Consider the following 72,089-nt stretch of genomic DNA (forward strand, 5'->3'; position numbering starts at 1 on the left):
TATAGATGCACACCTAAGAATTTTAACAGACATTACATCAAATTAATCAAGTCCAATTACCTAGGTCTTCCCATTCAGACAGGCTTTACCTTATTACCTGCTAAATTTCTTACTTTTGCTCGAAGTTACGCCCATTGTTCTATCTCCTTAAGCACTAGATTGTTAATACCTTTCTCTGCCCTGGGGTGTTCCGTTTCTAATTTGGATCTGCCAGCAGATGCTGGCTAATTTTTAAAGATCCAAACTCTTCTATCTTGATCTCCCAGCACGCACTGGCATATTTTTAAAGATCAAGATGTATAGAGACAATGTATACAGATGTTTGTCCACACATTGTTTGCATTCGGCCAGGGTTCTAGGTTGGATCTCCCAGCAGGCACTGGCATATTTTTAAAGATCCAGATGTATGGAGACTTTCATTAACACATTGTTTGCATCTGGGTGGGGCTCTTGAGCTCTACTTTTTTTTAAAAAAAGGCAACTATTACTGCTGCAACAGCTTTTTAACGTATCCCTGTGGACTCCTCAGTCACTTTGGGAAACTTTTTCCCTTTTTTAAAAAAAAACAAGGAGACAAGTTTTAGAAGAGAGTCTGGGAGTTAGCTCACATGCTTTCTGAATGTCTGGGCAACAAAGGAAATTGGAGAAGAAACTCAGGTAGAGCTTCTCTTCAGTTCATCTGATGGTGGCCAGAAATCAGCAATTTTGTTGACAAAATCTAAATCAAAACTGCGTTCTGGAGGCCAGGTTTCTACTTTAGGACCAATAGAGTAGGTTGGCCAGATAAATGTGCAGAGGGTTTTTACTCAGGTTGAAGGCAAACCTTTAGTAGTAATTTCCTTCATCTCATACATGCACACACAAGGCAACACTCTCCCCCTCCCCCCAAAAGGGAAAAAAATCTATACTCACCAGGGCTCACCAGAGTACAATCTTCCAGGGCTGAAAGACATGAGAACAAGGTCCCCACACACACAGAAAAGGCATTATTGGAGGATTAGAGGTGGGGGTGGTAGATAGCTTGCAGGCAGAGTTTGGAAAAAGAAACCATCAGTTACTAAACAGATAAACTGGTAACATTATGGGGATATCACAGATGAGAAATGGGGCCTGGATTCACATGCTTCAAGACAGAGATGAATAGGTAAAATAATTTAAACAAACAATAACTGCAAGGGTAAAACTTTTCTTGTAAACGAACTTAAAACATTTCCTGGGTTGTTACTTTAAGGTATAAGGAAGGAAGGGAAAAATACTTCTCTTTACTCTGTTTTTGTTGACCAAAAAAACACAAAGTAAAAACGCCCCTACCCCTTCACTCAGTTTTCTGGGCCCAACAAACTGAGTGAAGGCAATTTCTGCCAGTTTACTCTTTTCTTTCATTGAACAATTTAAAAATTCTTGTCTTTTTGGATTGGAGACATCTTAGTTACAATCACTTTGAGGGTGCACAAAGACTTAGACACCCATATACACAAGGACAAGTAGAAAATAAGAGGGGGGGAGAGAACTCTCAGGTTTACACATCCTAGTCATTCCCAGCACTAATCTCTTAAATTAGGGAAGGCACAAATCTTAACAAACCACATGGTTGCATAGAAGACAGAGAAAGAGACAAAAAGACAAGAGGGAAAAAAGAAATGACCACATTTTCCCTTTTCTTTTAAGTACCATTATGTAGTCAAATTAGTTTTCCTGTATCTTCTTTCAGCAAAGCCCATTTGCCACACAGTTTCCTTGCTGGCCATGCCAACCAAGGTAAGCATGTGTCTGGCATCCCAGGCTTCAAGGAAATCTCCAAGGGAAATTCCTGTCACCCACGAGCTAATGCTTCCCATGACCCTTTACATGTAGGGCTCACTTTGGCCTAGCCGGGTGACCCGCCATAAGTTTTTGGAAGAAAAAAAATTGTGGGAAGGACTTTGATTCCCTCAACAAAGTATAGAGCCGAGGTGGCGCGGTGGTTAAATGCAGCACTGCAGGCTACTTCAGCTGACTGCTAGATCAGCAGTTCAGCGGTTCAAATCTCACCGGCTCAGGGTTGACTCAGCCTTCCATCCTTCCGAGGTGGGTAAAATGAGGACCCGGATTGTTGTTGGGGGCAATATGCTGACTCTGTAAACCGCTTAGAGAGGGCTGAAAGCCCTATGAAGCGGTATATAAGTCTACTGCTATTGCTATTGCTATTCGGCCCTTTCCTCGTAAGGAATTCCGCTAAGTTTTTCCGGATCCAAAAAGATGATCTGGGAAGGACCTCTGCCCCTCTGCAGTTAGTACCAGCACCTCCTCTTTTTACACACAATGGGCCTTTGCTTTTTTGCTTTCACAGGACAAAAGCAACAACAACAAAAATTTCATTCACTTTTTCATCCATTTTCACACACTCTCTCCTTTCCCTAACAGAAGGTCCTGTGCTCTGGCCCGACCCTAATACTTTCCAGGCTCTCTTGGTAAAACACACAGAGGAACCAAGATCCAGCTGTGATTGGGAGAAAGATTTCATGCAGGTCTACACACATTTCCATGCTTTGCCATGCTTTAAAATTAAATTTTCGAGAATTAAAATTTAGAGGTACTCACCTTCTTTCCAGGCAGCCTTTGAGCTCAAACTCAAAACCCCTTTAAAACCTAGATCCAATGGTTAAGGCCAAGATAAAGTCCATCCACAGACTCAATGGGGTCTGTGCTAGCATGAGAGGCTTACCTGGACCATATCCATTGGTTAGGCTAGCTTGGAGTCCCATCTGTGGGTAGCCAATTGATAAAGAAATGTCCTTCTGGGTTCGGCTCCAAGTGAGGAAAAAGATACTGGAGACATGGAGGCTGCTTGGAAAGATGGTTTATTGGCGGACAGGACCATATGGCTTGAGTCCTGAACAGAAAAAGTGATCACATGCTTCAATGTTGGTGGAGAAAAGAGGGGGAAGGATTGAGATGCTGAGTCCCTGGTTTTATGCCCTCTCTGGCCTTTGATCTTGATCTTGTATTCTGATTGGTTGTCAGACTCCCATGGGGCCATGCAGGGGCAACTGTCTAGGCTGTGTTTTGAATCTAGGTTTGGTTGAGTTCTCAGATACCATGCGGTGAGTTGGGTAAAGTGCCAATATTATCATGCCTTAATCCCATCCCCCTGGAGCTGAAGGGGAGAACTCTTTATTATGTAAAGGGACTGACTTGTCCTTCTTAATTGCCCATTGACAAAGTGGGTGGAAGCAGGAAGCTACAGGGAGCTATTCTCTCTTTATAAAACATGTTTCTTCCTTTTCACATCCAGAGAAATATAATATTTTGCCTTTTCAATATTTCCTAGGATATTTCATTTTTCTGGGAGAGGGCTGGGTGATAACTTTCCACAGAAGAATACAGCTCATTTCATAAAATCTCTTTTAAGTATTATATAAGGTGGTATTTTAACATCTGAATTGTAGGTACTGTGCAGATACATGTTTTTGAAAAAAAAAAATCTTACAGATAGCATCTTCTATTTTAAAGCTAAGAAATCATATGATATCTATTAAGAGTAATTAGCTTTTGTTAATAGAAGTTGCTGAAGCATCAAAATACATTTTGTATCTGCATTGTTCCTAATATTTATTGAAGTCATGAAATTTGGAAAGGGATATTTTCTGAATAATTACCTTGACCAAAATAACATTTTGCTCTAGAGTCCATGCATATACTATTCTGTGCCAAAAGAATTTTCAGCTAAAGGGTTTTCTATCTAAAGTAGAATTAATATTAAAACAAAAAAATGCACTTATAAAAGTTAGTGGAAACAATTTAAAGAGAGGAGGATAAGGTTATGGTGAAATCTACTTATTTCCATAATCTAATTATGGTATTGGGATGTGCAAATCAAGTTATTGTCAAGGTTCCAAATAGCATCCAAAAATAAATCAGAGTCCAAGGCAACGTATTGCTCAAAGTTCCAATTTATTAAGAGAGCCATGTTGGCACCTCTGGGAAAACCCAAATCTGAAAGCTTCCTGGGTTTCCCCACCTAGTTAAAAGTTCAAGATCTTGCCCCCACACTCACAAGTCCATCACATGGTCCAATCTTCCACTGCCATGCTGGCAGTTCCATCTATCCACTTCCTGACAGGTGCAGAGGTGCAGAGACAAAGGATTACCTTGGCTTTCTAGAAAGAATTTTGTTTTGGCTACACAGTAAGTAACTCCGTACAATCCCCCTTCCCATTTTCCCACAATAGAAAAAGGCATAGTAGAATAATAGCAATAGCAATAGCAGTTAGACTTATATACCGCTTCATAGGGCTTTCAGCCCTCTCTAAGCGGTTTACAGAGTCAGCATATTGCCCCCACAGCCTGGGTCCTCATTTCACCCACCTCGGAAGGATGGAAGGCTGAGTCAATCTTGAGCCGGTGAGATTAGAACCGCTGAACTGCAGATAACAGTCAGCTGAAGTGGCCTGCAGTACTGCACCCTAACCACTGCGCCACCTCAGCTCTTATAATAGAAGGTGTGGCAGGCCAAAGATCCAAAAGAAGACAGCAGGCCTGACAGTTACTTGTAAAACTGTAAAAATTTCTTAACAATTTGTTGTTAGGAAGGTCAGCCAGCAGAGGGCCTCACTGCTTTAATAGTAAGTTTGTGTGTAAAATTTACTTGAAGACATGCCTGCTTATAATATTGAAGGCAAACTTGACTTACTTTCATGTTCAATGAACATATTGTCAAATTATCATATAATAAAGCCATCTCCTAGTCAACTGTGAGGAATAGTTCTTAGAGGGATGGCAGGAATATGGGAAAATACAGAAAGATTTTACATTATGTCTGTAATCTAATGCCATTATAACATCTTGTGAATAATACAAGTTGATTGTGCAATAAAAATCATATGAAAGCACAACTGCTGACTTGGAAGACACTTGAGTCACACAACTAATTTAAGCAAAAGCCCAACAATATTCAAAAGAATACTTGGATAAGTATGTTTCACTTTCTTGCTTTTCTGCTTTGTGTTAAATATAAATAAAGCATGTAAAATATGTATATTTTATGTAGATTACACATATATCTGCTTTGCTTGAATATCTGTAGTCTAGTAGATTCAAACTTAAACAACAATTCCCCCCCCCCCCAATCTGCTGGAACCATCTGCTTCACAACATCTCAAATGCAAAGATTAGGGGAAAAGAATTCTTCTCTGATGCAAAATACGAATGAATCAGAATGAAAAACTATTTATCAATAAATAATATAAAACACTGTGGTCTTCTCAATCCTTTTGAATTGCAAAATAATTGGGTAACCCGTTGAGGGGGGGCAATTTTTTTTTAAATGCTCTGATTTTTCTGCATCAACACCCTCTTATTTTTTAACAGATATAGAAGTAAATAAACTAAAACAAGACATAGGTAAGCTGATTGTCCTGTCAGCCCATCAGCACTTTTCCTTCCTTGGTAGGGAAGTGGCTTTCTAGGCTGTTTACAGAAAGAATTTTTTGCCTGTTTTCAGGGATGTTTTCATCAATATTTGCAGGCCTTATATGACTAGTGAGTTTGGCTGTATAAGCAGTTTTTGTTTCTTTTAGACTTTAGCAAAGTGTTAAGGCATTAATAGGATATTAAAGTATTAACTGTCCTTAACTATAGAATAGAACGGAACAGAATTCTTTATTGGCCAAGTGTGATTAGACACACAAGGAATTTGTTTCAAGTGCATAAGCTCTCAATGTACATACAACAATAGCGATAAGCAACAGTTATAGTCATAAGAAAATAAAGAGATAGGGAATAGGGAAGATGAGAATAATGATGGTAATAATGCCCTTTTAGATTGTTTGACAGTGTTGTGGGAATTAGTTATTTAGCAGAATGATGGCATGTGGGTGAACTGTTCTTGGGTCTACTTGTTCTGAGATTTAATGCCTTAGAGCAGTGGTCCCCAACCCCCGGTCCGCGGACCGGTGCCGGGCCGTGGAGTACCTGGCACCGGGCCGCGCAGCGACCGGGGGCCATGATCGCTGCAGCGGCCGGGGGCCATGATCGCTGCAGCGGCCGGGGGACATGATCGCTGCAGCGCAAAGGCTCCTGGGCCGTGCGCAAAAGCTCCTGGGCCGTGCGCAAAGGCTCCAGGGAAGTTTAATCAAAACAATCTGATATATAAACAATCAATGTGTCGTCGCGAACAACGCCCCCCACCCCTGCGCGCGCTCAGCGGGCCACGGTAAAATTATCAAAGGCTGACTGGTCCGCGGCGATAAAAAGGTTGGGGACCACTGCCTTAGAGCATCGTTTTGAGGGTAGAAGTTGAAACTTTATGTGCAAGATACAAGAGGTCTGGATATCTTCACAGCCCTCTTTCTGGCTGGTGCATTATACAGGTCCTCAAGGCAGATTGGTAGCAATTGTTTTTTTCTGCAGTTCTAATTATCCATTGAAGCCTGTGTTTGTCTTGATTGGTTGCAGTGCCAAACCACAGTTATAGAGGTGCAGATGACAGGCTCAACAATTCATCTGTAGAACTGCATCAGCAGCTTCTAAGGTACACTGTTGTTCTTTTTTTTTTTACATCCCACTGTTTGTAGCATCATTTTGATTTTAAAAATATCCATTCTTGCCTTATGTTTCCAGAAAGAGAAACAATTTGGAACATGGAGCAATTTACAGAAGAGGAAACTTTAACTTTGCAAAAGATTTGGGATGCAATTCAAGAGTTATTGGTAACTTGGAGAATTGACAAGAACATAGAGTTTATACCAGAAAAAAATGAGGGAGGTGGAGTTCCAAAAACTGAAGAGAAAAAGGAACACAAAGATAAGAAAAATAATGATTTGATTTCTGAACTGAAAGTGGTTGAAAGAGAAAAAATGGGAGTTTGGAGGGGGGAATTCGATGGTCTGGAGCACTACCCCAAATTTCAAAGCACAAAAGAAGAAAAAAGAGAAAAAATGATGGTTTTAAAGAAAAAAAATCTTATCAGAAACAGGATTAGCAATCAAAAATAAATCAATTAAAGTAGCAAAAGGGCACCGAGATTACCTGAGAGATCCAAGAGACAATAAGGTGTGGAGAGATGTCCATAAAAACTTTACCAAGGAAATAAATAGAAAATTAGCTCCACAAATGGCAAAAGAAATAAGACTACATGCCTTCTGGAAGGACACAGGTTGATATATGAAAATCGATAATAAAAAATAATAATAATAGCTAAGTTTGATGATCAGTAAGTAGGAATTTAGTAATTCTTTAGATTGCTTGCTTAAATAAATAGTAACGGTATAATGGTAACAAGGTATATTTCTATGTTGGCTGGAGGTGAGGAAGCTGGATATAAGTAATAAATGATTTCGTTACAAACATTAATGATGATAATAATAATAATAATAATAATAATAATAATAATAATGAAATGATAAGAGTTATAGTTAATGACATATATATGTACTGGCTTAAAATAAGGAATTTGGATATAAATTGCAAACAATGATTCGGGGGGAAAAGGTTTAGAAATTTAAATAATTAATTCTTATTTTGAATATGTTATAAAGGTATAATGTTATTGGATATATGAAAGTAAATAACAAAAAGTTTAACTAAGTTTTATAATTAGTAAGTAGTAATACAGTAACTTATAGATGGTTATGTTAAATAAATAATTGATAAGGGCAATAAGGTATACATATATGTTGGTTTAATGAGAAGAAAATAGATATAACAGTAAAGGATTTTTGTTAACTAATTTTAATTATAACAACTAACAATGGAATGAAAAGGATAAGGGATACAGTTAATGATACATATATGTACCACCATAACAAAAGGAACGTGGACACAAATTGTAAACAGTGATTTGGGGGGAGAAAAGAGCTTAGAAATTTTGTCAACTAATTTTTGTTTAGAATATGTTATAAAGGTTTAAGGTTATTGGATGACTCTGTAATAATTAATGAAATGCCATTAGGTGGTTGTGTTTTTTAACTATGGATTATTCTAGGCAAAAAGACATTAAAACAATTTCAGTTAAATGAGAACTATGGTATGTGGAAAGTAAGACTCATTAAGAACTTTGATATTCGATATGAATGTAAGTAATGACTGTGGAAGAGATGCACCAAAGCTAATTGTAACTAGTTGACACACTTTCTACAAGATGTAATGTAAGATGATTGTTTTGTGTGTGTGTTTGTTTAGTAAAAATAAAAAAAATGTTTTTTAAATAATAAAATAAAATAAAGAAAGAAGCTGCATGTTATAAATGGCGAAATAAGAATTAGTACAACCGCAATAAGAATGTAGAGGAGAAGCGCGGTAGGATAAAACAATTTCAAAAATAGAAAGCAGTTACCCAGCCCGAGGTCTGTAAATTTCCCCCCTCTTCCCCCCGTGGTTCCTCCACCTCCTCGGTGCTGATAGGCCGCGTCCTCCTCAAACTTCTCCCAGGGCCGCTTCTTGGCAGACCATCGCTGCTGCTGCTGCTGCCGCCTAGCGGGTCTAGCTCGGGGCGCTCGCTCCCCTACTTCTCCGAAACGCACGTTCCCTACTCCCAGCCCCACTCTCACAACCGCTGCGGCTGCCAAAAGGCAAGCCCGTCTCCAGCCGCCGCCAGCCCGCCGTGCAAACGTGAGAGTCCACTCGGGGCGGAGGAGAAGAGCGAGCGGGAAGCAGCGGCAGGCGTGAAGGGGCTCCCTCGAGGAAGGGCGTTCTTTCCTGCGTCTCCTGTGGAACAGATAAGTCAAGCGCGGCATGGCGTGGCGTGGAATCAGCGCCTTCTGCTCAGCGGCGCTCCTGTGCCTGGCAAGCTTGCCGCTTTTGCGCGGCGCACAGCGCCACCAAGACACTCTCTACATGTGGATTGATGCTCACCAAGCCCGCGTGCTGATCGGTAGGTAAGGCTGGGGCTCGCTCTGGCTCGGGCAAAGGAGAGCGCGCCAAAGGGGCTCCACAGGATCTCTTTCCTCTCTTTGCGCGCGCCCTCGCTCAGACTTCTCTCATCTGGGTCTGTGTCCGGACATATATCGCAGCTCAGTTCCTAGTCATCTAGGGCCAGGCTGTTGGGTAGGAAATATGAGATTTGTTCTCAAACGTGAGAAGGGCACCGCGTTTTTAACCTTTCCCCATCCCCATCCTCTTTGCCTCTTTGGATTCTCCACAAGGTAACTTTAACTCTTAAGCCATGATAGATATAGTGCTGGAGTAGAACTTTTGGAATCCATTGCCATTAGATGTGCTTATGGCTGCCAGTTTAAACAACTAGGCAAGAAGTTTCATAAAGGAAAAGGCTACCAATGCTTATTGGTCATCCAGAATGGCTATGCATTGCCTGAAGTATCTTTGGTGTAAGCCTGTGGATAGCTATTAGGAAAAAAAATAACAGACCTACCAAATGGTGGATTAAACCTTTGGTCTGCTGGTTCTTTCCTCATGCCTCCACATGAGTATATATACAAGGCAATTATGAAAGAAAATGAAAAGTCCCTTGGGATATTTCACTTCCCCCCAAACAAAATTCCTTAAAAAGTAGTTAATGAGGCTATTGCAAAGACTGAAAGAGAGTGCCTTTCTCCCCACCCTTATAATTCTAGCACTGAACAGAGAAAACTTAAACCCAAAACAACATATTCTTAAGTAATGCATGATGGTGATCCTTTTTTATATGTTATACATTCTTTATCCCCATAAGTGACTGAATAGGCATGACTCTCAGTACATATGTATTTCTGTCATAGTTCTGGCAGAGCCTGCACTATGCATTTTCCTATAAAAACCCTTCAGACTGAATGCTTGTTTTTCATCCCATATTAGTATTTAATTTGTTACTTGTTTCAAATTAATTGGTTTTATTTTACAGGCTTTGAAGAGGATATTCTGATTGTTTCAGAAGGAAAGATGGCCCCATTTACTCATGATTTCAGAAAAGCTCAACAAAGAATGCCAGCTATCCCTGTCAACATTCAGTCTATGAATTTCACCTGGGAAGCAACAGGAAAGGTAGGTAAAATGTATAAACTGGTATAACTTGGTGCTTATTGGAGGGGAGGGGAGAAGAGAAATATTTTGGATCAATTGTTATAATAGAAAGTAGTTTAGAATTACACCAAAAAGGAAATACAAAATTAGACTTTGAATTATCTGCCAGATGAAATATGAATCAATCAAGTCTTATGATAGGCAAAGGTATACAATGTACTTTCTTTGTATGTGTCTTTCTAATGAAACTCCATTCCAGATAGAAACAGTAAAAGGCAGTCCCTTAAAATGAGTATTTTGAGCCAGGGCCAATACTGAAATACATCTTTTAAAGCCTTAAATAAGTGTTTTGAAAGACAAAATATTGTCTTGCTGTTTAATTTTTGTGGCACAGTCTTGAGGAGTTGTGAGGGCAGCACAAATAGGATAGGAGGCTGCATGCAGCTCTTTCTTAGCCTCTACTCTGGAAGTACCAAAAGTTCCCTGGGACTACTATTCAAAACTAAGAATAATGCTTGACCTTTAGATGGCATATTGGAGACCAGTTATTCCTTAGGGAATGGAACTAAAAGAAAAGCTAAATGTGATTTCATTTCATTGACATGTATATTTAATTCAAATTAAATATAGATAATATGACTGCTTGAATATTTAACAATCTATCTTTTCTATTTTATTCAATATTACCACTTCATTTAGGATTCAAGAAGGCTGCATCCAAAGTTTTTAAGGACTATATAAGACCAGCAGCCTGAGATTTTGTATCCATATTTAAATATAGGTAAATTGACTGAAGGCATTTTGGGTGAATTTGAGAACTGCCTATGCTAATGCAATTGTGCTGTTGATAATTAATTAATATCACACTTTTATTGATGGCCAACCTACCTAACACTCCTTCCTCTTCCTATTTTCCACCAATCCTGTGAGGTGAGACAGGCTAAGAGAGAGATTGGCCCAAAGTCACCCATCTGGTTTTCATGCCTAAAACGGGTTTAAAACTCACAGTCTCCTGGTTTCTAGCCTGGTGCCTTAAACATTACACCAAACTGGTTCTCCTAGTTAATAGTTGAAGGAGATGATTGATCACTGGTAGACAAACTTTTACAAGACACAGACTTCCAAGGTAGTATCACAACTTACAAGTGTGGCTACTGTGACTCAGTTATGCTATTCCTCCTTACCCAGTAGATAGCTTTGAAGTTCAAATTTTGCCAAAAACAGAATAGTAATTCACTGCTTCAGTGTGCAAAAGGGATGTTTTGTTTTTTGAAAAGCTTTTATAGAAAATAATAAACTCCACTGAAAACTCTATTTACCATATGTTATGCATCTGTGGAAAGAATGCGGAAAGACATAATTTTGTAGTGTACTATATACCATGTAAATGACTGCAGTCCAGAAATGGTTTACAAGCTACCTTGTAATTCATTTTTGCTGAGCAATAAAGCCTTTTTTCTGGCAAAGTTTGAGGATTTTGCTGCTGTTTTCTGTCAGCAGCTATAACAGATGGCTGGCACATGACTCCCTTGCTAAATGAATTGGGATCTCTACAGCATGATACTTTGATCTCTGGTGGCACATCCATAACACTGAGATGCAAAATACCACAGAAAGGCAGAAGTTAAATATAAAATGTTCAGATCTTTGCTTTTGATATGTGTATCCTTGGTTTTATTTTCTTTTTAATTTTGTCCATAAGCTTTTTTACATTCCATGTTTTCATCCAAAGCATGGAGCTCAAAATATATATCTGATGATAGGGAAGCGCAATGAATGTGTTGTCTGGGTGCCAGGTTATATGCAGTTACAGTTGCTATACCTTGATGACTGCATTAAGCAACCTTAATCAGTAGTTGTACAAAATGTGGGATATAAACATAAGTAGGAAGAATGACTGAATTCTAAATTGCTTTAAATATTAGGAGAAAAAGCTGAACACCGGATCCATCCAGATAAGCTTTTTTTCTACAGTGATGTTTGGTGTATATTCATTAGTTTTTTTGTAATGTGGTTTTAACCAGAATCCACTGCCATACTTTTGTTTAAATGGTACCACATTTAAATGAAGAAGTGAGGAGCCTCGACTATATACAACATAAGTGTACAACGTTAAATCTCAGGGCTCTAAGTAACCCCTGAATTCCTTCTTGTCCCCAAACCACCATCTGATTACTAAGGCTAAAAACTGATGATCCAAACATCTGCCATTGGATGTTTATATTTTTATGTTCTAAAAGAAAGTAGCAGGTGATCTCTGCAATGGACCTAACACTGTTTAAAAAGCAAATGAAATCTACAAATTTCCTCCAGGATCCAAGAAAAAAATATCCAGGAAATCCAGGACCTATCCACTTTGCATCATTATCCTAATCCTACATACCAACTGCAGCCATCAATACTGTAAAAAGATTATACAGGGCGCAGGCAATCTGAACCTTTCAAGAAGATAATTTTAAAAAAAGCTTTTCTCCTAGAATCTAAACAGATTGCTTTGGAAATTAACAAATGGTAACACTTCTTCTCTGATTTAGGGCATCAAGATAGAACTTTTTAATTGAATAATTGATTTGTTTTAATAATTATAATTATTTTTTTAATTATTGGATGTTTTCCTACTGGGTTATTTTAATCTTCATTTTTTCAGAAATGTTATTTAAACATCACAATACATAGGTAATACAAAGGTTCATTGGGGAAATCCTCTATTTTGTTGTGGCTTTATACAAATTTTATTTTGTTTTTACAAGAGATGAAAGTAGTTAACTATGTGTGTCCCCAGAAATACAATGTTTTGGATAGAATTAAAAAAAACAACCAAACGACAAAGTGTAACAATAGACAGATCATGGATATTCTGGGCTTCTGTGAATGAAGACATTAAAAGTTTCCCTTTTACAAATTTTATCAGACAACCAGACCCCTAAGGGGGTTTAAAGATTAAAATCTTGAACTGAACCTGGAAAACAACAGGCAAGCAGTGGATTCCTTAATATAGTGATGTGATCATGAGACTGTATTTGTATTGGAACATAGAAAATTATTTCATTTTACTATAACTGGGATTATTTATGTTTATCAAAGAGCAAAAAATTTTCTGCAAAAATCAGATATGGATATAACTAAGGCTTGGGTAAGTGATGATAGGTCATTCTAAAATATGGGTTCACTTAGGAGCTGAATGGCTTTCCAGAATGAACAAAATGGCCTTCTCCAATTTGATGTACAGCTACCATATCCAGTCAACATGGCTCCTGGAAGTGATTGTAATATACCGCAGCTGAAGACTAGTTTAATAAAGGTTATGATAGACACAGAGAGAGCATATGAGGACATAAAAACAGACTTACAAATGTATTCAAACCATGATGCAACATTTTTCATAAAATCAATGAATGAGCCCCTGAAAAACATTTCAGAGAAAATAGGAGGAAAACAAAGCAAAATTTTAAAAAACGAAACCAGCATGATGGCTTACTTTTTAAAATCCTCATGGTATGACATGTGTTTCAGCTAATAATTCTTAGGTTTTGTGTTTGTTATACACGCATGCATATATGCCTTTGAGTCAGTCATGATTCCTGGCAACTGCCTGAGCAGGTCTTTGCAATTTTCATGGCAAGAGTTTGAAAGTGATTTGCCATTTCTTTCTTCCTGGTAACTGGCCCAAATTCACCTAGCTGGCTTAGTGCTTAAAGCTTGATTTAGAGTTACCACCAACTGCGTGTTGACATCGCTATATACCTAAGCTGTGAAGAGTTGATAGCTGCAGAGAGGCCAGTGAGCACATCTCCCAAATCCCAGCTGTGTACTGTGCGGAGGTGTGGGTCTTGCGTGGTGATTGGTTGATACAACTTCCTGTTTTGTCCTTTGCTGTTTGAGCATCCCCTAGCCAGAATGAACATTTGCAGATGTATAAATGCAGCAGCTATGCAACCATCTCTGAATGACAGACACATACATTCCTTGATGTGAAATGATGAAAAAGTTTAATCCAGACTTAAGTAGAACTAATGATTTCTTGGTTTTCTGGAACCCTAAATCTTAATCACTACTCCAGACTGGCTCTTAGGTAAAAGATTATCTACCTACTTATCTGGGAATATGTTCTATTGAAATCAAAGGATCTTAAATTTTACAGAGACAGAAGAATGCTGAAGCATGTATCCTTTTGTTCATTGGTATGAAATTAAGATTAAATTACTCTGCATCCAATGTGCTATTAATATCATTATTACTGTTGCCTGTAATTTTTTTTTTAAAAGCTCTTTTAAGGAAAACTTCTCTTATAGCCTTGCAGAGTTGCCGCAGGTTCACCACATAAGGTACATTTATTGAATGAAGTGCCTCATACCAGGCTGCTTATAAATGCTATTACATAAAACTTCATGGATCAATAAATGGCAGCGTTCCATTTTTCCACTACAATATTGTATTTGTTATTCCATTTTACTGCTATGGTAGTCACAAACATTTCTATTCTAATAAATATTGAAGAAGTTCTTTTTAGTTGTGAATGGCATTTGGAACCACATGCTGAAAAGAACTAATAATTGAAACCCATCAGCTAAGAGTGTATACACAATTGAAATTCTATATATTTTCCCTTGGAAGAAAGCCAGACTGAATGCAGCAGGACCTCTAAATAGGGATGCACAACTTTGCACTGCTAGGTTGCAAAGAACCTAGAACCTTTTCATATAAAGATGTTTTGTATTGAAATATAGTCTTATGCACTTAAGAATGACTGCAATAATTCACATAAAGTTTTTAGGATATATAGCCATGTACCATTTGCTATAATTTTCTTAATTTGTTCACAAAAAGAGCACATAGAAGGCAATAGTGGAATAGGACTTGTATTACCTCTTTCACTCTATATGAATGTAGCTGTGGAAGATATAGTATAGGCCAGTGGTGGGATTCAAATTTTTTTACTACCAGTTCTGTAGGCATGGCTTGGTAGGCATGGCAAGGGAAGAATACTGTAAAATCTCCATTCCCTCCCTATTCCAGAGGAAGGTTCCTGCAAAATCCCCATTTTGTCCCAATCACTTGGGACTCGGGAGGCAGAGAATAGATGGGGGTGGAGCCAGTCAGAGGTGGTATTTATCAGTTCTCTGAACTATTCAAAATTTCTGCTACCAGTTCTCCAGAACTGGTCAGAATCTGCTGAATACCACCTCTGGTATAGGCCTTTTGAAAAATTGTAGAATTGATCTTGGGTAAGGAAGGAGCAAACTGTTAAACTGGTAGAAGAGATTACACAGCCCCAAAATAGGGGGAAATATAAGAAAGAAATTCAAATAATTCTGCCATGATTTTGTTTAGTGTAAGATGGCATAGAGAGAAACTTGGACATGTTCTCAAGATTCTGCTATTCTAACTTACCACAATAAAGAACATTGCTGGAATCTTTGCCATGCCTATGGTGACCACGTGTCCTTTATTATCAAGGACAGCCCTTTGTTTCAGAAAGCTGTCCTTTGGATTTATTTAATTTAATTATTTATTTTCTTGTTTTGCTCTTGAATTTTCTTTTATGAAACAATGTTATAAATGTACACAGTTCGTTTTTTTTATCCTTAGAAAATATGCCTCTTTTTCAGTTATCTTTTACATTTTCTAAGAAAATATGGTTACTATAGCCATAACTGTTTCTTGACCTGGGTTATTCTGTAAAGTGCCAACACTTTACAGCTTTTCACAGTAAACATAGATTTGTTAAGGGTGGTGAAGGAGAGTCAGGCATATCTTTACCTTATTTTAATATACAGTACATGTATATTATGTATGAATAATTACTAGGTTGCACATACAAGTAATAATAGACTTACAAGTATTCATTCAGCGACCTTTTGAAGTTACAACTGCACTGAAAAAAAGTGACTTATGACTGTTTTTTAGACCATTGCATGATCCCCATGGTCACGTGATTTACATTCAGCTCCTTTGCAAATGGCATATATTTATAAAAGTTGTATTTTTCAGAGGTCTTGTGAACACCATTTATAACCTTCCCAGCCAACTTCCAACAAGCAAAGTCAGTGGATAAAGACAGATTCATTTGATGACCGCACAATTCACTTAACGACTGCAGTGATTCATTTAACAACTGTGGCAAAAGTTGTAAAATAGGGCAAAACACTTAACCACTTTGCTTAGCAAGAGAAATTTTGAGCTCAACTGTGGCGGTATATAGTTACACTTATTACACTAGATACCATTACTATATTACTTTTGAAACAAATTACTATTGATTCCTTGGAATTTGTGTGTTAAAACATTTATTCATTTTCAAGAGCACTTTTTCAAATTATTTTTTTCTGATTATAAGGGTGTATAGTTCCATACCTTAATGTTGTATAAGCCATTTATGTTTATGCACACATTTTGCACATTTTGTATATGGTTGCTTATGTCCTACTCATACTTCGATGATTACTGCAACATGCTCTACATGGGGCTACCCTTGAAGAGTATTCAGAAGCTGCAGCTGGTGCAGAATAAAGCAGTATACACAGTCCTGTAATCTCATAGGGCTGCACATATAATACCATTCCAATCAAGGTATTGGTCATTACCTTGAAAGCCCTACATGGCACGGTTCCAGGGTGTCTGAGGAGCCATTTCTCCTCGATGGGATATGCCTGCCCCATTCGTGCCAATGGAAGAGGCTGCCATAGATTCTATCTGCTAAGAAATTGAAACAGTGATCAAGGAGAACAGTCTTTTCTGCTATGACCTTATCCCTGTGGAACTTCTTCCACCAGAGGTGAGAACTCCCCCCTCCCTTTTGGCCTTCTGGAAGGGTATCAAAACCTGGTTTTGACCATTTGCCTGGGGTTCTGAGGTGGGTGCTTCCTGCTGGAAGTGGCTGACAGGGTAGAAGACCTCATCCTTGTCCCATCCATCTCTTGACGCTTGTAGGTATAGTTTTAGCACTGTTTTTAATAATTTTGTGTTAGTTGGTTTTGATCTTTTAATTATTTTTCACCTATTTTGATAGTTTGTTAGCCTCTCAGATGTAGGGGAGATGGATGGCATAAAAATAAATAAACAACAAAGATTTATCAAGTTCTATTTCAGTTATTTTTAATTTAGCTTCCAACTTCTTTTAACTACTGTATATCTTTTAGATTCGTTGAACTGAACAATTACTAGTAACTTGTCTGCAAATGTCAGGATCTCCATTATTGGCCTGGCACCTTGCTGGATTCCTGCCATCAAAGGGGAAGGGAGGGGGGAGGAATTGAGGCAATCCAAATCTGTATATCTAATGGTGGGCAATGGGGACAAGGAAGTAACAACAGAAGAAAACCAGATCACCAAACTGTCTTGTACCAGGATCTTCAAGGCTATTTGTCCTGAGAATGGAATATTACCAGTTTCACACCTCAGAGTTTCTCAAAACATCATATTGTCATCACATTGGCTGGCTGGGGGACTGATCATGAGGGAAGGGATTGGGAGTTGGAAAGAATAGCTTTGTATTTTGCATGGGAACACCATATTCCGCCTGACTTTACTGCAACCAGTTTCTTTCAGCAAAGGTTCCTTTGCTTCAGCTAAATGGAGTCATGAGTCTTACTTTCCTGAGAGGGCAGACTGGGGCAGGTTTGACATTAGGCAGAATCTGCAATTTTGGTCAACCTAGAGGGAATTTTACCATGGGAACCGTGCATACACTGTCAACTCAAGGGAGTTAACAGGAAATTGAAACCTGGGGAGAGGCGTCTATAAGATCCCCTCTGGGAAGACTGGATATATATGAGTGGCTGGGGGAAGATGACCTGTTGAGATCCTGATGGTCCCTGGGGATCAGAAGAAAAGAAGAGTAGGAAAAGAAACCCCAAAAGGTGACATTCATCCATGGTGGCAGAAGCAGCCACCAACGCAGAAAATGAGCTGAACTGGAAGGTCTGGAGGAAGAAAGCGATGAGTGTGGGGAGAGTGACTGGGCAGACTGGATGATGGAACAAGCCGTAAAGTTCATGTGAGGGCCTTTGAGAACCTCAAAGTGCGCAAAATCCTGGTTCGGCTTGGGCAAACAGATGCACACCTGATGCAATGGAACATCCATCCCCACTGCAGCAACCGCTGCCACCCCAGCACCAACAATGGCTGCCCAACAGGGAGCACCTGTGGGACCAGCCGGAGTGAGGGGGAGGAGAACCCACAAGACACTCTCCCTGTGTGTAAAGTTTAATGGAGACCCCCAGCAACTAGGATTCTTCCTGGTCCAGGTATGGATCTATATGGTTAAATAGGGGTCAAAAATACCCATCGAAGAAGCCAAGGTGAAAGGCGTTACCATGGTCCTGAAGGAGCCAGCTGCCCAGTGGATGGTGATTCTCTACAATGATAATTTCCTGGAGCAGAGAAGTCTCAACCAGTTCATGGCAGTGGTGGGTTGCAGGCAGTACGCCTTGGTACGCCTGGCCTGCCCAGAGCACCGGGTACCGTTCCAGTATGGCAGTCCAGAGGGCCCACCCGCCTGCCCGAGCTCCTTACCTGTATTTGAGCTCTTCAGCACTTCCACGCATGCACACAAAGCACATTGTGCCTGTTTGACACTCTGCCGAGCAGCTGGAGCATCGCGGAGGTTTCCAGAGGCATCACAAAAGGTAATGACGCATGCACACGCTGCACACATTCATGTAGTGGACGCCAGGCCTTGTTGCAACCAGTACGGTTGCAATGGGATCTGGAACCCACCACTGGTTCATGGCCACCCTCCGCAAGCAGTTTGAAGATCCCCTGACTGATTGCAAGGCTAGGGACCACATCAAAACCATCCTGCAAGGCCACCCAGGGAAAAAAACCAACCACTGGGCCTGCAAAGGAACCCACCAAGCCTCTGCTGTGGACTCAGGAAACAGCCCTGGAAGGAGTACAATTCATAGAGTTTTCCCCATCCCCAGGAGGGGCAATGGGATGCCTGCCAACCCAGCTTCTGGGGGAACCAAGACGAACTCTGATAATGACCTCCTAATAAGTGGCCCCATTACCCAGTGACCATCCCAATAGAACTAATGGCCCAATCCTTGGGACTCAAAGCAAGCTTGTACATTTCATACCCTGCCAAAAAATCTCATCTGCCCATGCGTTGGCTAAACTTTTCATTCAACGTGTTTATAGATTGCATGGGGCTTTGCAAGGAATAATCTCAAATCACATAGTGCAATTCATCTCAGGCAGGCATTTCTGGGACCTTGGGGGAACCTCCCAGGGCTAAGCTCCAGTCATCACCCTTAAACTAATGAGGGGTGTGAATGGACAATGGGTTCTAGAGCAGTAGCTTAGGTGTTATATAAATTACCAACAAGAGACCTGGATGGAGCTCTTCCCATTTGCTAAAGTAGTGTATAATAATTCTGTCCATAGCAGCACAGGCTTCACCCCATTCAAAGTGGCCAACATCTAGCCATTGGCTAGAAAATCACTGGAAGAGATAAATGATGCCTATAAAAAGCAAGCAGACAAAAACTCATGAAGCCTAAGGACTTTAATGTATGGGATCCGATGTATTTATCTACCAAGTACTTGCAATCCAGGCAACTGTAGAAAAAACAGAGATCTTTTCCCATTAAACACCTGATTAACGCTGTCACAGTAGAATTCGAACTCCTCAAATCACTCAGACACATCCACCCAATCTTCCACTGAAGTCTGCTGAAACCTGAGACGTTCTCCCCCCCGCACCCCCTCCCCTGGGCCTGATGCAGCCATCTCCACCTGAGCCTTTCATGATTGAAGGGGAGCAACATTTTGAAGTCAAAGACACTCTGGATTCCAGCAAAAATTGCAGGAAGATCCAGTACCTGGTAAGATGGAAAGACTTTCACCCTTCTGAAATGGAGTGGGTGGATCGCAAACATGTTAAAGCCACCAAACTCCTTAAATGCTTCTACAATCAATCACCCTGACAAACCAAAATGATCTAACCCTACTTTTCCCTGTTTTCTCTCTCTCTCTTCTTTTGCTTCTTCAAGAGGGGAAGCATGTCAGGATCTCCATTGTTGGTGTGGCAACTTGCTGGGATCCTGCCATCAAAGGACCTTTGGGACAATTCACACCTCTGTATCTAATGGTGGGAAATGGGAGGGAGAAGTGACAACAGAAGAAGACCACATCACCAAACTGGCTTGTACAAGGATCTTCAAGGCTATTTGCCCCGAGAATGGAATGTTATCAGTTTCACACCTCAGAGTTTCTCAAAACATCATACTGGCATTACATTGGCTGACTGGGGGAATTGGTCATGAGAGGAGGGATTGGGAGTTGGAAAGAATAGCTTTGTATTTTGCGTGGGAACACCAGATTCCGCCTGACTTTGCTGCAATCAGTTTCTTTCAGTAAAAATTCCTTTGCTTCAACTAAATGGAGTCACAAGTCTTTCCCAAGAGAGCAAACTGGGGCAAATCTGACAGCAAATTTAAATTTCTTTTTCCTGACGTTCTAATCAATGTAATATGTTGTATTTGTCATTAAAATTAGCCTTAAAAGAATCAGTCTTAACTCCCAAAGCTTAAAATTTCTGTCCAATTGTTGATATTATTTTCAACTGAATACAATTGACCTGTGAGAAAGTCTTTAACTTGTGATAAAATAACTGAAGAATCAGTTGATTACTGATCAACTGCTTCTTCTGTTATTTTAGGGATAGTCTTCTCAGATTTGTCTTGTTTCTTTGTAGAAGAAAAATGTGTGTAATTTTCCATTTATTTTTGATTGATTAAAAATGATTTTATCCTCAAAATTTCCTCTTATGTGAACAGTCCAGAATAAAGCACATAGCTGAAAGATACTAGATGAGAAAAATGCCAGTGGTAACTAGATATCATAATATAAAATATCGATAATACAATATGAGAGTTAAAAAACGTATAGAAATGCTTTAAAGAAAAACAGACTAAAGCTACATCCTAATAATATATATTAAACTCATAACATTCTGTTATTCTTTATACTACAATTCCTAAGATTTCTTCAATCTAAATGGTTTAATATTTATTTCAAAGTTGGAAAACTGGATTAGACATTTGTTATGTTGGAGCTCCCTCCTGTGGTTACAGAAAGTAAAAATTCCATAAAAATAATAAAAGCCTAAAAATGTGATAGCATATAACCTGGTAGTTCAAAATTAATTGTCTGCAGATTGATAAAATTATTATAGGTATAGCTTTATTAAGTGTGATCATTTAAAAAATAATAATAGTAAAATAAAATCAAGGTATTGTCTTTGCTCAGCAATTCTTGCTACATTAACCAAATATAACATAACTGCCTATTCCTTTTATATTTTTTAGTTTGCTTTTGTATTTTTAATGCATTTATTAACTGGGACATGCAGGCAGGGGAGGCAGGGGAGGCAGAGCCTCACCACTGTCCTCATGAAAAGGAAAAAAAATGTAAAAGGAAAAAGGCTGAGGTAGTTGCTGCCAGAGTCACAGTAGATGACTCTGCTTAATGCTTAACTGTTTAAAAAAGCTTCTAAAAAACTTCAGGAGGAGGCGGGAGAATGAAGTGCCTCATCTAGTCTGACTTTATGATCACTCGAGCAGAGCTAAGCAAGGATTAAAAGCCAAAAAATTCCTGACGTAATGAGGCACGTCGTTCTCCTGCCTCCTGTAGAGGGCATTTTTTAGAGGCTTTTTTAAACAGGTAAGCAGAGTCTTCCACACGGTGACTCTGTCAGCAACTAGCTCAGCCTTCAACTCTTGTCTTTTTCCTTTTACATTTTTTTTTCTTTTCATGATGGCAGGCAAGAGCAGAGTTGAAATCCTCTCTAAAACAGCTGGAAAAGGTATGTGATTGCATGCAGAGCTACGTTGCCTTTTCAAAAAAAAAAAAAACACACACACACACACAGCTGGATAAAAGTATATAAGCCCAGCTTCACTGATTACAAGTTTGAAAAGGCAGCGTGGCTCCACCTGCAATCAAAGGCTCGGATCGGAAGGCAGCAGGGGAATGGGGGGGTATTAAATCGGAACTGAACGTGCCTGGCTGTGGAATTCTGGGAGTTGAAGTCCATAAGTCTAAAAAAATTTGAAACCCCTGCGTCAGTGCCTCACCAGCCATAAACCTCACCGCCTGTCACTGGTTTTATCTCTGTTGAATGCCTTCCAGAGTTGCTGATTGTGAGATAGCTGTCTGTATAAATGAGTTTAATAAATTAATTAATTAAAAGCCAGTTTGTATTTCTGAATTTGAAAAAAATGCTATTAAGCAATTAAATGGAAAAAAATAGAGTTAGTTGAGTAGTTAATCAGGCTGTCCTCCCTAATCATAAAAACATAAACTTGTAAATTCCTAAATAAAAGAAGTGGAGTTTCAAGAATTCAAAGAGAGATTATTTGTTTGTTTGTATGTTTGTTTGTTTGTTTGTTTATCAAATGCATATGGCTGTCTATCTCACAAAAGATGACTCTGGTGGTGTACAGGAATCCAATTTAAAAAAATAGATTATTAAGTAAATTTTAATTAAAATCTCAGTGTTCAGCTTGGCTGGTTCTCATCAGTTACTACTACGATAGAATTATAGATGGCTTTGAAAGAAAGATGTACATCTCCTTTAAAATGTTATAGTCTTTGGCATAGTCCCCAGAAAAAAATTGCTCTTCTTCCAGGTTCTTGACAATTTACAACAATCAAGAATTATTTTATCTATGGCTACAAAAAGGGAAACCTGAAACAATATTTCCCCTAATGAGGTTCTACAGCTGCCCTGATGAGCCATTTTCTTTCTTTTTGGGGAGTATGTTGCAGAAGACCTCTTTTGGTGTTCCCCCCCTCACCACTATGGCAGGGTGGGCAACTTTATAATTTGTGGGTTTGACTTCAGAATTCTCAGGAATCAAATCATGATAGAAATTGCAATTGTCCAAATAATTTTAAAAAGTATCTGGGGTCCTCAATTGAAAATTATAGTTCTTGCTTTCTCTAGGGTACAGTGGAAATTTTGGAACTTGTTGCAAAATGTTGAAACTTGTAGAATAAAAGTTTAAAAAAACCTTCAGTTTACAAACATTCAAGTGGAATTTGGTTAGAGAACCTGCTTCAGATAGCTTTTGGTAGGATTTCATAACTTTTACTATTCTGTACCAGTTCTATTGTAGGGCAAGTTTACATTTGAAAGACTGCAGAATAAAAATGGCTGGTAAGTTAATAAAAGCTGATAGTTTATATTTACTATAACACATGATAAAACCAGAAGCACACACTGAACATTTTATAGTTTCTATAATATCCAAACCAATTGATACATTCTAAAAATATTTACTTGGGAGTTAGGCCTTGTGTCATTCCAATTGTTGGCATAAAACCTCTGAGGGATTTTCTGCCTCAGTGTTGCCAAGAAAATTCTGGAGACTTCAGTTACCAGTACTAGAAGAATAATTATCTGGGAGCAGGTGTCATTAGTCTTATTATCCAATAATAAAAGTATCACTTTTCCCTAGCCACTGTTATTTGTATATTATCATTATGCAGAAGTTATTATCACATTAGAATGTCACAATATATCAATAATTTGTTAAACTTAGTTTGCATCCATAAAACATATTTTCTTGTTCTATGCCAATTTGTGTTTACTTTAAAGCTTATAGGTAGTCATTAACTTATAGCCACAATTGGGACCAGAAATCCGGTCATAGTCATTACAGGCATAAGTTGAGGCGTCCACATGACTGGCAGTCTTTAAGCAAATGCAGCAAATTGTAAGTGCAAATCCATTCCTAAGTCTTATCCTGATGGAACAACTCCTTATGACTGTAGTATCGCATGATCTGTGACAAATAACTAGTGAATATTAAGGCTGACATATGTTTTGACCAATCAGAGATTTTGTTTTATATAAAGATCTAATGGATTGTAGAAGATAGGGCATGACTGTAAGTAAATTAAAAACAAGTTGTAGTCTGCTGTTGACGCAATTTTGCTCATAAAAAAAACAGCAGCAGCTTAAAGAAAGAAAGCATTTTTTTCTTTGCACATGGAGAGATTCTTGAGTGTGATGTTGAGTCAATGTTTATTTTCTGCTGATGGCTCTCAAGTAAGATCTTGTTGGACTGTAACTCAGAATTCTTCCCCACAGATCTGAGCCCACAGGGAAACAAAGCTTTCTGGGCTAAAGTGACTTTAGCATCTTGTTACATTGAGCTTATTTTCCTTTTTGGCCTGATGAATTTAATTAGTAGACTTCTTTTATTTCTAAGCACTTGGCAGAGACAGCAAACTGGATGAAAGGGAACCAGCCAGGGCTTTACTTTGAAATTTTCAAGGCAGTGCTTAGTGATAGAGTAAGTAGCTTGATATAAATGGACCAAGCGCTGTGCATAGATTCCTAGAAACTGCATGACTTAATGAGAGACAGTCCAAAGTTTCTATGGGATATTTCTTTCCATATAGACAGTATGCTAAATTATAAGGAACCAGGGTTGTAGAATATCTATTTTTTCTTCCTATCAATATTTATTACTCTAATGCATCTAAATAAGATGTAAGGGTATTATATAAATATCATTGACTTGAAATAATATATGTATTATCATATTTTAAAACCACCCCATCTCCCTCATACATTAAAAACGTATGCATTAAAAATGAGAAGGTGGTGTAATAGATACAATAATATGCTAAAAATTGAGCTGCTTAATTAATTTATTAATACTCTATGGATATATCTTTAGATTCTTCAACTGTCACTCACTTAATTACCATTTTATATATTCCTTTTGAATATATTAGCAGTAATATATTTTTGGTTGGCATTCATCATATCTTATAGTTGTTATACTGCACTAATAAAACATTTAAATGTTACCGAAAAAAAGCCTAGAAGAAACCACAGTATATAATCCATTAGTGCATGAATTTATTGCAAGCAAACAGTCTCTCTTCTTTTCTCAGTAGTTCTGTTATTTGATGAAATGGGAGAAATGTGAGATAAACTGAGCAAATAGATAGAAATTGTATCCAGTGGAACAAAAATTATTTCTCATCAGGCAATGTTGTTCAATCATTTAATGAAAATGTTTTGCTATTTGTCTTTTGAAATATGCACAGCAGGACCATGCTAAGTTAGACTATTCAATTTCCAAATATTGTAATTTTGTCAGATAGCAACATAAAATTCACAGATATCAAACAGGTAGATTCTCATTATGTTTCTCTTGTTTCTTTTCTAAGGATTTTTAATCAGTTGTCAAATTGACAATTCTAATGACAGATTGAAATTCAGTGTATACATTTCAGTGTTTAAAGTATAGGTGGTTCAACTAGTTTGAAGTTACAACACTGAATGAATGGTGAATGAATGAATTATGGTCATCCCAGCTCCCTCGTGGTCAGGGGATCATGATCTGGCCACTTGGTAACCAGTTCACACATACAATGATGGCTGCATCCTGCATTCACATGGTCGTGATTTGCCACATGTTGTGCCAGTCTGTCTTCCCCACCCACACACCCTCTCAGAATCTTGCTGCTGCTCACATCACACATCCCTGGCCACTCACCCATCGTCTTTGGCCACACAAAGACCTTTGTGCACCCTTCCCCCAGCAGCCGCAATCACCCTAAGCCCTCCCATATTTGCCTCTCTCATCTGGCAGTAGTCATCCCTAGCCTCATCACGCTCACACCATTTCATTTCATTTCATTTATTGAATTTCTAGGCCGCCCAATCCCAAAGGACTCCGGGCAGCTTACAGAAATGAAAAATTATTAAAAAGAATTAAAACAATGAGACACAACAAAGTTAAGAAAAAGCACAACAAACACCCAATCAGAGAGGGGCCGGACTTCAATCAAGAGGTCAACGGCTCCAGGCCTGCCGGAAAAGCCAGGTTTTAATAGCTTTGCGAAAGGCCATGAGAGTAGGGAGGGCCCGGATCTCCAGGGGCAGCTCATTCCATAGGGCCAGAGCAGCAACAGAGAAGGCCCTACTCCTAGGTGTCGCCAGCCAGCATTGTCCCACTGAAGACACCCGGAGAAGGCCCATCTTGTGCGATCTTATTGGTCTAAGGGAGGTATGTGGCAGAAGACGGTCTCGCAGGTATCCAGGTCCTAGGCCATGTAGGGCTTTAAAGGTGATAACTAGCACCTTGAATCATGCTCGGAGACCAATGGGAAGCCAGTGCAGCTCGCGGAGGATAGGTGTAGTATGGGTGTACCTTGGTACACCCAATATCGCTTGCGCGGCTGCATTCTGGACTAATTGTAGTCTCCGAACACTTTTCAGGGGCAGCCCCAAGTAGAGCGCATTACAGTAATCCAGTCTTGAGATGACGATGGCGTGAGTGACTGTCTGAAGTGCCTCCTGATCCAAATAGGGCCGCAACTGGTGCACCAGGCGAACCTGGGCAAAGGCCCCCCTGGTCACAGCCGACCATGCCTTTCTGCCATTCACACACCCTCTCCCACCTGGCAGCTGCTCTCCCAAGCCCCACCAGGCTTGCACCACAACTCTGGCCACTTGCGCAGCCCTTCACTGCCTCCACCACCCAGTAGCGGCCAGTTTTCTGCCTGTCAATCTTCTTGCAAGCCATTTGGGACTTGCAATTTTCTGCTGACTTCCCCACTTATTTTGGTTGTTGGAAACCAGCAGGAAGTTGCAAGGAAGTGCTTGCTTAAAGACCCACAATCCTCATTTAACATTGGCAACTGAACTGTAGGGATTGCCATCGCAAAGCAATGAGATCACAGGATGTCACTTTTTATGACTGTATCACTATTTCTTTTACAGAGAGCTTACCTTTTGCAAGTGTGTGTGTGTGTGTGTGTGTGTGTGTGTGTGTGTGTGTGTGTTGGTCTGTAATTGTAATAAAGATTGAATTGAATTAAATATTATATATTCTGTGAAAACTGAAACCAACAAGTAGAAAAAGTGGCAGGGAAAGTGATCTAAAACCAAAATGTTTGTTTCTTGTCATAGTGTAAGCTTTAAAAAATATTATTTATACTTTCATAAGGTCATAATCGAAAGATAGTCCTTGGTAACGATGTGCTAGAAGAATTGTGTCCAAAACTTCAAACCCATTTTCTAAGCTATAAGGAGAATGGCTCACTACTTTTCAAGTATGGCCAAAAGCAGCTTGTAGATTCTATGGATGTTTTTTAAAATCAAAGAGATCAATTACTTTAACCATAGGTTGTGAACTCTTCTTTCATCACATCAGGAAAGCCTTATTATTGACACAATAAAATGTTTGAGTGTAATCCTTAATTAGCAGTGATGGTATTTAAAAACATGTTTTACAAATGATTTCAAATATTTTTTCTTTATTTCTCCAAGATTCTGCATTCTCTTTAATTATACCACAGGAAGAAAAATAATGTCATGTTTTCTTTCTCTCCTGGAGTGAGACATCATAAATAAGTAAAAGTTGATAATTTTTACAATTTTGGGGAGTTTTTTGAGACAGCTAACAGACATGTGGATGAAGGGTAACCCTGTTGACATTGTATATTTGGATTTCCAAAAAGCCTTTGATGAAATTACTTATTGAGCATGCATGAATAAACTTAGCATTTATGGAATAAGTATTTATTTGACAAACTACAACTTGTTAAAAAAAGAAAAAAGAATCAATAATGTAGATTCCTACAGTGTTTTCCCCAAAATACAACCTACCCCAAAAGTAAGCCCTTCCCAGATTTTTCGGGTAGGCCTAATATAAGGCTCCCCCCAAATAAGCCCTAGGGAAAGGGGTGGGCATGGTGAGCCCAGGAGGCAGCCCTTCTCTTCCCCAGTTACCTGGGCCCCTTAACCGCAGCCGCGGATCAGCTGATCCAACGAGGGCCAGGAGTTCTGGTTTCCTCTCTGCTCTCCCTCCCTCTCTCCCCTCTCTCCCTCTCTCCCTCCCCCACCCTCCCTCTCTCTCCCCTCTTCCTCTCCCTCTCTCCCTCTTCCTCTCCCTCTCTCCCTCCCTCTCTCCCCTTCCTCTCCCTCCCTCTCCCCTCTCCCCCTTGCTCTCCCTCCCTCTCCCTCCCCCTCTCTCTCCCTCTCTCCCTCCCTTCCTCTATCTCTCTCCCACTCTCCTCTCTCTCCCTCTTCCTCTAGCTCTCCCTCCTCCCTCTCTCTTCTTCCCTCTCTCTCCCTCTCTCCCTCCCTCTTCCTCTCCCTCTCTCCCTTCCTCTTCCTCTCCCTCTTCCCCTCTACCTCTCCCTCCCTCCCTCTCCCTCTCTCCCCCCCTCTCTCTCCCTCCCTCTCTCTCTCTCCCTCTCCCTCTCTCACTCCCTCTCTCTCTCACTCACTCCCCCCCTCTCCCTCCCCTCTCTCCCTCCCTCTTCCTCTCCCTCTCTCGCTCTCTCCCTCCCACTTCCTCTCCCTCTCTCTCCCTTCCTCTTCCTCTCCCCCTCCTTCCCTCTCTCCCTCCCACTTCCTCTCCCTTCCTCTCCCTTCCTCTTCCTCTCCCCCTCCTTCCCTCTCTCCCTCCCTCCCTCTCCCTTCCTCTCCCTCCCTCTCTCACTCCCTCCCTCTCTCTCTCCCTCTCTCCCTCCCTCTCTCACTCCCTCTCTCACTCTCTCTCACTCTCCCTCCCTCCCCGTCTCCCTCTTCCCCTCACTCTCTCCCTCTCTCTCCCTCCCTACCTCTCTCCCTCTCTCTTCCTCTCCCTCTCTGCCTCTCTCCCCCCTCTCTCCCTCTCTCCCTCCCTCTTCCTCTCCCTCTCTCCCTCCCTCTCTCACTCTCCCTCCCTCCCCGTCTCCCTCTCTCCCTCTTCCCCTCACTCTCTCCCTCTCTCTCCCTCCCTACCTCTCTCCCTCTCTCTTCCTCTCCCTCTCTCCCCCCTCTCTCCCTCTCTCCCTCCCTCTTCCTCTCCCTCCCTCTCTCCCTCTTTCTCTCCCTCTCTGCCTCCCTCCCTCTCTCTCCCTCCCTCTTCCTCTCCCCCTCCCTCCCTCTCTCCCTCTTTCCCTCCCTCTCTCTCTCCCTTCCTCTCCCTCCCTCTCTCCCTCTCTCACTCCCTCTCTCACTCCCTCTCTCACTCCCTCTCTCATTCTCTCACTCTCCTTCCCTGTCTCCCTCTCTCTCTCCCCCTCTCTCTCCCTCCCTCCCTCTCTCCCTCTCTCCCTCTCTCTCCCTCCCTACCTCTCTCTCTCCCTCTTCCTCTCCCTCTCTCTCTCCCACTCTCTCCCTCCCTCTTCCTCTCCCTCTCTCCCTCTTCCTCTCCCTCTCTGCCTCCCTCCCTCCCTCCCTCCCTCCCTCTCTCTCTCTCTCTCTCTCACACACACACACACACACACACAGACATTTGTTGAGAAACGGTGGAGGACAGGTAAAGGGTTGTATTATTTGGTTGACTATTATTTAATACATGACCAAATAACCAAATCATACATGAGATTCAGTTTTAAGTATTAATGAGGAAACAGTACCCTGCTTCACATATATTTATTAATGCAGTCCTCACCGATTTTTTTTTAATTAAATGTTTTTTAATTTTAGTTTAAAACTGGTACAGCATCTTTCTTAATATATCAATCAATTACAGATAAGTTTTGGTACATCTCCTCCACAGTCAACCAACATAACTCACATTAACTCAAGCATTATTATATATCCATTTTCATTTAACTGTGATTATTATTTAGAAATATTGGTAGGAGTAATAATCTTGAACAAAAATCAAAAAAAAAAAAGAAAAAAGAAAAAAGGACAAGTAGAAAATAAAAATTAAAATAAAAGATAGTAAATAATACAAAAAAAGACAAAAACGACAATCAGGAAAACAAAACAAAACACAAGTGTCTACTATGAAAAAAAAAGAAGTATATCAACTGGTTACAACATGTTTTGGTGCTTCTCTTCCATTAATTCATATTAATTCAAATATCTTAACTCGAATATTTACCATATCAACATCATTATACCTTCAGTTTTAATTATTATGGTTATTTAAACATCCTTCATCCTTAGCTATGCTAAAGAATTAGTCCATAACACATGCTGGCAATTCATTTACTTATTTGTAAAATCCTCTATTATCATCAAATCCTCATATCCTATTTTAGCTAAACATCCATAATATTCAATTATATCATATATCATAACATTTTCCCAGTATTGATTAACATTTGATTGTATGAATTTTATTTGGTTTTTTAATAGTGATAATTATTGTAGTTAATACTCTTTATGTATAGTCTAAAGGTGTTTTCTCATATCCAATTGTTAGTTATCATATCAACTCCACAATATATACATTACTATCAATATCAATTATTATTCAGCTATATCTGTTACAAGAAAAAGCAATTAGGTTTAACTAGTTTTCAATTGTATTCATCAATCTATCAGCCAGTTCCAAATTATATATATTGCTATCCATATCAGTCATTATTCAGCTATATCTATTACAAATTGAAGTAATCCGATTTAGCTAATTTTAAGTTGTATTTTCCCATCTGTCAGCCTGTGTCCCTCCAACAATGAGATTTCCTCAGTCCAATAGCCATTCGTTGGATAAGTTTACCAAATGTTTCCATAAGCAAATCCAAACAAAAATATTTCGGCACCTTTGGATTCTGAATGTCGGTGATGAAATAATAATGTTGTCCTAGGCTTATAAAATTTCCCAAATTAACTTTAATTCTCAAGGGTGGATTTTCCATTCCTCCTGCACTCTGTCTCTTTAAATGAGTCGTCTTTATAACTCCCCCGCTCCTCTCTTCCTCTGAGATAGACCAGACACCATTTCTCACATTTTCCATTTGTGTTTCAGGAACATTTAAGCATTCAACGATCTCAGTTTTAGCTTCATATTTTATAATCAGTTGATCCAGTTTTCTTTCCAGTTTTTGATAAGAATTGAAAAGTCCTCTACATGCAGAAAAAAGAGCCTGAAATGAAATCTTAGAGGTATTTTGGGACGCCATGATGTGTCGTAGTTAAAAATTAGAAGCTCTCTTTTTTTTTCCCCACCGGCTTCGAAGCACTTTTTTTTAGTCTCTTACAGGCTGTCAATCTTATCTAGTTGTAAACAGAACTAGGTAGGTAAAGTAATAAAAATGTCGAATCGTGACGAGCTAATTAGTAGGAGATAAGTTTTACGATCCACTTAGGGAGATTCAGAGGGGGGAGGATGTCGTGGAGTTTCTTGAAGCATTTAAGAAGTAAAGTAACCACCAGTCATAAATCCATTAGAATAAGCCAATTCGCCGCTAAATCTTCCTGTTCTTTGGTTTCAATTAGCTTAATTTTTTAACACGAACAGTCTCTCTTGGATAATAAAATCAGCTTACCAGATGACATCACTTCTTCCATTCTTAGGGGCAACCTGCAGTTTCAGTTAGCACGCAGCTAATCCAAAAAGGAATTGGCACGGGGAGTTAATACCCCCCCCCCAGAGATTTGTGGGTAACTCTGAGGTCCTGGGCCTCTCCCCACCTTCACTGTCGTCTCCGGGACAGCTAGGGTTCAAAGAACCCATCCAAAAATCCTTCGGTATAGAGGAATTTCAGGAGTAGCCTGAAACTCCATCTTCTCACTGCTAAGCCCCGCCTTCTTCCCTCACCGATTTTTTATTACACAATAAAATAAATATATTTAGTGGTATATAAAGACACATAGAGTGAAAAAAGGCAAATTCCATGTTAGGGTAAATTCAGAAAAGGATTGCTAATGAAACCATCACCATTTTAATAGTCTTATGCAAATCTATGGTAGGTCAATTTGTAGAATACTAGATACAATTTGTTAGCCACATTTTAAAAAGTATATAATAGAAGAAATGCAGAAGAGACCAAATGAAATGATTAGGAGCTTTAAACATTTCCTTCTCAAGAAACAACTCAAATGTTTGAAATTCTTTAGAATAAGTCTGCACAACATATGGGCCGGTGCAACTCAAAAAATAAATCCACTGCCATCAAATGCTTCCATCACCAGGAAGGATCTGCCATGTTTCCATTCTTAAAGACACCCTGCCAACCTCCAATGGAGGTATCGCCAATGCCTCCGGGCCCCACTGACACTGGCAGTCCATCACTGCATTCTCACCACTAACCACCAAACAGATGATTGGGATACCAACCATTTCTTTGGGACTTGCCATTATTTTTAATTTCCCTCTACAAGTTGTGCAGGCCTGGTGTTAAAGAAAGGCAACTGAAGAAAGACATAAAGCATATAAAATCATGCAAAATATGGAGAAAATGGACTTTCTCTCTGTTTATTCAAAAGTAAATGACACAATGTTGAGTTCATAGAGTAACATTATTAAAATAAATATATTCATTATATATTTTTATACATCACTTTTCATGCAGGCTGAATATTTTTATGAATTCCTCTCTTTGCACTCTCTGGATAAAGGCATAATGGCTGACCCAACGGTAAACATCCCTCTGCTTGGAATGATACCTCATCAAACCTCAGGTCTGTAGCATCCATCTTTATTTATACATCCAATGTTGTTCATGTAAAGGATGAACGAAGAAAAGTGGTGAGTCCACATGTTGTTGGTGTGTGTGTGTGTGCCATTAAAGATAGAAAAAAATCCTATGTTAACCGTGAGGACTTTAAAAAATACTGATTTGTTGATTACATTCAGCCAATCATTCTCTTGCAACACAATCCATCTCAACAGGCTGTATTGTGGAGAATATAGGAGGCAGGAGTAATAGGTATGTTTATGTGAAGCACCACAGAAATCAGGAGGTCCAGGCAGTTCAAATGGGTATAAAGATCTATTGCAAGCTTAACCTCTCTGCAAGAATCTGAACTACTAACAGCTCAAGCAAGTTGGCGGTAGAAAAGAGTCAGAGGAATTCAAGGTGGGCTGGAGTTAGATCTCTTGTGGGTGTCAAGGGATTTATGACTGAGGATGCTTTTCACCCTCCCTCAGGCTCAGCCTGGTCATCTCCTACAATTTACTATCTTCACTTTTATACAATAAAGTGGAATAAAAAGTAGAGTAATAAGAATGAGGTGGGGTGGAATGGAGTGGAGTGGAATAGAACAGAATTATCTGTTTGTAAATGTTATTACATGTGTCTGCAATAACTTCTTTGAATCAAATTATCTAATAATTTGATAACAATGAAAGTCTTTGGAACTTTTATTATCTAAACATCTTATATTCCACATCTGAAAAGAGGAGGAATGCCAAATGTTGGGACTGCATCACTAAAATTCTTGCACAATGAATTGTGCTCATAGTAATCAAGAAAAAGATACAGAAACATCCAGTTCTAAGACCAACAAAAATCAGCCCTTCCAATTGGTAGAGAGAACCGTAGACTCAGTCTATAGATGCTGAAAGTCTATAAGTGGCCTTGAGATGCTTAGAGGCAAAATGGTATCTTCACTTCCAACTTAGCCTGCTGTCCTCAGATGAAAAGGAGGATACTGACTCTTGCCTTGTCAACGTTGAAATAATATACAACTAGCAGTCCAGTTGACTTCTAGACTAGTAATATCTTATATCTTTTTCAAGATCATATAAAAAGCAATTATATTCAGCATGGTAGCTGGAAATCTATCGTGGTACATCAAAATGAACTTATAAAGTATAACTCGGTGGGACATTAGCTAAGTAAGAAAGATTTTATTTTGCTGTGAATGAAAGGTAGCCAGGAATAAAAAAGGAATCAAAATAGTATAAAGAAATATTTCCTAAGAATGTTTTACTCCATAACTTTTAAGCCAAAGAAAACTGATGTAGAATAGCTACCAAAAGTTTCTGCTACGAAGACTACATATGTTCTATGTGGTGCCTCTCAAGAGGAGAGTCCAGCTGAAGATATATAGAACCCAGGAGTAGGTTTCAATTTTTTTTTACTATCGGTTCGGTGGGTGTGGCTAGGTGGGGGAGCATGTGACTGAGTGGGCATAACCAACTTGGTGTCACTCATGCACATGCCCACTCAGTGACAACCCCCCCCCCACCTAGCCATGCCCACCGAACCAGTGAAAATTTCTGTTTTGCCAGCTGGGAGGCTGGCAAAGAAGACTTGCTTTTCCCGCCACAGCAGCTGCTTCTACCTCAATGCCGAATGGTCTGTGCCCTCCCCCTACTGACTGATGCCACAGGAGGGCAGAAAAGAAACCAGTCTTGGGAGAGACCTTCCCTCCCCCTCCAGAGAGTCCATGCAGGGAGAAAGGAGGCAGACTGGTTTGAACGCGGGTGGGCGGTTTGTGGCTGATGCCTCCTTCGCTCGTTGGGGCAGGCACAGCAAGCTGTATGTTGTAGCAGCACGTGCGCCGCCTGCCTGAAGACAGCACATGGGTGGGCAAGTTTTTCTTCCCTCTCTCTCTCTCTTTGCCCACCCACCTCCTGCTGCTTTTCCAGGCACGTGAGTGAGACAGCTGTCCAGGAGGGTCTTGCCTTCCATGGTGTTACATGGCTCTCCCAGTGAGGTAGGAGAGGAAGAGAGAAGCTGCCTGGCCATGAAGGGACAGGGAAGCAGTTGAAGTGGCTCCCTGGTTGACTTCTGGGAGCTGCAGTGGGAGTGGCTGCCGGCCAGAGAGAGGCTCCGGGAACAGAAGCCCGCAGCCTCACCAGGCCGGTGGCTGGTGCTGATGGCCTGTCTAGTCAATGTGGTCATGACAGTCGGGTAAGCGAATGCCACCACATGGCAGTGGCCGAGCTCCAAGTGGTGGGGTATTGCATCCCTCCCACCCCCCATCCGGCCACGCAGCTGTGAAGCTTGCCAGGCTGCCCCCTTATCCCCATTGCGGCTGCAATGGTGGCAGCTTCAGAAGACACTGGCCGGCAGGGAGCGGGCCGCCCGACCCGGCAAGCTTCATAGCCATGTGGCTACGAAGCTTGCTGGGCTGCCCCCGGCCCTGCCATGGCTGCAACGGTGGTGGCTTTGGGAGATGCTGGCCAGTGGGGGGAGGTAGGCTAGCGTGATTGCATACCTGTGTGCAGGCAGGAGGAGGCAGTTTTGTGGATGCTGATGCACATGGCGAAGGCAAGGCAGGGCGAGAGTCCGAGCGGGGGACCAGTTTGGGGGTGTGGCCAACCAGCAGTCACTACCAGTTTGGTGACCCAGGCCCAATTACTACTACTGGTTTGCCCGAACCGGTCCAAACCGGGAGCAACCCACCTCTGATAGAACCCTTTTGTTCTTTGCCTTTGTTCTCTTTTTTAGTCAAGAGGTTGGCCAGGCAGAAATGAGAATAGTAAAGAGCTCTCTCTTCCTTTCATTCTGGGCACAAAGCAAAGTTTGCAATTACATTAAAACAATCCTTTAAGCACTAGCATAGAAATAATGGCCTTGATCACATGCAAAACAGATACTGGAGGCACACTTTATATTTGTAGCTGCACTGGTGATGGTTTAAAATGAGGGAGCAAAGATGGATACAGGACATTGCTGTTGTTTCATAGGTTGAAGTAAAGAACATGAAATAGGAGTCCTTTTTTGGATGATGATCAATTATCTGATTGGAGAGTGAGTTCATGGAACAGTTGGATTGAAAGGTGATTTGCAATGGTGCCATTGCAGTGCTGAAGAGCAAATACATGAATATATTCACTTTAAAGAACTGAAATGGAAGCATGCAGCCCCTGCTATCAAGCGTTATTGTGACAGTCTCTAGACTGTGCTTCTTAGAACAGGTGCATTTGGGATGACAGCAGAGGTTATTCATACCAAACTAAAGGAACCTTCCACATTCTGATGCCTCCTAGAATTATGAGAAGAGCTGCAATTCCCAAAATATTGACCTATCTTGTGTATTGGGTGAGAATTAGGAAAGCTGAGAATCCCAACTCTAATTAGATATGACCTTTTATACAATAATGAATATAGCATTTTCTCCTATAACTTATTTGTATTGTATATTTCAATCTAATATTGAATTCCCAATATGTAATCAACCACATATTTTAACATATATTACAATATTTATATACTGCTGATTCTGCGAATACCCCAGTGACTTACAGTATATCGTACTAACGTTTAGACTTATATACCACTTTACAGTGCTTTACAGCCCTCTCTAAGCGGTTTACAGAGTCAGCATATTGCCCCCAACAATCTGGGTCCTCATTTTACCAACCACAGAAGGTGGAGGGCAGAAGTGGGTTCCTACGGGTTCGGACCAATTCGGCCGAGTAGGTAGTAACTCAGCCTGCCACACCCCCGAACCAGTTCTCTTGGCGGCGCTATAGGTGCTGTTATCTTGTTTTTTGCTTCTGCACATGCACAAAAGCAATTTTTTTAGTACTGTCCATGTGCGCATAGCACACATCAAGCACGTGCGCAGCGTGCCCCTGAGCGAACTGGCAGTAGCAGCAGCCAGAACCCATCCCTGGTGGAAGGCTGAGTCAATCTTGAGCCGGTAAGAATCAAGCAGAATTAGCCTGCAATGCTGCATTCTTACTGGTGCACCAGTAAGATATATGGAATTATATGTATAATATACAATAATATATAAAAATATCTATCAACCCTCCTCTGCCATCCACTATCCCAATAACATATAAGATCTGTGAAAGAGTTCTGTTTCACTTCTTTTCTAAATGCCATTAGGAAAGGCACCATACATTGTGTCTATTTTTCACACTCAGATTTCCCATATAATAAAATATTGTCCTTAACAACATTAATATGCCATTAAAAATGTGTACCTCTTCCTTTTGTTTGTAGTTGTTCAAGTTGGATTTCCTTGTCTTGGAAAACAAGATGGAGTGGCAGCATTTGAAATCACAGTAATTATAATGAACTCAGAAGGCACTATCATACTGCAAACACCACAGAATGCCATCTTCTTCAAAACATGTCAACAAGGTACCTGGAAGTGAGCTGAATAAAGATTTGTCTGTTTTCAGAGTTTTCAGTATGTTGGGAATATCAACACTTGATCCTATTTCCCAGTTCTGAAGCCAAAGAATGGGAAATATCTGGCATAATAATAAGAGATCCTTATAAGCCAAACCTTACTAGTAGTGTAATATGCAGAATTCCAAAGCCAGCCTAGTTGTCCATTCCTAGAGGTTAAAGCACGAGGCTAGAAAGCAGGACACCATGAGTTCAAGTTTTATCTTAGCTGTGAAAGCCAACTGGGTGGCTTTTAACCAGTCACTTTTTCAGCCCACCCCACCTCACAGATTGTTGTTTTGGGCAAAACAGGAGGAGGAAGCTGTGTTGGCTATGTTTGCCACCTTGAGTTATCTGTAAAAATAATAAAGGCAGAATACAAATGAATAAAATAAAATAAAAATAAACATGCAGATTTCAGAAAAAGCACACAAAATCAGATAGTTAACATACGATAAATAATAAAGAAAATAGGTGGCTTATAGCCTATATTCAGCTGCATCTTCCTGCTGGCTATTTTCATACATGTGCAAAAGCCCAACCAACACTTGGCACTAGTTTGGCTGATAAGGGGAAGCTGGAATTATAGTATAGTTTTGTTTCTCATAAAACATTTTGCATAAGAGGAGAAAGGGGATTATGAGGCAGTAGAAACTGTCTTAAATGACCAGAGAACTGAAATGGAGGTAATAACTGGCAATTAAGATGGACCTAGATAGCTCTGGTTATTGAAGATCTGTGCAGTCTGGCAAATCTCAGTTGGACTGGACCATATTTACACTGTTGAAGGATTTGTAGCTCAGGGCAAATCTGGAGAACATTGCTAAAGAAAGCCAAAGAAAAACCTGAAGAGGAAGAAATACCATGGGAACTGTTTACTAACAGATGGGCCTATTGGAGGTCAAAGATGAAGGAAGATCAAAGGTTTACCAGTGAGAGAAGGGCCAGTTGCCAGTTTGTCCTCCATTAAACTGAGATTTCACAGTTAAGTTCTTCAGTTTTCAATTGGGTTATTTCTTCCCAAAAAATATTTAAAGAAATTTTCCTGACTTTGCAAGTGGGAGAACAATTTTCTTTCATTACATCTTTCTCTTAATATTCCTTCAAATTATATTTTGACATGCATGCCTTTGATTATAGTTTTCTTACACATTATGTGCTACCAATCAAAGATTTTGACATAAGAGATGTTCTTTTTAGAATCCCTAACCATCACATCACCAATAGAAGCTGGTGTACTTGAGCAACAAATAAGTAAATTAACTTAATCTATGTCATTTTCTTTGAAGCTGAATGTCCTGGAGGATGCAGAAATGGGGGATTTTGTAATGAAAGGCACATCTGTGAATGTCCAGATGGATTTTATGGTCCTCACTGTGAAAAAGGTAATCAAAAAGAGTTCTTCGGTTCTCTTCTGTACTTTATTTATACAACAAAAAGAAGCTAAGCAGTCACTTCTTTCCAAAATATTGTTTTGGAGGAATTTTTGCATATGGCTAGGAGGCTTCCTAAAATTAAAGCTAAACACATAAGAAAAGTATTCAATGAACTGCAGCTCTTAAGAAAGTACTGTTTGTTTATAAAAAAGATAAAGAAGTTTCCATTAAAAGATCTGAAAGGCAAAGAAGAACAGGCCGGCAACTTAATAAGAACTTTGGCAAAACATTAAGTACTATGCACATTAACTTGAAAATATGAAGTACCACAGTTGTTTTATTCTACCATCATTTCTCAAGAGAACATCCAATTTTCATTATAAATTAAGCTTATATACCAAAAGGACAGACAGGGTAGGATCTATTTCATTACTCCAATAATACTTCTAATTCAGCCCTATTTGCCAGGACTAACCCTAACCCTCTTTACCTTAGAAGAGAGAAGAATGTATTATGGAATCTCTTTCTAAAATGTTCCTAACTTGTGCACTTGCACAGACTTTTGAAACCTGGTTTCTTCTAGATACATTGCCTTCAGTTGCATCAAACTCCCACTGTAGGGAGGAGGAACCGACCCCCACTGTAGGGAGGAGGACCAAACCCCCACTGTAGGGAGGAGGAACCGACCAGGTGGTTCCGCCCCAGGCGACTTATGGACCCCTTGAGGTTCCAGACGGAGCTTGGGGTTATTCCTGACACTCTCGCCCACAGTCCGGTGGAGACTCTGGTTGCTGCCTGGCACTCGGCAGCATCGGAGTCCCTTGACCGGATTGCGCCACTACGGCCACTCCGAGGTGGCGGATCCCGGAGGCCCCCTTGGTTTACCGAGGAGCTCCGGGAGAGGAAGCGCCGGAGGAGATGCCTAGAGCACCTATGGAGGTCCGATAAATCCGAATCGAGCCGAGCACTCTTAACAACTTGCACCAAGGAGTACATCAGGGCACTTAGGACAGCAAAAAGATCGTATATTGCCACCTTGGTTGTGTCCGCCAAGTCTCGCCCAGCTGCCCTGTTCAGGATAACCCGTTCCCTCCTAAATGGGAGGGATACGGGGGACCCTTACAGGGTAGGGCTGAAGACTATGTCCAGTTCTTGGCGGACAAAGTTGCTCGGTTTCGGTCGGATTTGGACTCCGATTTTGCAGATCCAGCCGAGGCACAAGGGGATAATCTGGTAGACCATTGCTGGGTTGAGTTTCAGGATGTTGCCCCCGGGGACGTGGACAAGGCCATGAGAGCTGTGAGTGCCTCCACTTGCGTACTGGACCCGTGTCCCTCCTGGCTGGTTGCCAACAGCAGGGAGGTGACACGGGGCTGGATCCAGGCGGTTGTTACCGCCTCCCTTCGGGAGGGGGTCTTTCCCCCCGCACTCAAAGCGGCGGTGGTGAGACCCCTCCTGAAGAAACCATCCTTGGATCCAGCTGTTCTTAACAATTACCGTCCAGTCTCCAACCTCCCCTTTGTGGGGAAGGTTGTTGAGAAGGTGGTGGCCTTTCAGCTCCAGCGGGCCTTGGAGGAAGCCAGCTATCTGGACCCATTCCAGTCCGGCTTCAGACCGGGTTACAGCACAGAAACCGCTTTGGTCGCATTGACCGATGATCTCTGGAGAGCCAGGGATGGAGGCCATGCCTCCATCTTGGTTCTCCTTGACCTCTCGGCGGCTTTCGATACCATCGACCATGGTATCCTTCTGCGACGACTGCGGGAGGTGGGCGTGGGAGGCACTGTTTTGCAGTGGTTCTCCTCCTACCTCTCGGACAGGTCGCAGTCGGTGTTGATTGGGGGGCAGAGATCGACCCCTAGGCCCCTAACATATGGGGTGCCACAGGGGTCGGTCTTGTCCCCCCTACTATTTAACATCTACATGAAACCGCTGGGCGAGATCATTCGGAGGCACAGGATAAGATACCACCAATACGCGGACGATACCCAGTTGTATCTGTCCGCCCCGTGCCAACTCAATGAAGCGGTGGACATGATGAACCGGGGTCTTGAAGCCGTTAGGGACTGGATGAGGGCTAACAAGCTCATACTCAACCCGGAAAAGACCGAGTGGCTGTTGTGTTTCCCTCCCAATAATTTGGCTAGTGTTCCATCACTCAGGCTGGGGGGCCAAATATTATACCCCTCAGATAGGGTTCGCAACTTGGGAGTCCTCCTCGACCCACAGCTGACCTTTAATCATCATCTGTCGGCTGTGACCAGGGGGGCATTTGCCCAGGTTCGCCTGGTGCGCCAGTTGCGACCCTACCTGAACCGGGAGGCTCTCACAACAGTCACTTGTGCCCTTGTGACCTCTAGGCTGGAATACTGCAACGTGCTCTACATGGGGCTGCCCTTGAAGAGCATCCGGCGACTTCAGCTAGTACAGAATGCGGCCGCACGAGTGATTGTGGGTGCACCTCGGTTCGCCCACATAACACCTATCCTCCGCGAGCTGCGCTGGCTACCTGTTGATCTCCGGGTGCGCTTCAAGGTGCTACTTACCACCTACAAAGCCCTCCATGGTAGTGGATCTGGGTACTTGAGAGACCGCCTCCTGCCAATTACCTCCTTGCGACCTATTAGATCACACAGATTAGGCCTCCTCCGAGTCCCATCCGCCAGTCAGTGTCGACTGGCAACTACGCGGAGGAGAGCCTTTTCAGTAGTAGCTCCGACCCTTTGGAACGATCTCCCCGTGGAGATTCGTACCCTCACCACCCTCCAGACCTTCCGCACAGCCCTCAAGATCTGGCTATCCCGTCAGGCCTGGGGTTAAAGATTATAATCCGTCCCCTCCCGAATGATGAATGAATGTTGCTTCTAGTTTTAATTACGTACTGTCTTTATATGTCATTGTGTGTACTCCCTTCCCTATACGTTGTAAGCCGCCCTGAGTCCCCTCAGGGAAAAGGGCGGCCTATAAATTAGAAAAATAAAAAAATAAAAATAAAAAAAAATCATTTTCCTGGCCTTCATTTGGATGGCAGTTAATTACCGGAACTGAAAGATGAAGTTATTCTTTCCTGGCTCCCTGAGATCAGGAATACTGACTAGCACTGACTGGGGTCTATGACAAGTCCAATAAGCGTAATCTATTTGTGCCTCATGCACTTAAGAAATATATCTATGTACAGCACATCAAAAATGTTGTTAAGTAAAATTTCAATTTACTTCCACTAGCTGCAGTTTGGTATTCATACAAGCTAGTTATAGAAAAATCTTACTTGAAAATCAAGCTCAGGACTTACTTGTATCATTAGAATATTTACCAGTGAATCAACACTTTTCTTTGCAGGAGAAAATATTATTTCTGTTGTGGAATGAAAAGTGCTGTATATTTTAAGGTCTATCCTCTCAATGTGTTAATGATAATTGTTCAGTGTAATATTGGTTCTTCACTCTCTTTAAATCAGCTCTGTGTACACCACATTGCATGAATGATGGACTCTGCATCATGCCGGGATTATGTATCTGCCCACCTGGTTTCTATGGCGTCAACTGTAACAAAGGTATGGTGGAAAGTAGAAATAGATACCTGGAAAGAAACATGTACTACCAACTCTTAGCATGTAGTTGGCTTAACGTTTGCACTATATGCCTGCATTCTCTGTGTTTATTCTTGGATGCACTTTCCTTTTGATCACAAACATCAAATGAAAGAAGCATGACCTAACTGACTCTCAGTAAAATTAAGTGTAGAATGAGCCTAGGGGATTCTTGAACAATTTCATTTTCATTGAATTAGGATTTTTTTTAGGATGGTGGAAGCTTAATATCATTCACCATGCAAAAGATAAATCAGCCCCAAGCACCATACTTTCTTACTGTTGCAGGTCTGATGAATACAAGCTGCATTACTCCAGATGTTTTTAATTTCAGTTTCAATCAGCCATCATGGTCAATATTAAAACCTTACAAAAGTTGTAGTCCACAACATTTGGAAGACGCTAAGATGCCTACTTCAGAGAAAATATGCTAGTTATCTGCATATATAAACATGGTACTATAGATCAGAATGTTACATTTTGTTGAGCTCTTTAGCTTTTAAAAAGACTGAAAATTTTACTGAACTTCACTAAAGCTTTATGTAAATTGTCTGTTATACTATATGTAATACTTTAATACTATATTCCACAGCAAATTGTACAAAAATCTGTTTCAATGGAGGAATATGCTTTTATCCAGAAAAATGTATTTGTCCTGCAGGACTGGAGGGGGATCAGTGTGAAATTAGTGAGTCTTGTTTTAATTTATTTTAATTAAATTTGAAATATTTTACTTGAAATTTCTAAAATATCAAAAGATGATACATACAATAGTCCCCACAATCATGTGATCACCATTTTCAATCTTCTCTGCCAGCCTCCCCAGAAATCAATGGGAAGCTGACAGTGAAGCTTGTAAGCTGCTGCCATCTGCCAAAAGGACTCCACCTCATTTCTAGAGGCTGGATGAAAGAGCTTTTCTGATGGGTGGAATCTCAGAGCTGAAAGGGGAGTGAAAGGGCTGCCTGCAAGAAAGAAATCTCAGTGTCCTGTTCCAGTCCACATGCACAAAGATTTTACAGACTTTATTGATAGTCGAAGCCTTTAATGTTAATCCTCAGGTCCCCACTTGCACACAATGCAAAGTCCTATTAAGTCCAACACTGCTCAGTCATGGCACAAGGTACCAAATCCAAAAGCAAAAGTTTATAGTCCACTGGCCAAGTCCACTCCAAAATCCAACGTAGGAGTGCAAAATCTGCAAACAAGACCAAGGTCCAAACACACAGGCAAGAGCAGCACAATCCAATGTCAAGGAAACTGAAGTCACAAAGGTGAAGCATGCACATGGCAGGAGAACCAGTGATTGTTTCCAACAACCTCCCGCTCCACCCATCCAACTAAATAGGCGTTCAGTGGTATAGCTCAGGCCTGTCAAATGAGTGGCTCGCGGGCCAGATGCATCACACACAGGCCACGCCCACCACAAAGCTCTACCACAAAGCTCCACAAAAGCAAAGAACATCACGATACGTCACGGGTTTGACACCCATGGTGTAGCTTATTAGGAGGGATGTGCCTGCCTCCTCGCAAATAACTTGGCCAACTTCTATTGAGCCTGCCTCTGTTCTGCCCGGCATGTCTGTGGATCAGGTAGAGGGGACAATTCCTCCTCAGGCTGTAGCTGTGCACCTTGTGTCCATTCTGCACTTCCAGTGCAGCCCCTGAGCTCTGTATCTCTCCTTTTTCTTCTCCAGCTGGGTAATTGGGTGCTCCTCCAATGATCCCTCCAATGTGCCCGGCCTCTCAGGGTCCTCAGCAATTTCCCGACATTCCTCCGAACCCTCTCCGAAGTCTCTAGAGCCACTCTTCCTCATTGTTCAAGCTGACGTCCGGAGAAGCCATCACATTTAGAGGTCAAAGGGGTGCAAAAGGGCTATTTTCCAGAATGGAATCTCAGTCCCACAGATTCCCTCCTGGCAGGTAGCTTTGTTGCTCCATCTGCTTAATGACCTGGAAAATTGCTTAATGATCACAACAGGATTGCGGTCATTGAGTGAAGTGGGCATGTGGGCATCTTGCTTAATTACTGCTTCATTCTACCACTGATATTCCAGTCCCATATGTGACCATAAGTCCAGAACTACCTGTAGCAGCAATCTATTGCCCACCTACCTTCTGCTGAAAATCTTCCTATTTTCACACATTATGTGAAAGTCTCAATTGACCAAAGACATGGCAACAACTGGTGGTGTTGGATTAGTTTTAATTTAAATAAAGCAAGGCACTAGTGTCACGTTTTCTGTTCCTAGGCAAATGCCATCAGCCATGTCGAAATGGAGGTAAATGTACTGGTAAAAATAAATGCAAGTGCTCCAAAGGTTATCAGGGAGACCTTTGTTCAAAACGTAAGTAGGATAACTTTTTAAGAAGTATTAATAGAAGATTTAGTTAATCAGTCAATCAATAAGTTTTATTGCAATCATTGATCAAATGAAAACACAAGACAACAAATTCTGAGACAGCAAATAAAAATCATAATAAAACTAAATAATTATAAAATTGATGTGATCGAAGTACAATCTATCTTAGTTACATTCATAGAAATCAAATTATATTAATTGGAAAACCATAACTATAAACAGAATGAATCCAGTTGATCTGGAAATGTGATCAGCTGTGAAGACATTACCTGTAATAGGGCATATTTATAATCAGGACAATAGACTAAAACATAGATTAGTATTTCATTAACTTCTTCAATACAAAGGCAAAGTCTTTGAATGGAATAGAGGCAGTCCTTGTTTAGCAACTACAATTGGAATCAGCAACTTGGTCATTAAGTGAAGAAGTCACAAAATGAAACCCTGTCTGTACTTATGATCTTACTTCAGTTTTCTTTACTGACCTGCCAAGGTCATAAATGAAAGGTTTAGTCATAAAGTACTTTTTCATCACCCTCGTAACTGCAAACAATTGTTAAATGAGGCAGCTGCTAAACAAGGACTCTCTCTATCTCAAAATTTTCTTTCAAGAGCAACATGGTGGAAGGTCAGTAAATCTTGCCACAGTTTAAGTTTTCTGAATTTGGGTACTATTACTTGATTTAGATATCATGATGGCTGGAAAAAAAGGGAAAGGTGGCAGATTCAGAGGTTCATTGTTTTCACATCATACTAATAAGAATTGTACAATATAGTATAAGGATCTTGTGGAGAAAAACATTTGATATTCATATAACCCATTATAGCTGTCTGTGAACCCAGCTGTGGATTGTATGGAATCTGTATTGAGCCAAATCTATGTCAATGTCAAGATGGATGGCATGGAAGGAACTGCAATAAAAGTAAGTCCTGATAAATCAAAGTTTTTAGCTTTGTCTCTATGTAAGAGTGTTACAGTAGAACCTCTGGTCACAAACACTTCTGACCAGGAACAAATCGGGTTCTGATTTTAAAAAAAATTCACATTTTTTCCCGCTGCCAATTTCCCCTTTCACACCATTTTTTTTTTTTTTTGTAAACGCAAAATTTCCAAAATTAGGTTCAGGTCATAATGACAATGTAATCTTATCTGAAGGATGTAATCTTCAATTGAAATCCTAACATGCAAAATAACTAATAAAACTAATTATATAATAAAAAATAATATTAAAAAAAGGCAGTGACCTAGGAGAATGTGTGTTACAGTCCAGAGGGTTTTACTAGTGGTTCACTTCGCATGCAGTTCAATGTAAATTGTTCTACACGCATGTGCACAACAATTTACAGTGAACTGCACATGTGCGTGCACTACTAAAAAACATGCCGGCAATGGCAGTGATGACCAGTGAACCTGTTCGGGGGTGTGGCCACCCTGGGTTGCTCCCAGTTCTGCTGAATCGGTAATGGTATTTTGGCCTGGGTTGCAGAACCAGCAGCAACCCAGGCTGGCCACACCCCCGAACAAGTTCACTGGTCATCACTGCCATTGCCGGCATGTTTTTTATATGGAACTGCATGCGAAGTGAACCACTAGTAAAACCCTCTGGACTGGAATACACATTCTCCTGGGTCACTGCCTTTTTTTAATATTATTTTTTATTATACAATTTTCTTGGTTATATATAAAATTTCCATACCCAAAATGGCAAGATACTGACTGGGTATAATCTCTTTTAAATACAAATAATAACTTTTATACATACAACAGCTATCACTATTATTCTCAAAATCTACTCATCATATTCTTTATATATCCTTATTAAACACTTTCCATTATTTAATTAAATGCTATATTTGGTTTTATCTATAATTAATAATATAAAGCATTATAAACATCATATAACCATCACATTTGTAACTATTATCGTCCAAGTCTATTAATCATAATGTTTACTTATCCTCATTATTCAATATTCATTATTTAATTGCAGATTTACTTCATTTTACATACCCTCGTTTATTCTAAATTTCTAACTTCTGCTTCTATTTTCTAACCATTGATAAAATAATTCCCAAGTTAAAAAATATTCTGTTTCATCCTTAATTTTCAATGTTAATCTATCCATTTCAGCACATTCTATTATTTTCTTTATTACATTTTTCTCTATAGGTATATTTTCATTTTTTCCAGTTTTGGGCATACACAATTCTCCCTGCTGTTACCACATGTAAAATTAAATTTATATTTCTTTTATTATATTTCTCCGGTAGGATACCCAACAAGAACATCTCTGGTTTTAGTTCTATTTGTTGTTTTATCATTTCTTCTAGCCACATTTTTATTTTTAACCAATATTTTTTTGCCATAGGACAAGTCCACCACATAGGATAGTATGAACCTGGTATCTGTTTGCATTTCCAGCATCTGCAAGATATCTTTTGGAACAACTTTGCCATTCTTGCTAGTGGCAGATGCCACCTATAAAATATTTTGTAGAGATGTTCTTTGTAGGCTGTTGACATCGTTAATTTATAGTTTCTTTCCCAGAATTTTAGCCATTTATCTAATTCTATAGTGTATCCAAAATTTTTGGACCATACTATCATAGTTTCTTTTACTTGTTGTTCTTCCATTTTAAAATGCATAGGTACCTTTTTTTTTTGTTACCGTATTTTTGGAGTATGACACACTTTCCCCCACCTCTCTAAAAAAGACTGAAAATTTGGGTGTGTCTTTTACTTGGAATGTAGCTTTTTGGAAGCTTTTTTTCAGCCCTAATGTGGTGCTAACAAGTGAAGCGATCTTCCTGCTTTGCCTGCAGGGGAGTTTCCCCACCCCACCCCACCCCTGGGAAAAGAAAAAAAGTGGCATTATACTATTGTGTTTGCTTGCTTTTCTGGTGTTATGGGAATAAAAATGAATACCTGGTAAGCAGAATCCCCCCCCTCTATTTTCCTCCTGTTGAAAGAAATGTCCTTCTGGGTTCGGCTCCAAGTGGGGAAAAAGACACTGGAGACATGGAGGCTGCTTGGAAAGATGGTTTAATGGTGGACAGGACCACACGGCTTGAGCCTGGAACAGAAAAGGTGATCACATGTTTCAATGTTGGGGGAGAAGAAGAAAGGAGAAGGGAAGAGATGCTGAAAGTCCCTGGTTTTTCCATCTCTGGCCTTTGATCTTGAGATTGTATTCTGATTGGTTGTCAGACTCCCATGGGGCCATGCAGGGGCAACTCTCTAGGCCAGCGATGGTGAACCTTTTTTGGCTCGCATGCCATAAGGGGGAGGAGCGCAGGGGGGTTGTGTGTGGACATGCTGCACCCATAATGCAACGTGCGACCTTCCCCCCCCCCAGTGCACATGCACGCATGAGAGGTGCTCCCCCCATTTTTCCATGCTTTTTTCACCCTCCCCAGGCTCCAGAGACTTTATAGGATTCTGAGGAGGGGAAAACAGCCTCCCCCGCCCCCCAGAGGCCCTCTGTAGGCTTCAGGGACCTTCAGGAGGCTTCCCTGAAGCCTCCAAAGGGCAGAAAAACAACCCTATGAGCAAACCAGAACTCACTTCCAGTTTGCTCGGAGGGTCGGTTTAAGCCCTCCGGAAGCTTCAGGGACCTTCATGAGGCTTCCCTGAAGCCTCTGGAAGACTAAAAAGGACCCTACGAGCAGACTTCCGGTTTGCTCATAGGGTGGTTTTTAGTGAGGCTTCAGGGAAGCCTCCTGGAGGTCCCTGAAGCCTCCGGAGGGCTTAAACCGAACCTATGAGCAAACCGTACGTCCATTCACAAACTTCCTGTTTGCCCATAGGGCCAGTGTTTTGCACTCCGGAGGCTTCAAGGAAGCTCCTGAAGCCTCCGGAGGGCCTCCAGGGGGTGGGGGAGGCTCTTTTTGCCCTCCCCTATAAAGGCTCCTATAAAGCCTCTGGAGCTTGGGGAGGGTAAAAAATGGCTTTAAAAAAGGCTGAATTCAGCTAGCCAGCATGCACATGCACATTGGCCAGCTGACAGGACAACGCCTCACGTGCCCTGACAAATGGCTCCGCGTGCCACCTGTGGCACATGTGCCATAGGTTCACCATCCCGGCTCTAGGCTGTGTTTTGAATCCAGGTTTGGTTGAGTTCTCAGATGCTATGTGGTGAGTAGGTGAAGGCTTAATCATGTCTTAATCCCATCACCCTGGAGCTGAAGAACTCTTTATTATGTAAAGGACTGGCTTGGGCATCTTAATGCCCCATTGACAAAGGGGGATGGGCAGGAAGCTGCAGGCAGCTATTCTGTCTTTAAAACATGTTTCTCCCTTTTCACATCCAGAGAAATATTCTGCCTTTTCAATATTTCCTAGGATATTTCATTTTTCTGGGGAGGGATTGGTTATAACTTCCTACACTCCCCAAAAACTAAGGTGTGTCTTATACTCCAAAAAATACAGTAGTTTATCATCCATCCCTAAAAATATCTGATCTAATTCTGAAGGTTCTTTGTAAAACTTGAACATTTCTGCATCTTTCTTATATCTTGATTGTATTTGCATAAGTGACCACCAAGACAAATCAATTCCTTGATTTTTAAGTTTTCGTTTTTATTTTAATTCCCCTTGTTCATTTAGGATATCTTTATATCTTGTAATTTTTTCCAGTTCAGGAACATTTGGATGTATTAGTGATTTCATCATGGATACCCAGTATTTTCATGTATTTCAGTATTTTTTATTCATTCTAATACTAAAAGCAGAGCATTTCTAATATTATGTCTTTGAAAACATGCCACATAAATGCATGCTACCCCAAGTTAGTGATGTTGGAAGAAATGTCCTTCTGGGTTCAGTTCCAAGTGGGGAAGAAGACACTGGAAACATGGAGGCTGCTTAGAAAGATGGTTTAATGGTGGACAGGACCACATGGTTTGAGGTCCTGAACCAAAAAGGTGGATCACATACTTCCAGATGTTGGGTGAAGAAGAAAAGAGCACAAAGAGAACTTTCTGAGAATTCCTGGGTTTTTTATACTCTCTGTTTGGCCCTCCTCCCTTACATCAAAGGCACCACAGATAAAATCAGCAAAATTCTCCTCAAACACAATATCAAGACAGCCGTCAACACTGACCAAAAAATAGCCAACATCTTAAGAAACCCAAAAGACAAAATCCAGCTAGAAAACCAAGGAGTCTATGAAATACCATGCAAAATCTGCCCTGCAACATACATAGGACAAACAGGAGAACAAATGCACGCATCGCAGAACACAAGAACACAGTAAGAAAAAATGAAAAAACGTCCTCCCTTTTCCAGCACCTTAAAGCTACAGGACATGAAATTAATTTTGAAGGAACCAGGTTAATCTCCAAAACTGAACACTTCAACAAGAGAATAATTTTGGAAGCCATCAAAATAGAGAAACAACCCCACAACCTGAATAAACGTGACGATACCTCCCACCTACCAGACATCTGGAAACCAGCCCTAGTCAACAAACGAACCCCACCCACCACCCAGGTCATTACAACACAAAAGAAAACACCAGCCTGAAGATGGCGAGTGGGACCTCGCCGAAATGTTGCCAAGACAATCTCAATCTTACACGGAAAAAGCCCCAAATACATACCTACACCCATGAAAATCTACGAAAACATACGTGTGTGTGTGTGTGTGTGTGTGTGTGTGTGTGTGTGTTGCATTTGTGCTGATAAATAAATAAAGGAAGACTAGTATAGATGTATTTCAAGCTATTTAGCTCTCATCAGCTAGCCATACCCTTACTGGGATTAGAACCTGTGCTGTATTGCATCTTAGGCAGATGTGTTAACCATTAAGCCACATGGAAGAAACAGCCGAGATCTCACATTGCTCCTGGAAGCACCAAGCCTGAAGTAGCCTGAAGATGACAAATGAGACTTCGTCGAAACGTCGCCAAGACATCTCCAATTTTACGTGGGAGAAAACCCGAATAACTAGAGACCTACATACTAACACCCGCAAAAACCTCAGAAGAAATATATATATATATATATATATATATATATATATATATATATATATGTGTGTGTGTGTGTGTGTGTGTGTGTGTGTGTGTGTGTGTGTGTGTGTGTGTGTGTGTGTGTGTGTGTGTGTGTGTGTGTTGTATTTGTGCTGATAAATGTGCTGGGTTGTGACACTATATATAAAAAATCTTATATATATATATATATATATATATATATATATATATATATATATATATATATATATATATATATATATATATATATATATATATATATATATATATATATATATATATATATATATATATATATATATATATATATATATATTTAGAGTCACAACCCCTGGTAAGCCCCAATTATGGGAGGAAGCTAACTGCTTCCATCATCTATCAATCGGCTCGTCACAAGAGTCCATCACGACAGAAACCCAATATTTTTACTGTTGCCTTTGTTATATTTGTGTTTTTTTAATTTGTGCTGATAAATAAATAAAGGGAGACTAGTAGTAGTCTACTAGTCTCCCTTTATTTATTTATCAGCAAAAATAAAAAAACCACACACACACACACACACACATACATATATACATATACATACATATACACCAATGATATATATTAGTCTGTAGTTTTTTGTCTTTTATCTTCTATTACTCTGTAGTTTTTTATCTTCTTTAAATCTGAGTCTTCTTTTGGTATTAAGGTAATATTTGTATCTGCCCATGTTTTGGGAGGATTGGCCCTTAACAACACATCATTATAGTTCTCCAACATTGACAAGCCTAAGACATCACTGAAGTAAAGTAAAATGATCTTCAAAAAATTCATATGCTTTATCTAGTGAATCTAATCTAAATCTTTTATCTTGATAAATAACCAGGATTCCCTCTGTATTCCTGTCTTATCCATTACCAATACAATTACCTAAATTTGCTCTCCAACTGTAAACTATAGAACTATCGGTGGTACATTTCCTCAATTGTGAATCAGCCTGGGCCCATAGTCTGACCTCATTTTAAGCTCTTACTTTGAAGAACAAGGACATGGTCATGAATATCCTCACTGTAAAACATTCTCTCAAATTTTATGACCATTGTTTCACAATTTAGGCTTATTACAGTCTACCACCCATTTCCTCTCTCTCTCTCTCTCTCTCTCTCTCTCTCTCTCTCTCTCTCTCTCTCTCTCTCTCTCTCCCTCTCTCCCTCTCTCCCTCTCTCCCTCTCTCCCTCTCTCCCTCCCTCCCTCCCTCCCTCCCTCTCTCTCCTCCTTCCCTCCCTCCCGCCCTCTCCCCCCCACTCCTCATGCACATGCACATACACACTCATATACACAAATACTAATGGTGACCTCATTATCTAAAAGTGTGCTTTTGTAAAGGCATAGAAAAGATGTTAGCATGTTCTACACAAAAAGTAAAACAGAAAAAGATTTTTTATTCTACCAGAACCACTCAATTAGGAAGATATGCAAATGAGATATCATGGAAGATTGAATAGCTGGATTCTATTATAAAATATTGTTGCAGAAGCAACGAAATATTGTGCTACCTTAGGCTGTTAAACTTATAGATTTATGATGGAATAATATGTTAAGTACTATGAAACTGATGACATGAATTGGTTTTCTGAACTGTAGAAGAGAAAGATGTAATATGATAGATCCATTAAAATCCTAGATAAGTAATATTATTCACAGTGAAATAGAAGTGATACAGTTTCACTAACATAAAGACATTGTTATACCCGGGAATTTAGTTTCAAATGTAAAATACTTTTGCATGTAAAATATTAACAGTGACCACAACAGGTCTCCTTTGATAGTTCTTTAGTTTTGAACAACCTTATTTTTTTAGGGTATGGAGCCAATCTTCTTAATTCCCTGAGGCCAACAGGCACCAAGCACAGGCAGCAGACGCCTTCACCTAAACAGGCTGAAGAAAGCCAAGCAGTCCCTGAATCCAATTATATCTGGTGAACTGCAACATCTGAAATGTTTTACATTACAAAATGTTCTAGCCTTCATTAACCTCTCATGTGTTCAATATTAAAAATGCTGTTCATTACGTTTTAAGGTTACTGGCCTGAATTTTATTAGCTTCATTATAAATCCCAGAGCTAATACTTATTATTCTTTGAAACTTTTGTTTCTCTAACACATTTATAAGGCTTGTTTTCAGTGCTTTGACTGGTTTCTTTTTGTACTATATTTAAGTTTTTTATTGAAATAAGTGGGGGGAGGTTTACACACACATGTTCAGAAATTCCTCAGAATTCATAAGGGTGAATTTTAAAATGACAGTCTAGAACATGTAGTTTTTCTTTAATCAACCTAGCTTAAGCAAGTAGAAGAAATAGAAATGGAAGTTTGATTTCTATTTCAGATTAAATGGGTTCTTGTAGTTTGTTTAATATTTTTAACTTAAAATCAATTTCTGTTTCTACAGTGTGCTCTATATGAAATGCAACAGGGGTATTGAAACAATATAATATATTGGAAATAAAATGGAATTATGAGCTCATTCTTTGTATTGGCTGATAGCAATATAATATAAACAAAACAGGTCTTTTGTAATAAACATTTTTGTACTTATGGTTATATATTAAATAAAGATGCTGCTTTATTTTGTTTGTGTTGAGATGTAACAATTCATGAAACTGGGGCTGGGCATACATTTCCTAAGGTATATTTTGAAAAGGAACAGAGCTTTATAACAAACATTTTAAAAAGTCACATAAAAATAAGAAAATTATTTACCCATCCTACTAGAGAAACATTATGTATAATCAGAACCCACACATAAACTGTTATGACTTCATAAGTCATCCTGAACATTAATTAAATCATTAAATCTTGGTGGAATGATGCAAGGTTTTCAATGGACTACAGATTGCCCACCCTGGAATTCCAAGACCTCCCTCTGTTTTTCCAAAGCTTTACTTACTGTGCTATGACTGAGACAGCTGCAAGGAGACAACCCCAAGGCAACGATCCAATGTCCTCTTTTATGTTGTCACAACATTATTGTTATTCTTTCTTCCTATCATCTGTTTCTTTTGAACTGCTTGGGAACCAAAAAACATCAATAGAAACTTTACTGAGATAGTCTGCAAGAATGTAAGGGCCTGACTCTCTTAAAGAGCTAGTACATGTTTTAAATCTATTATATTTTCTTTGGGAAAAGGTGGAGGGCTGTCCTTGAAAGAGAATTTGCATAATAAGGCAGCAATCCTCTGTATACTTATTTAGTATACTTATTTAGTAGTAAGCATTATTGAACTCTGTAATATTGCCCCACACTGGCACAGTGGACCTTTGAAGCACCTAGCTGCTGCTTTCTAGACACCTATAGTTTGCAGGTTGTCTCCTTGGAGTACATTAAAATGTCTGCTACATAGAATTTGAACTAGTACTCAAAGCTTTCAAGGGGATCTAAGGTTTGGTTTACTCATTGGATCACAATAATGTAGCTCATCTGGATTTGGTTAACATATTGGGTGCCCTGCCATCATGCTCGGCAAACGTTTTTTTAAAACTATGTCTAGTTTATTCAATAAATCATAGCTAAGTGAGAACACAAAATATGAATCAGGTCACTATATAACTAACTTGCTTTGAACTAAATAAAGCAATAAAGTGCTTACTATAATATTGAAATGTTAGAGTAATAATAAGGCTATCAATTTCTATTTTATTTTATTTTTGGTGGACAGCGTAAATACAAATGAATCATAACCTTCAATGTAGCACATTTTCAATTTAAAATCTATTTATTGTCATCTTCCTGCAACATATGTTTTTGTTAATGTGGTCTACTACTATGATGTCAATGACTCACAAGTGTGTTAGAAATAAAAAGATTGAATACAGAATTAAATTACAATTCCTTTGTTTTAGAAGTATTATTGCATGCACTCTGTATAGATGAACAACTTTGTATTTAAATTAGAAACAAATGAAAAGCATTCTCATTATAACGGGCATGCATGCCAGGAAAAAAAATAGATTGAATGGAAAGCTATTTTGGGGTCCAGTGCATCAGGAAGGATTATAACAAATGCCTGCTCTTTGAATACTTTTTTGCCTGAGAGGCACTAATTGAAGTTCCCATGATTCACTGAAACAATGTTATGGCAGAAGCATTGTGGGAAAATTTTAAAATAGCTGAACATCAGCTAAGATGCTTAAGGCTTTTGATGCAGGAGAAGGTAATTAGATAGAGGGATGTTAGATCTGGCTGCAAGAATTTAGATACCCACTAGACAAGAGGTATAGGAAGTTGTAACTCTTTGCTCCTATCTAGTGGTTATCTTTTTTTAAAAGTCCAGATCTGGTCACTCTACTAAATAGCATTCCACTGCACAGCACTTCAAGCTCTGATTATGCATATTTGAACAGAATTTCAGTGTTATATCATAATTTTGACAATATCAATTGTATATGTTTAATATTATATCATCTAATATAGTAGGCCTTATTAATAGTTGAATATTTATTATTAATGAAACCAAGCATGAATATTGCTCTATTCCCATAGAATTGGCTGAGACATCTTAGAGAAAAATCCTAGTTCCTGTGCCAGTGCTTTGTGTTTTGTGCTTTATTATGCTCTGAATCATGGTTGTCAATGACATTTATTTTGTCTTTTGTTCTTTTTTATAATTGATACATTGCCAACTTGGCTTTTAAAAAATCAGTTGTTTCTTTATTAATAATTTAAAGAGATGTATAAAAATTTAACATGTTTAAAGGCATTAATGCATCCTGCTTCTATATTGCAGTTGGGTATTTTAATTACTTAACCCAGAGTAATGATATAATGAAATATATTCTACTTATGGGAATAAGCTCATAAACTCAGTGGAATAAACTACTGATGAAAAATAGGAATGAAACAAACCAACACTTACATATTTACTTAAGAAATACAGTAATTTCCACCAAGTTCAATGAGGCTTATTTCTAAAGAGTAGTTCATAAAATGGCAATAAACAGTAATTTCTAATGAAATTATTATTTTTATACAAGGATTGATCAGAGGCCCCTTTTTAGATTGTTTGATCCTGCATTTATTTATTTTTTATAAATAACACAAGGCAGCTAACCTCTGCCTCCTATTTTCCTCAAAACAACTATGTGAGGCGCTGAGAGAGAGTGATTAGCCTAAAGTGATCCAGCTGATTTTAATGCCCAAGGCACAACTAGAACTCACAGTTTCTTGGTTTCTAGCCTGATGCCTTAACCACTAGACCAAACTAGATTATTTGAAATGATTAAATAACTTACAGTTACCTCCAGCAGTGGTCTCCAATCTTGGCAACTTTAAGACTTGTGGACTTCAACTCCCAGAGTTCCTCAGCCAGCAAAGCTGTGGTCTTAAAGTTGCCAAGGTTGGAGACCACTGACCTACAGGACTCCACAGAAATAATTGATTGGTAAATTGATATTGATAAATTGTCCTGACAAATTCCAAACTTTTATCTTACGAATTTCAAGATGTTTGTGCTGGCAAAACCAACAAGTTTGTTCAAAATCAATCTCTTTTATCAAAAATGTCTTAGATGAGGGAATAGGAGGAGAACTCATCAAATTTACAGATGATACTAAACTGGCAGGCATAGCCAACACCCCAGAAGACAAGCTCAAGATCCAAAAAGATAGACTTGATAGACTTGAACAATGGGCCCCATCCAGCAAAATGAATTTTAATGTGGAGAAAAGGAAAACTTTACACTTAGGCAGGAAAAAATCAAAGATATAAGTACAGATTAAACAAGACCTGGCTCAAAAACAGTAAGTGTGAGAGGGACCTTGGAGTCCTAGTGGAGGATCATTTGAATATGAGCAGCAGTGTGTAGCAGCAGCAGCCAAAAAAGCTAATACAATCCTTGGCTGTATAAACAGGCATAGAATCAACATCACGTGAAATATTAGTGCCGCTTTACAAAACCCTAGTAAGACCACATCTGAAATACTGCAACCAATTTTGGTCACCATACTACAAAAAAGATGTTGAGACTTTGGAAAAAGTTCAGAGAAGAGCAACTAAACAATCAAAGCCTATGAAGAATGGCTGCAGCTCTTGGGTCTGGCTACTCTAAAGAAAAGAAGAATTGGGGGTGACATGATAGCTATATTCCAGTATTTGAGGGGCGGCTACAAAGAAGAGGGGGGGGTCAAAGTATTCTCCAAAGCACCAGAGGGCAGGACAAGAAATAATGGTTGGAAACTAATCAAAAAGAGAAGCGACCTGGAATTAAGGAGGAGCTTCACAACAGTGAGAACAATAAACCAATGGAACAGCTTGCCTGCAGAAATCATGGTTACTTCATCACTGGAAGTCTTTAAGAAGAAACTGGACAGGCGCTTATCTGAGATGGTACAGGTTCTCCTGCTTGAGCAGGGGGCTGGACTAGCTCTGTTCTATTCTAAATTCTTAAAAATGTTTTTTTGTTCCTTTCCTTTATTGTGCACATCATCCAACATTTGAACTTAAAACTCTAATAACTCATGGCTGAAACCTCAGCCAATAATAGGAATTAAATACCTAATGAGCAAGTCATTAGATTTTCCCAAAAAGCTATGTCTGCAATAGCAAAGTGGTAACATAAACTTGTGTATTTGAAATGTGTGCTCTATGGTTTCTAAATTTAACAACTCTCAATCTAACATAATGGGCAAACTTCTGTTTTGTGATATATTTTACTCCATACTAATAAAGTTGTAAAGTTGAAGCAGTTTCTATTAACTGAAGCCTCCCTTGTGCGTGCAGAAACAACCTATGCCTCCCGTGGGCAAAAGGCTTGCCATTGGTTGCTTTCCTGCATACGTTATAGGCTTAATTAATGCTCTTGTTAGATCTTATATTTGAGGCTGATTTTAACCGTGTTATTGTAATGTAGGTACTGATGAGTCAATACTAAATGCTTGCATCTACCTCTGTCTTTTAGCTGTATTGTTTAAGTTATTAAAAGGGACTAATTGTTTTAAAGTTGTAAATTAAGGTGACCAGACGTCCCACATCTGGCGGGACAGGCATGCCTTTTCATAATTTTTGCCGCGTCCCGGGCCGTTCTCAAAAAACCCCGCTTTATTTTGGCGCTCGCTGGCTCCCCCGCCCATCAGCTGCCGCTAGCTCGCTCGTTCCGTTCCCCCATCTATTCTGTTCTACACTAAAAATCTAAGCCAGCCCAGCCTGCCGCTCACTGATTGGCCTGGACTCCAGCCAATCAGTGAGCTGCCTGGGATGGAAAACTTAAGCACGCCACGCGAATCTCCATTTCATTTCACCTTCGCCGTTTGCTTTTGCTGCTTCACTGGTGAGTAACCGGTGGGAATCGGGAGGCTTCGCCGCTTCAGGTGGGCGGCGGCGGCCTTTAGCAAGGGAAGGCCTCCTCTCCTTCTCCCCCTTTGCGGAGTTGGGCGGGCGGGCCGTCTCCTCCCCCCAGCCACCCTACTGTGGAGGGACAAAGGCTAGTGGAGGAGGCGGGGCGGGGGGGAAAGCCAGACCGCGGTGGCTACTGCCAGCCTGCGGCCTCCCTACCCTGAGAGAGAAACCCGGGAGAAGATGCGGGGAGGGGGGAATTCACATGGGGTGGGCTGCAAGAGGGAGGGAGGGAGTCTGGATTGCTGCAAAGCAAGTCTTGGGAAGTCCTTTGCGCTGGCTAGAAAAGGTCTTCGCTCACTCCCTCTTCTTGCAGCATGCCCTGATGCGAAAAACGCTGAGATCGGCGCACTTGGGGCTTCTGCTGCTGCTGCGACCGTCGCAGTGATTTCTGTCAAAGCAAACGTGGGCACAGCCAAAGAGCTTGTCTGAACAGGGCTGAAGGGAGGGAACCAGGAGCCCAGCGGAGCAAGAGCGCCGCATGCCCGCCATGTACCTTTGTCCGCAAACAAAGCACATCCGCGCCCGCTGACAACTCCTTGTGCCGCAGCCGGCACAAACTACCGTCAGTCGCTCCGTGCTCATCAAAACAAGTCCGGGGAGGTCCTTTGCGGGCGGTCAATTCTAGCCGCTTGCGCCCGGCGCTGCAGCTGAAATAAACCCCCAAAGCCCCTGCCACCCCCGGAAATCTTCTGCTGACTCCTCCTCCAACAGCAGTGCTTTTGAGGAGCAATGAAGCCGCAGGAGCCAATAGGAAGGCAGCGGAGGGGGCAGGAGCAGGGAAAAAAAGCCCTCGTGTCTTCTCAAAAGCACGGCAGAGGATGAGGCGGTGGCAGGGGTAAATGTGGTGCCCTTGCGGCGGCTCCTCCACCCCCTGCCCTTCCCCCACCTGCAGCCCCCTCCGGCCTGGGGGTGGGTGGGTGGGTGTCTCCCGGGGGAGCCCGGCTCGTTTCTCGTGCGCAGGAGTTGTTGGCGGGCGCGGATGTGCTTTGTTTGCGGGCAAAGGTACATGGCGGGCATGTGGCGCTCTTGCTCCACTGGGCTCCTGGTTCCCTCCCTTCAGCCCCGTTCAGACAAGCTCTTTAGCTGCGCCCGAAGATCCGCGCTTGGAGAAGGACGGCGGTGCTGGGCGGCGGAGGGGCCGCACTTAGGCATATCTGGGTGGATGGGTGGGTGGATGCTGATCCCCCTCCTCGTCTCTTGTTGCAACATAAACAGTCCGGCTCTTCCCTTCCCTTCCCGACTGACCTACATTTGTGAGGATAGAGGAGGAATTCTGGGAGTTGAAGTCCACAAGTTTTAAAGCTGTCATGTTTGAAGACCCCTGGGAGTTTTTTTCTAAAGGGTTAGGGTTGCAAGGGTCTTGTAACTTGACAGCAAACAAAAAACAAAGGTTTTTTTTAGGGTATTTTCCTGATCAAAACTATAATTGATTCTGCATGACACCCTTAATCACAAATAGCCAACTAAATAGTTTTATTTCCTTTATTGTATGTGATTACTCAAGTCCAAAAACTGAGTTAATTGGATAAACTCAGTTCCACAATTTACTAAATATACAATTACAGGAATTTCATGTATAGTATGCTGTCTCTTAGGGTTTATTGAACATAGGAGAATAATATGAGAGGGATTTGATGTAAAATAAGCTCTTTTAATGAATTCAAAATCAACGCAGCAGACAAGACATGGGAGTATTTAGTATTTTTTTTTATTTAGTATTTTATTGTCACTTATAGGCCGCCCTTTTTCCTGAGGGGACTCAGGGCGGCTTACAACTCATGGGAAGGGGGTGCAAGACAGAACGTAAAATAATATGTGAGTACAAATAATAATAGCAATAAAACACAACATTCATTCAACATTCGGGTGGGGTGTATGAAGATCTTATCCCCAGGCCTGACGGGATAGCCAGATCTTAAGGGCTGTGCGGAAGGTCTGGAGGGTGGTGAGGGTACGAATCTCCACGGGGAGATCGTTCCAAAGGGTCGGAGCTACTACTGAAAAGGCTCTCCTCCGCGTAGTCGCCAGTCGGCACTGACTGGCGGATGGAACTCGGAGGAGGCCCACTCTGTGCGATCTGATGGGACGAAGGGAGGTAATCGGCAGAAGGCGGTCTCTCAAGTACTCAGATCCACTACCATGAAGGGCTTTATGGGTGGTAAGTAGCACCTTGAAGCGCACCCGGAGATCAACAGGTAGCCAGCGCAGCTCGTGGAGGATGGGTGTTATGTGGGCGTACCGCGGTGCGCCCACTATCACTCGCGCAGCCGCATTCTGGACTAGCTGAAGTCGCCGGATGCTCTTCAAGGGCAGCCCCATGTAGAGCACATTGCAGTATTCCAGCCTGGAGATCACAAGGGCTCGAGTGACTGTTGTGAGAGCCTCCCGGTTCAGGTAGGGTCGCAACTGGCGTGCCAGGCGAACCTGGGCAAATGCCCCCCTGGTCACAGCCGACAGATGGTGGTCAAAAATCAGCTGTGGGTCCAGGAGGACTCCCAAGTTGCGAACCCTATCTGAGGGGTGTAGAATTTGACCCCCCAGCCTGAGCGATGGAACACTTGCCAAATTATTGGGAGGGAAACACAACAGCCATTCGGTCTTGTCCGGGTTGAGTACCAGTTTGTTAGCTCTCATCCAGTTCTTAACGGCCTCAAGACCCTGGTTCATCACATCCACCGCTTCATTGAGTTGGCACGGGGCGGACAGATACAACTGCGTATCGTCCGCGTATTGATGGTGTTTTATCCCGTGCCTCCGAATGATCTCGCCCAGTGGTTTCATGTATATGTTAAATAGTAGGGGGGATAAGACCGAACCCTGCGGCACCCCACAAGTTAGGGGCCTCAGGGACGATCTCTGCCCCCCAACCAACACCGACTGCGACCTGTCCGAGAGGTAGGAGGAGAACCACCGCAGAACAGTGCCTCCCACTCCCACCTCCCGCAGTCGTCGCAGAAGGATACCATGGTCGATGGTATCGAAAGCCGCCGAGAGGTCAAGGAGAACCAGGATGGACGCATGGCCTCCATCTCTGGCTCTCCAGAGATCATCGGTCAATGCGACCAAAGCGGTTTCTGTGCTGTAACCAGGTCTGAAGCCGGACTGGAAGGGGTCAAGATAACTTGCTTCCTCCAAGGTCCGTTGGAGCTGGAAGGCCACCACCTTCTCAACAACCTTCCCAAGAAAGGGGAGGTTGGAGACTGGACGGTAGTTGTTAAGAACGGCTGGATCCAAAGATGGTTTCTTCAGGAGGGGTCTCACCACCGCCGCTTTAAGTGCGGCGGGGAAGTGCCCCTCCCGAAGGGAGGCGGTTACAACCGCCTGGATCCAGCCTCGTGTCACCTCACTGCTGTTGGCAACCAGCCAGGAGGGACACGGGTCCAGTATACAGGTGGAGGCACTCACAGCTCGTATGGCCTTGTCCACATCCCCAGAGGCAACATCCTGAAACTCAACCCAGAGGTGGTCTGCCAAGCTCTCCCCCTGTGTCTCGGCTGGATCTGCAGAGATGGAGTCCAAGTCCGACCGAAACCGAGCAATTTTGTCCGCCAAGAATTGGACATATTCCTCAGCCTTACCCTGTAGGGGTTCGCCCGCGTCCCTCCTATTTAGGAGGGAGTGGGTTATCCTAAACAGGGCGGCTGGGCGTGACTCGGCGGACGCAACCAAGGTGGCAATATGTGATCTTTTAGCTGTCCTTAATGCCCTGATATATTCCTTGGTGCATGTTGTCAGGAGTGCTCGGTTCGATTCGGACTTATCGGACCTCCATAGGTGCTCTAGGCGTCTCCTCCGGCGCTTCTTCTCCCGGAGCTCCTTGGTGAACCAAGGAGGTCTCCGGGATCCGCTGACCCGGAGGGGCCGTAGTGGCGCAATTCGGTCAAGGGACTCCGATGCCACCGAGTGCCAGGCAGCAACCAGAGTCTCCGCCGAACTGTGGGTGAGAGTATCAGGAATAACCCCAAGCTCTGTCTGGAACCTTAAGGGGTCCATGAGACGCCTGGGGCGGAACCACCTGGTCGGTTCCTCCTCCCTACAGTGGGGGTTTGGCCTCCGGAAGTCTAGCCTCAGTAGGCAGTGGTCTGACCACGACAGGGGTGTGATCTCACTACCCCTCAGACCAAGATCACAAGTCCACTGCTCCGAGAGGAATACGAGGTCGAGCGTGTGACCCGCTGAGTGGGTTGGGCCCCGAATTACCTGGGTCAAGCCCATGGCTGTCATGGAAGCCATGAACTCCTGCGCTCCATCAGAGTGTTCACCGAGCGATGGCAAATTGAAGTCCCCCAGAACCATGAGCCTGGGGAACTCAATTGCCAGCTCGGCTACTGACTCGAGGAGCGAGGGGAGGGCTGCTGCAACGCTGTTGGGAGGCAGGTACGTTAGCAGCAGACCCACTTGACCCTTGAGGTCCAGCTTCATAGTGAACATAATACACACTTTAACAATATTTTTTTTCTTTTAGCCATCAAATACTGCAGCAAGTGTGTCAGTAATAATAGCAAGACAGGCATAGGATTTTCCATCCAGGTTAATTTTACTTTTTTATGGTTTTGATGTTGTATTTAATTTTATCTGTATTAGAAACTTATGAAGGCTGTGCAACATTTTGAGGTGATATAGAGTATGTAAAGGCATGAATACAGTAGAACCTCTGGTCACAACCATAATTCGTTCCATAACTTTGGTCGCAAACTGATTTGGTCATGAATCAACCCTAATTTTGGAAATTTGACGCTTACAAAAAAAATGGTGCAGAAGGGGAAATCAGCAGCGGGGGGGGGGGGAATGTGAATATTTTGTTCAGAAGCGTTCGTGACCAGAGGTTCTACTGTATAACATCTTCACTTAAGACTTAAGATTCACTTAAGATATAACATCTTCACTTAAGATTCACTTAAAAACTGTGGCAAGAAAGGTAGTATAGTGCCAAAGTTACAATGGCATTGAAAAAAGTGACTGATGACCATTTTTCACACTTAGCGACCATTTTCACACTTAGCGACCGTTGCAGCATCCTCATGGTCACGCGATCAAAATTTTGATGTTTGGCAACAGATTCGTATTTATGATGGTTTCAGTGTCCTGGGGTCATATAATCACCTTTTGACAAAGTCAAATGGGGAAACCAGATTCACTTATGTTACTAACTTATCAGCTGCAGTTATTCACTTAAGAACTGTGGCAAGAAAGGTGGTATAATGGGCTTAGTGACCAAAGTTACAATGGCGTTGAAAAAAGTGACTGATGACCATTTTTCACACTTAGCGACCATTTTCACACTTAGCGACCATTGCAGCATCCTCATGGTCACGTGATCAAAATTTTGATGTTTGGCAACAGTTACAATTTATATTTGTAAATTGTACTTATGTTGAAATAAAAAAAATTACAATACTATTTTTGCGTTGTATGAACATTTTTGTTGCTCCATATAAATGTTTTAATCAAGCCCCCCCCCCCTTCCCGGTCAAAGGTGTCCCTCTTTACCAATCTGAAAATCTGGTCACCTTATTGTAAATGTTAAATAGCAGATGCAAATAGCCACTATCTGATTTTGAACTAACCGTTGTCTCAGTCCAGATCCAATCAAAGACGCTGTTGTGGAGAAATGGCAGGGATGTAAATCAAATGAAAATACAAATAAGCAGATTCTGCATTGTATTCCTTAAGATATGGTCATTAAGTAACAATTACACTTAGGAAGAAATTTCTGCCATATCTGACAGAGATTAAAGGGTTCCTTCCTACCCACAAAAATTATTTTTAGTTTAAAGCTTTGCAGTTCATTAAGAGGAAGCTTGAAACCAGGAAAAATCCAGATGAACCTATATTCAGGTAGAATGCAGGTTCTGTTGTAATTCCTACTAGCAAAATATGGTAGGTAGGTATGTTCTTTAATATGGCAATATTTCAACTCAAGTAGTCCTTGACTTACAACTGTTCAAACAGTGCCATTCAAAGTTGCAATGGCACTGAAAAAAGTGACATGACTGTTTTTCACAGTTACAACCTTTGCAACAGCCCCATGTCCATGTGAACAAAATGCAGATGATTGGTAACTGGTTCATATTTATGACTGTTGCTGTGTCCCAAGATTTTGCAACCTTTTGTCAAGCAAAGTCAATGGAGAAGTCAGATTCACTTAACAAGTGGGTTACTAACTTATCAACTGCAGTGATTCACTTAATAACTGTGGCAAGAAAGGTGGTAAAATGGGACAAAACTCACTTAGCAAATGTCTGACTCTACAACATAAATTTGGGGCTCAATTGTAGTTGCAAGTCTAGGACTACATGTATAACATTTCCCAACAGTTTTTAGACAAACATTTTGCTCAATTTGACTTTCAATGGTTCCTAAGATATGATTCATTTTTTCCTGCACATTTTAATTCCAGTTTTATTTTTTTGCAAATGTTTGCTTTGATTGAATTTTGTAAAAACAAAAACAAAAAACACCTTAATATCAAAGCTAATATTAGAGGAGAAAAAGGATATAGCACATTTCTGTAAACAAACTAAAATAAATATTGAAATAACAAATAACAAATTTATTTGCTCTACATTGCCCCCTCCCCATGTTTTCTTCCCATGAAAACCTGTTGGAATATCTTGGGACCAATCACAGATAAAAGCAGAAGAATTGTGTTAGGCCTGCATAATATCTTGAGAATTTTAGGAACAATGAGAAAACAGCTTGTTTCTTAGTATTTAGACTGAAGCTCCTTTGATCATTCAGATGGCTCTGTTCTACCCAAAAAGGATCAATCAATTCCTCTGGCAACAATAAAAAAACAAACAACTAAATCAAAGAAAGTCATCCGTTAAGCTAATAAAATACAAAGAACTAGGCAGATGATGATTTATTAAGTAGTTACACATTTGTTCACTTGTTAAACAACTTGAAATATTCTATTTAACAAAAGGAAAAAACTGAAATTTAAGCTTATAATTCATCTACTTGTTCAAACCACTTTTACAGATATATTTGAAATTATGAAAGATAAATGAAAGCTCACTCTCCTAATAGAAATGTTAATTAGAGCCATTGTGTCATTTGTTTTTTATTGCCCTTGCTGTTGAAATAAGAGTATTAATTCCTTATGTGGTATTCCACTTTTATTTTTATTTTTATTAGGAATGGCAAATGGTAAGTAATTAAAGGCAAAGAGATGACTGAAAGCAAAAAAGACATGTGAGAATCTTGCTAGTGAATTCTAGGGAAGAGCAAAATGTAACATGGAAATGAATTGGGATATCAACCTCTTTATCTTTAATCATTTGTTGTTTATTTATTGGTGCCTCCCAATCAATGTTGACTTCTGATGAATATCGGCTCAAGTCCCTGCAGTTCTCTTGGCAAGATTTCAAAAGTGGTTTGTCATTGTCTCCTTTCTATGGCTGACCCAAGATCACACAACAGACTTTATTCTCAAGGCAGGACTAGAGCTTATGGTCTCATGGTTTCTAGTCTCATGCCTTAATCATTACACCAAACTGGCTCTCTGCTTACTTATAGTGTTAACTATGATCCGTGGTGTGCAGCGGTTAGAATGCAGTACTGCAGGCTACTTCTGCAGACTACCAGTTGACTGCAATTTGGCAGATCGAATCTCACCAGGCTTGTTTTCTTCAAAACAAGCTTTTTCTCTAAAGCCCAATCTCCCTTTGCTATGGGCATACCAGTTATTTTTTCCACTTTTTCCAACCAGAATACTAATTGGAAATAAGAGATTACAAGTATGTGCCCAAAAATGAGGTGGAAAATGTAACTGATTAATAAGAAAAGTATTCACCATCTATATATTTCTACAACTCTCAAGTCTGTTTGTTTGTAACTTTCAACTGGGTGAAATTGGAAAGTATAGGGCAACAATTATTGAAGCATGATAACTCAAATGGGCTAACTTACAAAATGCTGGGAGCCAGGACTCCTGTGCCAATAAAATTTGATAAGGTTGTGGATGCTTCAGCACCACCACTCCTTTTGACTACATTTTTTACCTGTGTTTCACCGAAAATAAGACCCAGTTTTATATTTTTGGGGCCCCCAAAATAAGCACCAGGGAAACACGATATCAGGGTAGTCAGCCTGGCTGGATGCCTCACCCCCTGGCGTGCACACAGGTGGCAAGCATGCAGTAACCAATAGTGTCCAGCAGCATCTGCAGTCTGCCGGCCCCTTGGTTGGTACATTCTGGGGCTGCGCAACCCATGCAGCACAGGTGAGTTGATTACCTGTCCAAGCAGCAGATGGAGGCAGAGACGCGGTGGGAGCACGCAATTTGGACGTGCTGTGCAGGCTGCAGGAAAGCCGAGAGATGGTAGGCCGGAGCAGGCAGGTGACTGCAGGACACTTGTCTTTGCACAGTGGCACCAGCAGCAGACGGAGACAGAGGCATGGGAGGGAAGGCAACCAATCCTGACAGGCCGTACAGGCCTCAGGCAAGCCAAGAGATACAAAGACAAATCTCCCATGGCTTCCTGCCCACTCCATCCCATCATCTCTCGGCTTGTCTGTGGCTCATGTGGTGCATCAGGATCACCTGCCTTCCCTCCACAGTGCCACTATGTGAAGACAAGCCGCCTACCGCCCACTCCAGCCCACTGACTCGGCTTTCCCGCAGACTGCGCAGCATGTCCAGAGAGCCTGTCTTCCTCCTCTGCCTCTGCCTCCGTCTGCCGCCAGTGCAGGGTCTGCAAAGATGAGCCTCCTGTGGCCACTTGCTTGGTCCAGCCCATTGACTCTCAGTTTCTCACGGCCCCCTGGGATGTCAATAATTTCTGCACCAAAGCAAAGGATCTCATCCTATTATGCTTTACTGGCAGGATCTCATTAAATAGTATCTCTATTCTGGTCTATTAAGAATCTCATTAAATATTATCTACTCATCAGTACAAAAGTTATAAGTAAATAACTACCTACCTAGAAATACCAAAAATTGAACACAAGGTCCAATTGTTGTTGGATTACAACTCACATCATCCTTGATCACTAGCCATGCTGATTAGGGGTGACTGAAATTGGAATTCAACTAAATCTAGAGGACACAAGTTATTTATCTCTACCATTTAGACAAGTAATAATAAAAGGAAGAACATGAAATTCTGAAGTACTATTTGTATTTTTCATTGATGAAGATGATATAAACATTGATTTTAACAATCCACTACAATGTGGGTGCAAATAATTGTGATGAATGGTACCACACAACAAATATTTTGCTTATGTTCTTCATCATCATTTAGTACTATATACAAGAGGATTACAAGCAGAAAGTGATGAACTTTGACCTTTCCTCTGTAATACTATGTGAAAGAAGCAGGATAATTTAAATTTAAAAATTTCATTGTAAGTACCAAGGAAAACACAATGTGACTTGAGATGGTGTTCTGTGGATTCTTATGATGCCTGTGGGGAGTAGGAAGGTCGGCAAAGAAGGGAGCACCCCTTCTTTTTTTATAGCATCTGAAAAAGAGGACTGGATGCCTAATTGCCTGTGGTATATTTGCAGCACAATCTTCTTCACTATGGGATCCTTCAGAGATAAGTGGAAGATATCTCTCCACACCCTCAACCATGCTGTCTGACAATAATGAGAGACGGTAAAAACCATCTGGAAGGCCCTGCATTCTAGAAAGTGGTGTGTTTTAGGAATTAGCTCACGAGCATATGAAAAGGGCAAGACAGTTCCAAGACTTGAAAAGAAGGGCTGTGAAATTGTTAAGGACAGCCAACCCCCTTCAATACAAGCATACTAATTCAGACCCTCCTTGAAGTTTTCTTGTGTGTCTCCCATTGAGCTTCTATTCCCATAACATTGTTTTTAGCACAGCAGTAAAGCTACTCAGAGGGGTTCTGTCTCTTGTTTAGTTGGTAACAGATTTACAAAAGATGCATCAAAACAGAAGGGCTGGAAATGCCCTGGGACAAACCAGCCAGTTTGTCCCAGGGCATTTCATATCCAGCCATGCTCATGACAATCAGACTGCATTGTGGCTATTGCCTGTTCCCTTGACAGAGGAATCTCAGCCATTTCGACTTTAATGAGTTTGGATCATTCTTGTGTTTGAAGTTGCTGGAACTACATCAAACAGCCATGGATAAAGAATGCTGCTGAAGGATTTATTCTGTCTGGATAGGAATGTAATGGGGAAGGAGGAGAGGAGGGCAGAGAATATGTAAGGAGGAGGAGAACAGAATAATGTTTCTCCATCCCCCTTTGAGATCTACCCACTAAGAATATTTTGGTGGAGTATCTCATAGAAAAACAATTTAGTTCTAAGCTGTTTGAATTATACCAAGTATAAGAATTAGCACCACAGAGGTTTAAAAGGATTGTTTGCTAATTAACAATGATGCTCAATGGTTTTAAGTATTGCTATTTAAACTTTGAGTTTAAAAAAGTTTACATTATTTATCAACAGCAGACACCAAATTGCCTATTTTTATTAGCATAAATCATCCCAGTCAATGCAATATAACCATCCTATTACACCAAAAAAAAGGGGGGGGCTCAGTGACTAAGTTGCTGAGCTTGTTTGGCGGTTCGAATCCCTAGTGCCGCATAATGCAGTGAGCTGCCGTTACTTGTCCCAGCTTCTGCCAACCTAGCAGTTTGAAAGCATGTAAAAATGCAAGTAGAAAAATAGGGACCACCTTTGGTGGGAAGGTAACAGCGTTTCGTGAGCCTTCGGGGTTTAGTCATGCCGGCCACATGACCATGGAGACATCTTTGGACAGCGCTGGATCTTCAGCTTTGAAACAGAGATGAGCACAGCCCCCTAGAGTCTGAAACGACTAGCAGATATGTGCGAGGGGAATCTTTACCTTTACCCAGTGGTGGGATATGACCAGTACGCCCATGTATGGGCATCCGATGCCTGCTGAGAGCACCAGATATCATTCCGGTATGGTGCTCCGGAAGGCCCACCCGTGCTCTTTACCTGTATTTAAGCTGTTCGGGGCTTACACGCACGGAGCGTACGATAGGTTATAGGTTAGGTTATAGGTTTATTTCATTTATATGCCGCCTTATTCCCGGAGGGACTCAGGGCGGCTAACAAACCCAGGGGAGGGAGTAATACACACCAGACAAAAACAACAAACAGGATACAGAGAAAATTTAAAAACAATCAATAGTCACACAATTCGAGCGGGGAAGGGAACTCGTCAACCCCAGGCCTGTCAGAACAGCCAGGTTTTAATGGCTTTACGGAAAGCCTGAAGGGAGGTCCGTATCGCCACGGAGAGTTTGTTCCAAAGGGCCAGAGCAGCCACAGAGAAGGCCCTCCTCCGGGTGGTCGCCAATCGACATTGGCCGGTAGATGGAATTCGGAGGAGGCCTAGTCTGTGGCATCTGATGGGTCTTTGGGAGGTAATTGGCAGCAGGCGGTCTCTCAAGTACCCAGGTCCAATACCATGAAGGGCTTTATAAGTGACGACTAGCACCTTGAAGCGTATCCGGAGACCAATAGGCAGCCAGTGCAGCTCACGGAGGATAGGTGTAACGTGGGTGTACCGGGGTGCACCCACAATCGCTCGCATGGCTGCATTCTGGACAAGCTGAAGTCTCCGAATGCTCTTCAGGGGCTGCCCCATGTAGAGCGCATTGCAGTAGTCCAGTCTTGAGGTCACAAGGGCGTGAGTGACTGTTGCGAGAGCCTCCCGGTTCAGGTAGGGACACAATTGGTTCACCAGGTGAACCTGGGCAAATGCCCCCCTGGTCACAGCCGACAGATGATGTTCTAAAGTCAGCTGTGGATCCAGGAGGACTCCCAAATTGCGAACCCTGTCTGAGGGGCGTAAAATTTCACCCCCCAGCCTGAGAGATGGAATACCTGTACGATGCTCCACCGAGCAGTTGGAACATCGTGGCGGTGTCACGGAGCATCACGGGTGGTAAATATGCATGTGCACGCTGCGTGTATGTGCACGCGTGCTGTGCGCATTCATGTGGTGGATGTCTGGCCCTTTTGCACCGTACCGGTTGTACCAGGATCCGGAACCCACCACTGCCTTTACCTTTATTACACCAAACTGGCAACTGCAAATAAACCTCACAAACTATCAAGAAATTAAATTAAAGTGCTCAGAATCACATGTAGTGCAAGATGGGCAGCAAATAATTTTGATAGATCATATATATATATATATATATATATATATATGTATGTATGTATGTATGTATGTATGTATGTATGTATGTATGTATGTATGTATGTATGTATATATATATATATATATATATATATATATATATATATATATATATATATATATATATATATATATATATATACATACATACATACATACACACACACACACACACATACACACATACATATACATACACATATATACACACACACACACATACAGTTTTTAAGTCTTTTTATAAAAAAAATGTTTAAAGCCGTTATTTTGCTATTGCTTGCCTACAAGTTATAACTGGGCTTAATTACAGTTTCCTTGCCTCCTTTGGAAGCAATTCTTTCTTCTCCCTCAAAAACCTTTCTACTCAAATTATTCATCTCTACCTTTTTTTTAAAATTTAGCCTGGCCTTGACAGCCTTTAACAGAGAAGGAGAAAGGACATGAAAGGGGGGGAAAGGCATTAAAATTAAAAAGCAATTAAGCCAAAAGGATAATGAATCATGGGAGAGGGGAGGAGAAGTATTCCAGTTTGTTGATGAGCCCCACTTCTTTTCTACAAAACCTCTTTGGCTACACAGTCTTAAATGACTTTCGGCCTCTGTTTCTGGGTAGCGCCTTGTGTCTCTGGTTTCCTTCCCTGACTTCTCCTTTGTTGTGAGCCTCAGAATTGTTTTCTTCTGCCTCAGCCTCATTAATCTCCCGTGCTCCTTAGAGGAATGCCCTGGCCTGCCTCCTCTCCCCTCATGTCCCCTCTCTTTCTCTTAACAAACCTTCCAATCTGCTAGGAAATCTTCTGAACTCTGCTTTGCTCTGAAGTCCAGCAGGATCTAACCAACCTTTAGAGGGGTGGAGAGAGTTCTTTGAAGTGATATGAAGGGTGATATAAGGAGGTTGAGACCCTACTTCAGGCCAGTTTATACTGATTGGCAACACATGTGATTGTCTTTCCAGAGCTATGTGGTCTCTATGTCTGACTCCTTTTTCCTCTGATTCAGAAAACAAATTATGCCATTTTATATTAAATCTGCAAGCTTCAGCTTGTGGCTCTACATTTATTTTGTAGTTCTTAGAATTTCCCCCAGAAATAAAACCAACAAACAGAAAACAACACCAAAAACAACAACAGAAAAACATCTCCATCAGTTGGATTCCTAACTGGCTGACCAACCACACTCAAGGTGTAGTTCTTAATGCAGCTACATCTAAAGGGAGGGAAGTACGCAGTGAGATACTCCAAGGTTCTGTCTTGGGTCCAGTATTCATCAACAAAGGATTTAGATGAGGAGATTGAAGGGGAATTCTATCCCCTTCTATTGGCCCTATCCAATAAAATGTATTTCAGGGGTGAGAAAAGTAACTTTTACACCTAGGCAAAAAAAACCAGATGCACGGGTATAAAACAGGCGGTACTTTGCTCAATAGTAGTAACTGTGAGAGGGATCTAGGAGTCATAGTGGACAACCACTTAAGTATGAGCCAGCACTGTGCTGCAGCAGCCAAAAAAGCCAATGCAGTCCTGGGCTGCATCAATAAGAAGATAGTATCAAGATCATGTGAGGTGTGAGTGCCATTTTATGCTGCACTGATGAGACCACACTTGGAATACTGTATCTAGTTTTGATCACCACAATACAAAAAAGATGGTGAGATGCTAGAAAAAGTGAAGAGAAAAGTAACAATGATGATTAGGGAACTGGAGCTAAAACATGAAGAACGATTGCAGGAACTGGGAATGTTTAATCTAACCAAGAGAAGGACTAAGAAAGATAGCGGTTTTACAATATTTAAGGGGCTGTCACAAAGAAGAGAAAGTTAGCCTATCCTCCAGTCCAAAGCATCTGAAGGCAAGACAAGAAGTAATGGTTAAAGTTTATCAAACTGAGATTGAACCTAAAAATAAGGAGAAATTTCCTGACAGTGAAAACAATTAATCATTGGAACAGCTTGGCTCCAGAAATTCTCACTGGAGGTTTTTAAGAACAGACTGGACAGCCATTTGTCTGGAATCCTATAGGATCTTCTGCATGGGGTTGTAATAGAAGACCTCCAAGGTCCCTGCCAACTCTGTTAGTCTGTTATTCTGTATAGAGACCAGAACAATATCCTAAACAAAAAACGGAATGGAAAGCAATGATATAACCTCCCCAAAACCCCACAGGAGGTATCTGGTACTAAAAGTGGATTGAAATAAAATGGCTTTAATCTTTTTACACAATTGGAGCAAGGTAAGGGTTGCACACATCTTGGGGGAAGAGTATTGGTGTGACCATTACAAAATGCCTTCCCCTCCCATCCATACCCATGAGCCTCCAAAGGAAAACTTGCAATGGGCCATCCATTAATTATCAAATTGGATAGGCAGATTCATTCATTCATTCATCCATTCAAATTGGTTATAGCCACCTAAATTCTATTAGCTCCAAAATATATTTATAAAACAGATAAAACATAAAACTCACCAGGTGTTGCCTGATTAATGTTGTATATTTAAGGGTTTAAAGGCAATTGCCAGACT

General features: G+C 41.0%; 1 protein-coding gene across 1 annotated transcript; it reads left to right on the forward strand.

The window, feature by feature from the left end:
* Window positions 1-8,451: 8,451 nt before the first annotated feature.
* WIF1 (Wnt inhibitory factor 1) lies at window positions 8,452-52,653 on the forward strand. The gene is made up of 10 exons (XM_014062917.2): window positions 8,452-8,851; window positions 9,818-9,957; window positions 32,212-32,320; window positions 36,547-36,687; window positions 38,007-38,102; window positions 41,551-41,646; window positions 42,275-42,370; window positions 43,935-44,030; window positions 44,873-44,968; window positions 51,881-52,653. The coding sequence occupies exons 1-10, from the start codon at window positions 8,713-8,715 to the stop codon at window positions 52,000-52,002; spliced, it is 1,131 nt and encodes a 376-aa protein (XP_013918392.2). The 5' UTR covers window positions 8,452-8,712; the 3' UTR covers window positions 52,003-52,653.
* The last annotated feature ends 19,436 nt before the right edge of the window (window positions 52,654-72,089 follow it).

The sequence above is a fragment of the Thamnophis sirtalis genome, unplaced genomic scaffold (assembly GCF_051295495.1).
Source record: "Thamnophis sirtalis isolate CommonGarterSnake01/CBP01778 unplaced genomic scaffold, rThaSir2_p1.2 scaffold_9, whole genome shotgun sequence".
Lineage (NCBI taxonomy): Eukaryota > Metazoa > Chordata > Lepidosauria > Squamata > Natricidae > Thamnophis > Thamnophis sirtalis.

Bases quoted from the DNA above. Each gene is read 5' to 3' on its own strand.
- WIF1 (XM_014062917.2), top strand. From the start codon at position 8,713: ATGGCGTGGCGTGGAATCAGCGCCTTCTGCTCAGCGGCGCTCCTGTGC. The intron at 41,647-42,274 runs GTATGGTGGAAA...TATATTCCACAG, and splicing joins TGGCGTCAACTGTAACAAAG to CAAATTGTACAAAAATCTGT. The intron at 44,969-51,880 runs GTAAGTCCTGAT...TTATTTTTTTAG, and splicing joins TGGAAGGAACTGCAATAAAA to GGTATGGAGCCAATCTTCTT.